Source organism: Silene latifolia, chromosome 1, assembly GCF_048544455.1.
Source record: "Silene latifolia isolate original U9 population chromosome 1, ASM4854445v1, whole genome shotgun sequence".
NCBI classification, from domain to species: domain Eukaryota; kingdom Viridiplantae; phylum Streptophyta; class Magnoliopsida; order Caryophyllales; family Caryophyllaceae; genus Silene; species Silene latifolia.
This window is the reverse complement of record NC_133526.1, coordinates 53991518-54063606: the sequence shown is the minus strand read 5'-3', so window position 1 is coordinate 54063606 and position 72089 is coordinate 53991518. Positions and strand designations below refer to the sequence as shown.

Genomic DNA, 72089 nt, shown 5'->3' with positions numbered 1-72089 from the left:
TGTAATAATAAAATAATAAAAGCTTATTTATTTGTTCAATTTATATGCCCATGCAACTTTACACGGGTTCTAAGCTAGTAAGAGAGGATAACATTTACAAACATAGTAAAAGTTATAGTGATGTAATGTGATTTTTTTTATCTTTTTTTGCAGGATAACTTATTTTACAATAAAATCCTAAAATTAAAATTTAGAATTTACTTTGATGTCTAATTGTTGTTTAGATCGTTTAATGTACTTTAAAGTTAAAAAGGCAATTTTTTTTCTTTTTAAATAACAAATAACAGTGTGACATGCTAATATTCATTTAAAAGAGGGAATGTTGTTATTTAGTTCTTTGATTTTTTTTTTTTTTTTTTTTTTTTGTCTTTTGCTAATAAATGACTTGGTGATGTAGAGGTGGGTTGTGTAGAGACTTGAAAATGTTGATGTGTCATTATGATAGATGGTTAGTTTGTCTTTTTATTATCATATATAGATTAGGCTAATTAATCTCATTTCAATAAATTTAAAAAATGACAATTGCAATTTTGTAATTCTTTTTGTTGCTGGCATTTTTTTTTTTACAATAGTTTAGTCTAGTTGTAAGTAAGAATTATGTAAGACTAGAACATGTTAAACGGGTCTGTGTCAGGTTTGAGTTGGATCAATATAAACTAGTTAGAATATGGTCAGTAAATACGAGTCAGACGGGAAAAGGGGGCCCACAAAAAAATTAATTAGCTTTTCTGACCGTTGACTTCTTCGTCCTAAACCCTTGTTGACACCGCTTTCTTGATCTGCTATTTTCAGGCCACTTTGGCCATGGAAATACACCCCGACAATGGCTCTAAACTGCCCGATCTCAATAATACAACCACCCCACCGAGAATTTCAAAGAAACTACGCACAGAAGGAGGTGTTGTAATTGACAATTCTTCAACGGGGTTTATGATTGAAGATGATCAATCATTCGCTGATGATCATGAGGATATTGATATGGCTGCTCCTGGCCAAAATGGAGCGAGGAAACTATCGTACTAAGATGCAGCGAGGTCCTTGAATTTTACCCCAAATTTTGAAGAATGCGGATTTCCCGATCAACACGATGATGACTCTGATGATGATCAAGAGATGGATTGTTCCATTCCACAACTAGTCCTAACCAAAGCAGAGAAAAGCTCCTTGCGAAAGCCATGGCGCAATTCATTAGTAATCAAATAAATGGGTAGGTCCATTCTTTTTAAATATTTAAAGGAAAAGGTAGAGAAATTATGGTGTTTTTTACTGATCTTGGGCAAGGCTTTTATGTAGTGAAATTTTCTAATCTTGCTGATTATGATTTTGCTTTGTCGGGAGGCCCATGGATGATATATGACCACTACTTAACTGTGCATAAATGGGAACCCAAATTTCGGCCAGCCGATGCTAAGCTTTTGGGTACTACTGTTTGGGTACGTTTACCAGAGCTACTAATTGAGTATTATCGTAACGACATGCTCACCAAAATGGGGAACTTGATTGGTAAAACTGTTAAAATTGATCTCACTAAACTATGCTTGTGTGGCTGTGCAGGTCGATTAGTCAAAGCCTTTGTTGTCCAAATTTCGCCTTCGTAAGAAAATACAACGAGTTCAGTATGAGGGGATCCATCTTATTTGTTTTAGCTCTGGATGTTATGGTCACATGCAGGTGGACTGTCCATTGGGGACTGATAATGATGCTCTTATGCAGACAGAGACTTCTATGACAAACCCCTTACTGGGTACAAATCAAACTAAACGAGAATGGGGGCAAGGAGCTGAATTTGGGGCATGGATGGTGGCACAAAATATAAACACTAGACGAAATACACGAGGTACTAAGACTTCAGTGAAACCAACTCTTGCCTCTTTAGTTTCAAACTGATTGGTTAGGGAAAATTCAAATGACAGAAATGCTCGTGACAAGCAGCCTCTGGAAGGGGGATCAGGTTCTCGTTATGGTGTGCTTGAGCATGAAAATGATTCCCTTGAGGAGGGTGATATCACCTTGGGCAATGCTAGTAGTTCAGCTGGTTAGAAGGTTCCGGCAATCTCAACTCTTAACGTCCATGTTAACACGAAAAAGGCTCACTTTATTAATGTTAATAGAAGTGGAACTGCTACAGGTTCACCTCTGAACACAGAAGCAAACACAATTGTCCACAACCCTATTTTTGAATGTGAAAGATCTTTGGTCTCTCGAATAAACCACCTGGATAGGATAGTTCAACAGAGTAATCAGGGAAATGGTCAACGACATAACAAAGACGCTAGAACGCGGATCCCCCATCCTGGAGAATCTCAGCCGACTGTAGAGAAAGTGAAACCAGGAGGAGGTGATTGTAACACCTCCACATACCAAGGTGCCTTACAAAGAACCACCCTAACATGTGAAGATGCTACCATCTCGGTTGCCCGAGGTAAGTATATCAAAAATAACCATTCGAGAACAATTATAAAGTATCAAGTTTAGTGATTACATCGTCTCAACTGAAAATCAAAGTAAAGGTATATAAATCTCAATACAACCAAAATAAAATATCTAAACTCATTATAGCAGAAGCTAGACTCAAAGTGATGACATCCCATCCCTGTCCCCGCAGCTAAATGTAATTATCACCTGTCACAATCTGCTCACCATCCCCGAATGGATCACCACAGTTTTACAAAACACAACGGGGTCAGTCAACTGAATAACCAAGATAAGTTAATCGTAAAGAAACAACCAAAACAAACAACTGAACAACCATTCCCCAACTCCAATTATATCACATCGGGCTACACACTTGCCCTGCCAGATTACCCGCCCCGACATGTAATCATCACCGCCAGTGGGGGACGCAACCATGCCTCGCTCATCCCAACGAGCAACAACCCATGTCCATTAATGTGCACATCCCCCTTTGTGACGGGAATCACAAGGGGCGAATCAAGGGCGTGAAGCCATTCTCGAAAATGACTCCACTCAACTGAGGACGCACCTCACATATACAGACAAGCAACAACAATTCCAACAACCAAGAAAGACAATTCCAATTACGATACCAATCATGCCATCAACACAATAATTCATCTTAAATCAATTAAACAGGCAACTGAGTAGGGAAACCCTACATTACCACTAATCCAAATCACGAGTATTCAACGGAAGCTAGAAACGTTCCTCTACAAATCCTTCACCTAACAATAATCAAAATAATCTAATCACAATCATGCCAAACAAAACTTTTCCCCAAATCCAACATTAGGGTAAAACCCTAAAAGACAACTCTAAACAAAAGATATGAAACTAGTGACTTACCGACGAATCTGACGTGAACGAGATGAACGAAAGACTCATGAATGATCAAATGTCTTGGGAGTGATTAAGGATGATTAGAGAAGCGTAGAATGTAAATCCGTTTTGGTAAAAGTGAAAGTAAACTGTAAAACGCGATTTATATAACCTTTAATCATCCTCAAGAGTACTCGGCCGAGTACCCCCTACTCGGCCGAGTATTACACTACTCGGCCGAGTGTTCCTGGACAGTAGCCTAACCATAAAACACAGGACATTTTACGCGGCCGAGTTAGCCCTATTCGGCCGAGTAAAAAGACCTAGAAAACCGTGATATTACAGTCTTCTCTCCTTAAAAAGAACTTCGTCCTCGAAGTTCATACCATACCCAAAACAAAACAAAACAAAACAAAACAACACAACACAACACTAACTACTCACTGACAACAACCACAACTACTCGAAGGTACCAACAACACCAACTATACATAAAAAATAACTCGTCCCAAGCTCAAAGATACCAACAACACAACCATGTTGACCTCAAACTAAACAAAAACATGCATGCGACCATCTCCTACCCCCTTAAAAGACAATGGTTACGTCCCCGTAACCAAACATACCTGATCAAAAAGGTGAGAAAAATCGTCTCTCATAGACTCCTCTGGTTCCCATGTGGCCTCTTCCATATTGTGATTAGATCAAAGTACCTTTAGTAAGACGGTCTCATCATTTCTTGTCTTGCGCACCTTACGGTCTAAGATCTCCTTAGGAACTTCGGCATAAGTTAGAGACTCGTCTAACTTTTCTCCACCTCAAGCACATGTGCTGGATCACTCAAATACTTCCGGAGTTGTGAGACATGAAACACGTTGTGGACTCGATCAAGCGATGGTGGTAAGGCTAGCCTTTAAGCGACTTCACCTACGCGGTTTAGAATCTCATAAGGACTGATGAACTTATGACTCAACTTCCCTTTCTTGCCAAACCCTATCACCCCTCGCATAGGTGACACTTTCAAAAGGACCTTGTCACCTACCGCAAACTCAATGTCCCCACGGTGCAAATCCGCGTAACTCTTATGGCGATCTTGAGCTGGTTTCATCTTTTGGCGAATCATGTGAACTTGCTCAATCATATCCTGCACCATCTGTGGCCCCAAAACCACAGCCTCAGCACTATCATCCTAACATACCGGACTCCTGCACTTCATGCCATATAAAGCCTCAAAAGGTGTCATCTCAATGCTGGTGTGATAGTTGTTGTTGTATGAAAACTCGATCAGGTCCAGCCTATCTTCCCAACTTCCACCGAACTCCATGGCACAAGCCCTTAACATATCCTTTAAAGTCTTGATAGTCCTCTCACTCTGACCATCTGTCGCAGGATGAAAGGTCGTACTCATCTTCAAGCTAGTTCCCATCAAGTCCTGCAACTCTTGCCAAAACCGTGATATGAACCTAGCATCTTGATTTGACACTATATCCTTTGGTAACCCATGTAACCGAACCACATGCTTCCTATATCCCAAAGCTAGATGCATCTTAGTCCAAGTATCTTTTATCGGGATAAAGTGAGCTGACTTTGTTAGACGGTCGACGATCACCCAAATCATATTGTTACCCTGCTGAGTCCTTGGTAACCCCACGACGAAGTCCATAGAGATCGACTCCCATTTCCACTGCGGTACCTCAAGAGACTAAATCTTACCCTGTGGTCTTCGTTGCTCACCCTTTACTCTTTGACAAGTCAAACACTTAGCCACAAACTCCGCCACATTTTTCTTCATGTTAGGCCACCAAAACGTTTTCTTTAAGTCCTTGTAGAGCTTGTCACCACCCGGATGAACTGAATAAGGAGTGCAATGAGCCTCCATCATGATCAACTTCTTCAAGTCCACAACACTAGGTACACACCATCTCCCATCAAAACGAACACTTCCATCTGTGTGGATAGAAAACCTCGAAACTGTGCCACTCTCTACCCTTGACTTCCACTCTTGAATCTTTAGATCAAGTTCTTGTTTCCTCTTTATGTCATCATACAAGTCTGGTTCGATAGTCAAGTCCCCGACGGCGTCGCCCTTTCGAATCATATGGATCCCCATCTTGGACATCTCGTCCCTCAACTTCATTAAAGACATAGTTGTACACAACGAATGTACACTCTTCCTACTCAAAGCATCTGCCACCACATTGGCTTTACCCTCGTGATAGACGATCTCTATGTCATAGTCCCCAATCAACTTCATCTATCTCCTCTCCCGCATATTCAGCTCTTTCTGTGTGTAGATGTACTTTAAGCTCTTCTGATCCGAAAACACCTTAAAGGTTGCCTCATAAAGGTGGTGCCTCCAAATATTTAAAGCAAAAACAACTGCGCCTAGTTCCAAATCGTGATTAGGATAGTTCTCCTCATACGGTTCCAGCTGCCTCGACGCATACGCGATAACCTTCCCATTTTGCATCAGCACACAACCCAATCCATTCTTTGAAGCATTGGTGTATACTTCAAAGTTCTCACTTCCCTGAGGTAGAGCTAGAACGGGAGATGTGGTCAAATGCTCCTTCAAGGTTTGGAACGCCGTTTCACAACTCTCATCCCAACGGAATCTGGTCTCTTTCCTCATCAAGGCTGTCATAGGTCTGGCGATCTAAGAAATGTATTTCACGAACCTCCTGTAATAACCAACTAAACCTAAGAAACGCCGAATCTCAGCTATGTTCTTCGGTGCTTCCAACTTGGTCACTGCCTCAATCTTACTAGGATCCATTGACACACCCTCTTTTGATATCACATGGCTCAGAAAAGCCACTTTCTCTACCCAAAACTCGCACTTAGACAACTTAGCATAGAACTGTATGTCTCGCAAAGTCTGCAGTACTAACCTCAGATGCTCCTTGTGCTCCTCTTTAGTCTTGGAGTAGACCAAGATGTCATCAATAAAGACGACCACAAACCTGTCCAAGAACGGGATGAAAATCCGGTTCATAAGATCCATGAAAACTGTCGGTGCATTAGTCAACCCAGAAGGAATCACCACGTACTCATGGTGACCATACCGTGACCGAAAAGCCGTCTTTGGTATATTCTCATCTGCTATCCTTAACTTATGATAACCCGACCTCAAATTGATCTTAGAAAACAATCCTGCACCACTCAGCTGGTCAAAAAGATCATCAATCCTTGGCAAAGGATACCTATTCTTCACGGTGACATGGTTCACCTCTCTATAGTCGATACATAACCTCATACTCCCGTCTTTCTTTTTCACAAACAAAACTGGTGCACCCCAAGGTGATACACTAGGTCGTATGGACCCCTTGTCTAGCAACTCATCCAGCTGCTTCTCCAACTCTTCTAAATCTTTTGGTCCCATCCGGTACGGTGCTTTAGATATAGGTCTCATCCCCGGTTTGAGCTCAACACTGAAGTCGATGTCCCTCTTAGGAAGTAACCTCGTTATCTCATCTGGAAAAACATCATCAAACTCCCCAACCACTGGTGTGTCAGCTGCTGACGGCTCCTCCACATGCATATCCCTCACATGGCAAAGGATTAACGGACACTTCTTCCTCAAAGATGACTTTAAAGTCATTACCGCGATCAACTTTACCTTAGGTTTTACTATGAACCATCTATATGATACCTTGACTCCCTTAGGCCCCTTTAAAGACACACTCTTTTGGCGACAATCTATCTTAACATCATACTTGTCCAGCCAGTCCATCCCGACGATAACCTCAAACCCATCCATAGGAAACTCTAACAAGTTGACCGGTAAGTCTACTTCCCCCACCAACATGGACACATCCCTATACAACTTAGAATATGACACTGTTTCTCCCGAAGATATAAACACATTATCTTTCACCAGTTCATATTCTCCCAAACCCATAGCTATGACATGACTCCTAGACACAAAAGAGTGGGTTGCCCCCAAATAAAACAGAACAAAATATGGCGTGTTATGAACAAGAAAAGTACCAGTAACAACGTGAGAATCATTCTCTGCTTCCTGCTTGCCCATCATAAAGAGTTTCTCACTTCTTTTCTGACCTCCACCCTGAACCGTGGTAGCCAAAGTAGTCGGCTTGGCTGCCGAGTTCTGCGTCGCACTGTTGTTTGGACGCTGATATGATCCTCCATTATTGCGGTTGTAGCCGCGATTGTTGTTGTTCTACCCTCCGCGATTGCCCCACGAACCTGCTAGCCTGTTGCTAGCAAAGCTCTGGCTTGGAGCATGCGAAAAGTTTCCCTGATATGTCTCTGGGAAACCCCCTCCTTCTCTAGCACTAGTACACTCATGCCTCTTATGACCCACTCCACCACAGTTGAAACAGGTAAGGTTGGAGTTATAATAGTACTTTGGCCGCCTCCTCTTCCCCAAGTTCGAGATCCCCCCGCGTAACTAGATCCATCAGAAAAGGTTCTAGCTTGGTTGTGGTTGCCCTTCTTGTGACCCGACTAGTTGCCACCTTCACTCTCAGCCTTTCTCTTCTCAGCATTCCTTTTCTTAGCCTTCTTGGCTAAGTCCACTAGCCTCTCAGCGTGCCCTGCTCTTGCATATACCTCTTTCAGATCTGTGAGTACCCCAGCCGGTAGTCTATCCATGATCTTCGGTGCCAACCCCTTCTCAAAGCGAAGAGCCAAACTCCATTGACCCATCTGCATATCCTCCGCGTACCGTGACAACTCTATAAACCGATGATAGTACTCCGTGACGGTCATGTTATAAGCCATGGAGAAGGAATCGAACTCAGCTCTCAGCTTGTGGCGAATGTGCTCCGGCACGAATTGTTCTCTCATAGCACTCTTGAACTCTGTCTAAGGAATAACATCCTGTCCCCATTCCCTATAGTAAGATCAAGCATCCTCCCTCACATTCTGCCACCATACTCCAGCCTCATCCCTTAGGTAGAAAACAACCTGTTCCATCATCATATCCGTCGGACACTTCGCAACCTCTAGAAAACTCTCCATCTCATGGTGTTAATTATCAAGCAGCTTTGGCTTACTGGTGCACTCATAAGTAGAGGGGTGGAAGCGAGAAATAGTGGTGCTCAACTGAGGTGCATCCATCAGTTTCTCACACGTTCTTGAGTGCCTCCATGAGTGCATCTTGTTGCTCAATCATTCTGGAAATCTCATCAAGACTCATCTCAGTAGCTTGGATATATGCAGCTGACCTCTTTGGCGGCATTTTGAGCTGATATAACCAAGAAAACGTAAGCACATAACCTACGGCTCAAAATAAACAAACCACCCGCCAAAGAAGTACTCGGCCGAGTACTGTCTCGGTCGAGTAAAGACTACTCGGTAGAGTACTGAAACTACTCGGCCGAGTATCCTACTACAGTAGCTGACCTCCAAAACACAAAAAAAACATACTCGGTCGAGTACACATGGTACTCGGTCGAGTATGCCTCACTCGGTCGAGTGCCCCTCTTACTCGGCCGAGTGATCACAACCAAAAGCTATTGTTTTAAACTCACGAACCAACACTCGGTCGAGTGGTTGGTTACTCGGCCGAGTATCCCTTACTCGGTCTAGTACCCGCCCTGCTCGGCCGAATCATGCCAAAAACGAGCTATACTTCGACAAAAAACGTACACAACCATGCATATGCTATTTCTAAACATGTTACTACCCTCCGAAAGCCAAGTAATAACATATATAACCATGCTCAAGTACCACAATGCTCAATATATGCAATTATTTACTTATTCCATCCAACAACTTCACAAGGAATACACACACACACACACACACACACACACACACACACACACACACACACACACACACACACACACACACACACACACACATATACAACATACATTACATCAACATATAACGATTCACAAGGCACCCCCATGGTGACCGGCTCAAAGTTGTAAGGGCCTAAATGCGACTTCGGGATGTCTTCCAAGCCTTTGCGGTAGTTCCAAATAACTCCTATCCGGGTTCATTTTAATTAGACTTCCTATGTTCATTTGGTTCATTGGTTTTAGGTTCCAAAATCATCGCTCTGATACCACTTTGTAACACCCCCACATACCAAGGTGCCTTATCAAGGACCACCCTAACATGTGATGATGCTACTATCTCGTTTGCCCGAGGTAAGCATATCAAAAGTAACCATTCAACAACAATTATTAAAGTATAAAGTTTAGTGATTACATCGTATCAACTGTAAACCAAAGTAAAAGTATATAAATTTCAATACAACCAAAATAAAGTATCTAAACTCATGACAGCGGAAGCTAGAGTCAAAGTTATGACATCCCATCCTTGTCCCCGCAGCTAAATGTAATCATCACCTGTCACAATCTACTCACCATCGTCGAATGGATCACCACAGTTTTACAAAACACAACGGGGTCAGTCAATTGAATAACCAAGATCAGTTATTCGCAAAGAAACAACCAGAACAAACAACTGAACAACCGTTCCCCAACTCCAATCATATCACATATCCGGCTACACACTTAAGTGTGTAGCCTTGCCAGATTACCCGCCGCGACAGGTAATCCTCACAATCAGTGGGGGGACCATAGCCATGCCCACCTAAGCCCCACTCATCGCAACGAGCAACAACCCATGTCCATTAATGTGCACACCCCCCTTTGTAGCGGGAACCACAAGAGACGAATCAAGGGCGTGAAGCCATTCTCGAAAATGACTCCACTCAACCGAGGATGCACCACACAAACATAGAAAAGCAACAACAATTCCAACAACCAAGAAAGACAATTCCAATTACGATGCCAATCATGCCATCAACACAATAATTCATCTTAAATCAATTAAATAGGCAATTGAGTCGGGAAATCCTACCTTATCACTGATCCGAATCACGAGTATACAGCGAAAGCTAGAAACGTTCCTCTACGAATCCTTCACCTAACAATAATCACAATAATATAATCACAATCATGCCAAACAACCATTTTCCCCCAAATCAACATTAGGGCAAAACCCTAAAAGACAACTCTAAACAAAAGATATGAAACTAGTGACTTACCGAAGAATCTGACGTGAAAGAGATGAACGAAAGACTCATGAACGGTCAAATGTCTTAGGAGTGACTAAGGATGATTAGAGAAGCGTAGAATATAAATAGGTTTTGGTAAAAGTGAAAGTAAACTGTAAAACACGATTTATATAACCTTTAATCATCCTTAATCAAACCGCGGAAATAAACCCATCAGACCGGTTACTCGGTCGAGTACCAAGAGTACTCGGCCGAGTACCTCCTACTCGGCTGAGTGTTCCTGGACAGTAGTCTGACTAGAAAACACACGACACTTTACTTGGCCGACTTAGCCCTATTCGGCCGAGTAACAAGACCCAGAAAACCATGGTATTACAGTGATAATCACAATGGTGACGGGTCATATAACAACCCGACCCACCACCGTCGTAACACAACCCAATAAGATGGGTGTGCACCTTTGGGCTTATTATTTATCCTCACTTAAGCCCAAAAGCACAAGGCCTTGTTATTAAGTGTTGGGTGGAATCCTTTATAAATATATCACAAGCCTCCTACTTTCCCGATGTGGGACAACTTTTTCTCTCAAACTCTTGGGGTGTTACAAACTCCCCCACTTAAATAACACAACGTCCTCGTTGTGCCCGGAGGCTGACCGCGGCCAAGCCCAGAATCCTCCCTGATAGGTGGGTGACCCGGGTACTCCTGAACACAGGCTCACCACACGGCCGCAGGGTTGCTCTGATACCATTTATAACAACCCGACCCACCACCGTCGTAACACAACCCAATAAGATGGGCGTGCACCTTTGGGCCCATATTTGTCCTCACTTAAGCCCAAAAGTACAAGGCCTTGTTACTAAGTGTTTGGTGGAATACATTATAAACATATCACAAGCCTCCTACTTTCTCGATGTGGGACAACTTTTTCTCTCAAACTCTTGGGGTGTTACAGGTCAGATGACTTAAGATCGCAAGTTTCTATGCTCTAGGCATTACCTTCTTTTCACCCAGGTGGTCTCCATTTTTGCTCTTTCGGCATGTTTTTGCTTCTTTTATTATATTTTTATATCTTATCATGAAGAGCTTACTACTATGAAATGTGTGAGGAGCGGTAAATGATGCTTGTTACCAACACCTTCGTGACATGATTATGCTGCACAAACCTAGTATTGTGGCTTTGCTTGAACCAAAAATTAGTGGGGATAAAGCTCATCATATTATTACATCACGAGGCTTTTCGAGATCCATTAGAGTAGAAGCCGAGGGATTTTCCGGTGGGATATGGCTTTTATGGAGAGATGAAAAAGTACATTTATCTTTTTTTCTCCGGCAGTAAACAGGTTATTAATATAATGGTTCACGGTGTCTCAGATTGGATTTTATCTATTATTTATGCTAGCCCTTATCCTGCTACACGTGAATTTTTGTGGGAAGCCTTTGCGGATGTTGCGTTCACACATGATTACCCCTGGCTTGTCATGGGGGATTTTAACCAGATTGATAATTTGGAGGATAAAATGGGAGGTAATCAAAGATTTACAAGGGATATGGAGTCTTTTGCTACATGGATGGAGTGGTGTTGTGGTTTGTTTGATCTCGGATTTACTGGACAACGTTTCACTTAGTCAGATTCTTAGGATACGGGAAGATGACACATGAAACGCTTAAATAGGGCCCACGTTAATACAACTTGGAGATTTTTATTCCCTGATGCTTTAGTGAATAAACTTTCCCAGGAGATCTTCAGACCATGCTCCGCTCTTGATGACTTCTGATAACAAAGCTACTTCTTTAACCAGACATGATAAATTATTTAAGGTTGAGGTAGGCTGGTTAACGTATCTAGATTTTACAAATTGTCTAGCTAATAGCTGGGACTCGGGGTCCTTGGAGTGGGATTCTACTATAAAAATTTGCAAAGATAATTGTTGGGCGGAAGAAGCGGATTCAAGCGAGACTTGAGGGTATACAAAAACATTTCGAGTCACGCTGTAATGTGTACCTTCTGAAACTGGAAAAATAATTAAGAGAGGAATATGATGACATATTACGCTAAGAGGAATTATATTGGAAGCATCGCGTTTTTTCCATTTGTCCACAATTATACGCAGAGGGAAGAATCATATGTCCGACCTCATTGATAACAATGGATCTTGGGTTGATGATGTTGGTATGTGTTTATCTATGGCTAAGGAGCATTTTCAAGCTCGTTTTACAGAGGTCAATAATACGGTGGATACAAATTTTACACCCACTTCATTCCCACCTATATGCTCGGGTCTTATGTGCTCTCAAACCGTTGAACTTTGTAATGAGGAAATCCATGCAACAGTCAATCAAATGGGAGATTTTAAGGCTCCTGGGCCAGACGGTTTCTCACCAATTTTCTATCAAAAGAACTGGGGAATAGTAGGAGAACCTGTTTGCAATTTGGTTAGATATGCTTTCGATTTGAGGAGTATACCTGCTAATCTAAACCACACGTTAATCCGGTTGATCCCTAAAATTCCGAATCCGGAAAAAATTATGGATTTTAGGCCTATTAGCTTGTTAAATGTTTCACTCAAGAATATCACCAGAGTGTTAGTCAATCTACTTCGTCCCCTTATGGATTCTTTAATTGCGCCCACCCAAGCTAACTTTATACCAGGCAGAGGTACTATAGATAACATCCTCCTTGTACAAGAGGTGATGCATTCTTTCAAACAAAAGCAAGGACGCTCAGGCTATATGGCTATCAAAGTTGACTTGTCAAAATCTTATGATCGTTTAAAGTGGAGCTTTATAAAAGACACCCCGATGGTCAGTTAGCTTGCCAGAGTCGTGGATCTCACTTGTTATGCATATTATTTCTTCTGCCTCTTTTCAAATTTTGTGGAACTACACCTCTTCCGGCGTGTTTGTTCCTACTCGTGGTATTAGGCAAGGCGATTCTCTTAGTCCTTACATCTTTAATCTATGCATTGAGCGCCTCTCACGGTTGGTTTTCAGAGCTATTGATGAGCGTGAATGGAAGCCGATCTATACAAGAAGACATGGGCCAAAGATTTCACATGTCTTTTTTCGCGGATGATCTCATGTTTTTTACAGAAACCTCTATTAGCCAAATAAAGTTGATCATGCAGTTATTGCAAAAATTTGGGGAAGAATCCGGACAAGTCATTAACTGGGATAAATCTTCTATTTAATTTTCCCCAAATACTTGTCAAGATTTGTGCTTAACTATTAGCAGGGAAAGTGAAATACCTATTGTGAAAGATATGGGTCGTGTAATACCCGCCCCATTAGGGACCTGTTCACTAGTAGTTGGCTGACCTTAGACATATGGTAAACCCTTGAGAACCTTTCATACAGACGGACTTAGCACTTGAGGATCCTTAAGCGTGGGGAACTCGATCTAGCGTAGGCTAGTCGATCAAGTAGTCTAGGGACTCGATCGAGTAGAGGCCACTCGATCGAGTAAGTCCCATACTCGATCGAGTATGGCGGTTCCAGCAGTAATTTATAAGTCGTAAAGTCGTAAACCCCAAATCAGTTTTTCATTTCTCCACTTCCTAAACCTAATCGACGACACTCCTCTCCTTCACCCACATTCAACCTTGAGATTTCCTGTTCACTTGGAGACACCATGGGGATGGATACTCGAGTCGGGTAGCGGTCTTGTCGCCGGAATGCCAAGTATAGGTAAGTCATCATCATCATACTTGGATTTGTTTATGGTTATGGTTGTTAGTAATAGGGTTTTTCCTACTGTTTTGATAGGTGTCTATGATGGTTGCGTTGTCTTCGTATGGTTGTATGCGGTGATGATGCTGATTGCTAAAGGTAGGTTTTCCTACTCAGTACTGTCGATTGTTTGTCTTGTGTGATGTATGGTATCGTTTATTGTGATAGTGATGTTGTGTTTTTATACAGGGCGCGTCCCTGGTTGAGTGGATCCATCTCGGGAATGGCTTCACGCCTTTGATTCGCCCCTTATGGTTCCCACCACAAGGAGGATGTGCACATTAATGGACATGGGTTATTCGCTCTATGGAGATGAGCGGGGTTTAGGTGGGAACGGCTGCGGTCCCCCGCTGACGGTGTGGAATATCTGTTGCGATGGATATTCTGGTAGGACTTTACCTTCGGGTTAGTCAGATATTGATGGTTGATTGGGAGTTGGAGATGATTGTGTGTGTGTTGTATCTTGTATTGTCTGTTGTTCTTCAGTTACTGACCTTGTGTGGTTTTGTTTGTCTTTATTCTTGTTATGTGTCTCCCGTGATCCATTATGGTGAGCAGTCAGTCTTAGCAGGTGTTGATATGTGAAGCTTGGCTGGGTGTTTCAGAGGGACGAGTCTATCACTGAGTCATGGCATGGATAGTATCACCGTAGTTGATAGTTGTTGTTAACAGTTGTATCTTTTCTTTTGTTGAGTAAAACTTGTAATAAACTTAATTGTTCTCTTATTGACGTTATGATATTTACTATTCCTCGGGCAACCGAGATGGTAATGCCCTTATCTGCTGGGAAAAGTCTTGTTAAGGCTCCTCGGTAGAGGGGGGTGTTACCGGTCGGTACTTGGGAGCCTCTATTGTCCATACTAAGGTCAAACCTGCTACCCACCGTTGACTCCTTGACAAAATGCTTAAGAAGCTTAGCTTGTGGAAGGCTAACTCTTTATCATTTGCGGGGCGAGTGACTCTTGCACAATCAGTTTTAACTGTCATACCTACTTACATAGCTCAAACAATTAAGCTTCCAGCAACATTGTGTAATGGTATTGATAAGATTGTTCGGAGATTTATTTGGGGCGGAGAAAACCTTGAGAGAAAAATCCATTGGATCTCTTAGGCTCAGATGTGCAAACCAAAAATCGAAGGGGGGTTTGGTCTCCGTAGTACCAAATTAGCTAATGAGGCGCTTCTTGAGAAACTGGGATGACGCGTTGCTAGTGGGGACGAGGCTTTGTGGATCAAGGTCGTTAAAGGCAAGTATTTTTCAAACACTAACCGTTTTGCAGGGACTCGAAAAAATAATGCTTCCTTGGTTGGTAAGGTTGTTTATAATGGGCTAGATATCATGAAAAATGGTGCCCGATGGACAGTTGGAAACGGGAAACGTATCCACTTTTGGACTAATCCATGGGTGGATATAAGTCCTCTCATTCTTTTAGCAACTTCTCCGCTCTCTAAGGCCGAGTTGAAACATAAAATTTCTGATATGGTTTTGCCTAACGGAACTTGGAATTGGTCACTATTTGATAACAAGCTACCTCTTGCTGTGATTATGAAAATTGCTAGCGTTCTGGTCCTTGTTGATAGCGTTGAGAAAGATAGACTGGTGTGGTCTGAAACGTCTTCCGGGCTATTTTTCACGGCGTCAGTTTACAAGCTTATTTCCTCCAACCAGGACTCACGTACTCCTGATTTTGCGTGGGACGTTATATGGAAACTGAGAGTATCACAAAGAGTTAACGTATTTTTATGGCGAGCAGTACTCAATAGGCTAGCCACTAACGAGCAACGGTTGAAGCGCGTGATTTCTTACCATTCGGGGTGCCATCTATGTTCGTGTGGGCTTAAGGATGTCCGCCATGTGCTGATGGAATGCTCCTAGGCTACTGCTATTTGGGATAAACTTTTAACAAGGAGTAATCAAACCATATTTTATGCATGAACTCTTAATGCTTGGATGTATAATAATTTGGTACTAACTGATGTTAAAGTGCACGGTATATCGTGGAATATTATTTTTGCAATAACATGCTGGTGGTTATGGAAGTGGCGTTGTAACTCGATTTTCCAGTTAGCCAACACTCGTCCTTTTGATGTGCGAGGCTTCGTGATTTCACTAGCAAGAGATGTTGTCAAAGTGTGGGTTCAATATGGTTAGGTATATATGGAGAGGAACATGATACAAAAGAGGATTAAATGGGAACCTCCACATGGAGACGCCATTAAATTGAAGGTTGACGGATGCTCTAAAGGTAATCCTGGTCCAACGGGTGCATGCGTAATATTTCGCAATAATAGCGGAAATTGGATATTTGGCTTCGTGATAAATCTTGGACATTTTACAGTGATACTAGATTACTAGCTGAGTTACGTGCGGTGTGGTTTGGTATGAATTTCGCACGCAGGATGGGCTTGGAACAACTTATCATTGAGTCCGACTCACAATTGGTAGTTGCTCATTCATGGACGGGTTTTACTCTTTCATGTACTTTTTTTCGTTATTTTTCCATAGTATGTCATTTGCCTAATTTCTCTAATTCTCTCTAGTTCTCTCCCTCACAAAATTAATCAAATAAACAAAATTATTCAAATCCGTCAAATTACACAATTAAGAATGTTAATTCTTATATCGATCAGGTAATAATTCTAATTCTTAATTTTATTAATTATATTAAGACTTATTTACACTAATTGGATTAGGGTTCGCATCAATCAAGTAATTAAACTCGCTGAACAACGAAACCAACTCTAATAATTATTCTAGCACATAGGCACAACAAATAGCCCGAAACCTGTAATTAAACTTGCAGGATTTGTGAACATGAGCAATCAAATCGCAATAAGCCACAAAAATAGTACATGAATTACGTTGATTACGTTTCCGAATTTTTCATTTTCTTTTTTCTTTTTTTTTTTGATAAATGTATTGTATTTATTTTAGTAATTTTTACTATTTTCTTTATTTTTATTTCAGGAGTCGGGTGGTGGCTGACAGGTGGTGGTTCGATGGTGGTAGTTAGGGTGAGAAAAGAGTAAAGGAAGAAGAGAGAGATAGAGATTGAAAGAAGGGTATTATAGTGAAATCATTAAAATTAAAGGGGTATTATGGTCATTTACGTCCATGAATGAGCACCACCCTATTTGATTTGACACGTCTATCGCGAAGCTAATTTCAGCGCGGATAAACTATCGAAGATGGCATTGACATTTCCTTTTGGGGACCATGAGTTTCACATCCCTCCACATGGGATCCAAGACGTAATGGCTCGGGATGTTCAAGAAATGAGTGTTACTCAATCCATAGCTATGTAATCGACTTAAGCCTCCTTTTTTCCGTCAAAAAAAATAAAATACGAGTCAGACAAAATTAATATCGAGTTTACAAATACGAAATAAACTCAGGTCATAATTGAATATGGGTCAAAAACCTTTTCAAATGCTAAAATAGTTGCTTTACCCCTGAAACTATGGGGCTACGTAAGAAGCCCACGTGATGAAAGTAGGGTTTGTTCATATATCACCACATAACATAACCTCCACATTCTACTTGTTCTCTAATAACATTTTACATTTCTCATCCGTAGCCGTCACTGTTTCTAGGGTTCATACTTTCTCCCTCAATTCACCATGAGAGCCAAGGTACCTTCATCATCATCATCATATATTTTTCATAACTAAATCTAAATTTCATCTTCTAAAAATGTCGATAATTTAATATAATTTAATTATTTGTTGCAGTGGAAGAAGAAGCGTATGAGGAGGTTGAAGAGGAAGCGTCGAAAGATGAGGCAAAGATCTAAGTAGATTTCTTCTTGGTTTTTTTTCCCAACTGTTTCTTACTAATTAGATCGTCGTTTGTTTATTAGCTATTTTTTATTTAAATAGCTATGATCATCTTAGATGCTTTCAAGTATTGAATCCTTATGTTTTGGGATCAATTTTCTAGTTGAATGTTTCATTTTCTCATATTTCTACTTTCATATTTCTACCGCATTATTTATTTCATTTTGATTTGTGTTGTGTATAGCGGTAAGTTAGTTTGTGGAATTTGAGCAATTATTTGATTTGATGGTGTTTATTTGCTGACCAATTGAGAAGTCAGAGTAACGATCGTTATGTGCTATTGTGCTGGGACTGTGTACATAAATCGATTATTGTTATATGAAATGGTCTCCAAAGCTAATAGAGTAATAGCTATAGAGTTATCAATGGTAAGAATCGTATAATTAATTCTCTCCGTTTTCCCTCTCCATTACTTAGAGTTACACATGGTTGAGATTTGCTTTGGTATTTCATTTCATCTATCCATTTTCTCTATTTTTTGAAAGACAATCACATCTCTTGTTAAGAAATGGAGATAAAGAAAAGAAGGCAATCCCTGTTTATTTTACTTGTTGATTTATCGTATAATTCTCTTCATTTTACCTCCCCATTACTTGCCGATTGTTTGTTCCATAGTTCTCATCCGTTCTGTTTCTCTTCAATATTCTTGTCATATCTATTTAAATAAACGTATAGAAATGCAATGAATGCAAGTATGGAGGCAGTATTATGTCAAGGACAAGCTAATTTGAATGTGTCAATTTTCAAGCAACGGCACTTGCCAATTACCATAGGAATACAATCGAGTTAATTATGAACAAGATAATCCATTAGTTCCGTCCGCGAAGAATTTGGTTACAGTCGTGCAATGTACTTTCGATTTACCAAATGTTATAGGCCCCGCTAATCCTTTCCGAACTTGTAAAGTCCCATGTCCACATCTTTAAAATTTATGTAAGCTTAATCCAGGTCCCTCCCTAAATCTGCATTCGTTGAAAATTCAAGCTTGAGTGTGTACTTTATAGCCGTGTTACTTGTGTATAGCTCTATTGCATTGCTCTTCGGCGTGTTCTGTATCTCATAGGCCATAACCACCCAACTCAAGTACTCATTTGAAATGAATTTTGTTTCAAATGACCGAATTATATCACATGAATTCATTGAACCTAACACCACTAGCAATTAAGCTATTTTGTGTGTGATGTATTATGCTCTTTTTGTCTCGATCAATAGTTATCTATTACTTTTAAATTACTAATCAATCACCCACGTGCACATGGGGGAGACTCGCAAAAACATACCAAAAATGGAAATAAATAACTATTGAATACTACCTCAAAAACGGATATACCTACCTAACTTCTCAAGGGAAGGGGGGGAGTAATACTTAGATCATTAAATTTATTGAACCAAACATGAACTGGAATAAAATTTAGTCCAAAAGAATTAGATATAAACGCCATAAATGGTTCTATTCGGCTTGGTGATCACTACAAACACGAGTTAAGGGTAATATAGGAACTAAACATTAGTTAAGGGTCTCAACTTTCAAGATTTCCAATTGAGGACCTCAAACTTACTCTTATCTATAAATACTATTAAAAGGCTACCTTAAAATGTCCAATTAAGTCCACGTAGACAATGTCACGTAGGATAAAAAAAGTCACGCAGACATTTGAAGCTCACGTCAGCCGCATAACCCAAATGCCACACACACATTCATACCCAATTACCCCGTCTCTTATCATCACTGTTCCTACCGACAACGACAATCCCCCTTTTTCGTTAACCGGGATTAATTTATTATTACATGGCATTAATTTAATTCATTTATCTATAAATTAATTTAGTTCACTTATCTATAATATTAAACGATATTATCTATATTCTTAAATGATTTTTGTATATTAAATATATTGTTTTACCAAATTTATGTAAACCTTAGAAATTTATTGTTCCGGGTGTAATTCCAGAGCAGTTATTTGTTACCACCCGTGCTTGTAGAATGACGTCCTTGATTGAATCCTCTTCTCCGTGTCCTGAAACAATGAACAAACTGAGGGCTCGGCTTTGGGCCGAGCGAACTCACTCCGACGCTCAAGTCAGTAAACTTAGGGAGATAAGTTGTTGTTACTTGGCGAAGTATATATTGTAGAGAGATAAGAAAGATAATACCAGATGAATAGTGATTCTTAGGTTAAATTGTGGATCCCCTCCTCAATGAGAGTTGAGGAGTATTTATAAACTTTCACCTTTTGTCACGTAGTGGCCAAGTGGCCAAGTGGCTAGCAGGTGGAAAGACTGATCTACCCTCGGCCGAGGGACCCATGGCAGGCCGGCGGGCCCTGTTGACTCGCCACCGAGGGGTCTTGGATATGAGTTCGCGGACCTGTGCCCCGTAGCTAGTTGCCCCGGGCCGGGACCAGTGACAGCCGACAGTCGTCGCGTCGGTTAGGGTTAAATTTGTCAGGTCGTTGACTTGCTTGTGGATATCTTTGACCTTGCTCAATATGTTGACCTGGTCAGCGGGTGCAGAATATGCCCCATCATTTTTATCAAAATTTCATAATTTATAGTTAATATTGACATTTTAATTGAAACTTTTGTGATAAAACATGTTAATAAAATTTATAATTTATAATTAAAATTGAATTTTTTGTAACAAAACATGTTAATAAATTAATTAAAACTTATTAATTAAAACTATTCATATTACTTACCACCCACCATTTTTATTAATATTTTTTTTCTATTTAATTCATTTTTTTAATTAAACATGGAAATAAATTGATTAAAACTCTTTATATTACTTAACAGTTAACACCCATAATTTTCATTAACATTTTTTCCTACTTAATTCACCTCTTGAGTTTCTCGGCAATCAATTATCTAATTAAATAATACCACAAAATAAATTAAAAATAAAATTAAAATATTGGAATTTATGATTGTATAATGGCTATAAAACCTATAATAGTTTCTATCTATAAAATCTTATTAAAAGGCTAACTTAAAAAATGTGACATTGCAAGTTTAATTGTGACGTAACAACTTTTAATGTGACATGGTAAAAAAAAAAAAGTGAAATGGATTACCAATTTAAGAAAATTAAAAAATATAAGGTAAAAAAATTTGAAAAATACAAGGTATAAACACAAAAAAAGAAAGAAAAAAAAAATTGTAAACCATTGATCCCCTCTCATAATTTTTTTTTTATTTACCTTATTTATTTAACCATTATTTCCTTTATTTAATGAAATGACCTTTTAACTTTCATTTCATCATTACTATATATACTCCATATATATGTACCATAATTTTTTATTTTTCTTTCATTCATAAAATTTTGAGAGAATTTGTAATAGAATATTTCATATATATAACTATTTTATTCACCCTAATTTTCAATTTTATTCAAAAAAATAGCACCTAAAGTATACATAGAAAAGTAAACTAATTGTTTCGTTTTTTATTTTTCTTATGTTTTGTATTAATTTGTTATTATTTTTTGTGTTTTTATTAATATTGAAGGAGAATGAATTTCCAAATTTATTCAAAAAATTGGTAGGTAAGGTATAGCTAAAGAACTAAATTAATTATTTTGCTTTTGCTTTTTATTATGTTTTGAATTAATTAGAATCTTATTAGTTACTTTTTGTGTTTATATTAATATTGTAGGAGAATGAATTTTCAACTTTATTCAAAAAATTGGTAGGTAAAGTATACAGTGAGAACTAAATTAATTGTTTTTTTTTTTATTATTATGTTTTGAATTAATTAGAATTTTATTAGTTATTTTTTGTGTGTGTTTGTATTAATATTATAGGAGGATGACATACTCATATATCAATAACAATGCACGAGATTCGAAATGATGGCTATGGATCTTCTTTACAGATTTTTTTCTTGGTTTGGATGACTCTTTCATTTTTGTCAGTTTTTCTTTTTTTCTACAATGGTGTATTAGAAATATCGAATGGTAGCAAAAATCTTTAATAAGTTGTTGACATGTTGGTGCATTATTGTCCTTCACTCTTTCCTACACTTTAGTCTCCTTTGTAACACTTATATTCTATTTTTATTTTGTCAAACTGGTTACAAATCAAATTGCTTAGCCAAATTATTAAAGTACGATGCACATGTCAATTTGATCTTATCATAGTGTTATAATATGCATAAATAGTAATTAGTTAGAAACCAATTCTTATTCTCCAATTCATTGTTTCAATTTCAATGCTTTCAAGCCTTTAAATCATTTTTTTGTTTTCCATCAAATATACTATTCTGTAACTCGCAATATTTTTTTTAAATGTTTTGTTTATATTTTATTTTCCCTGAATTAGGAAAGGCTAATATTTCGTATGAAGTATAATAGTATTGTTTTGATTATAATTTTTGATGAATGATCGAATATGAAGAAGCTATGTTTAGAATCGTATATGCATAAATCTCTATTTATTGCGTGATTTCGAGAAATGTGAAATTAGTTTTGCTCATCTTATACTACTAATAATAATTATTAGAGTTCACTTATAAAGTTTTGATCCTTACTTTAATCTCTTACTTTTTGTCCCAAATCTAATCTTATATATACTACGGAGTATATTATTATAACACAAAATGTGATATTTTAAAGAGTAAGTCTTGCTTAAAACGGGTCGGATTTTAAGACGGGTTGTTGTGTGAGAGGAAATGGGTAGAGGGGACAAAGGTGGGACCTCCCATGTGCTTCTCCACTCACCCTAAATGGGTATTTTGTGAGAGAATATGGTATCCGTCTTATTAATAAGACGGATACCTTGGTCTGAAATAAGAATTGGTGTATTTTAAATATATGTAACCTTTCCTTGGAATTATTTGGAACAGTTGTTAAAGTTGCTCACATAAAAGTTCACGACCGTTTCTTTGCAAGATAAACATAGGGTCAAGTACTTTAAAATGCACCAAAACGACAATAAAAACAATATCTTCATTTAAGCAATAAAGAGGCAAAATGCAATGTTTGTTGGTGAAAAAAACAATTCATATTCTATAATCTTTAAGCCGGTCAAAACAATGGTTAAATAATAAAGAGACATTTGAAGAATCACTAATTAAAGAGACGATTGAAGAACCATTAATTAAGCAGGCAATTGAAGAATCATTAACAACTCAAACGAGAAAATTGAGAGTCATTGATTTTCTTTCTATAAAATCTCATCAAAATACCAATTCATATTGTCTTATTTGATACCAGGTTGTCCAAACCAACATTACCAGTCCTTACAAAAGTCAGTTTTTTTGTTCTCTCTGTAATTTAGAATATTTTATTGGAATTTTGTGTCTCCTTTTTCCTTTTCTTTCTGTTCATATATTTATATTTAATAGTCTTAATTGGAGGTGCCAATTCAATTAATTAACTTGATAATTTAATTAATGATGTTATTATATGAGGTATATATATGTTAATGCGACCCTAACATGGATGTGCTTTGAACTTCGCGTAATTATTTTGCATACCCAATAAGAAATATTTTTACGAGACTAGCATAATTATCCATATTGTACGAGTTTTAGGATTTTGACGGGAGTATTTATTTAAATTTTATATCTATATGTGTACTTACTATAAGTGAAATAATAAGAAGGTTATATTTTTGTAGAGAAAGAAAGGATAATGAATGAAAAAGTAATCACGCTATATATTTTGAAGTTAGGAGGTTTTTAGTAGAAAATAAATTTCAATGCAATTTGTTCATATATGGAAGGGTGACTTCTTTTAATGTTTTTTTTTATTGGTAGAAACTTGTACTCATATTTTTAAATCCTTTGAAAACAAGGGACGACAATGGAGCGCAAATTCATGTTCCAATACTTCTATGGCGTCAAAATTGACCATAAGACCAGAAGTACCCGAAAATTCAATTTGACGGATTGTGCCCTCGCTTCAAAACAACCAAGCTATTCACATTTTGGTTTGCGTATCATCCAGAATCAAAAATTTGGAGTGTATTAAACTTTTGTTTTAAAATACCGCTCCCTTAGTCGTGTTCATTTATTTACCTTTTTTTTAATTATTTGTGAGTGGTTTTTTAATTAAAATTAAACAAATGATTGAGAGATGGGGACTACTCCATATAAGTTATTCACAGATTAAACACTTAAACACAGTCAATTATTAACGATCCCGTGATTTTCACAGGCTCCAAAACTAGTTTGATATATTAATAAGCAATCGTTCAAGTTTGTTAAATCAGGATGAAATGAATACCTTCACAAAATTCATAATTAATTAATTAGGAAAAGAAAGCTTCAAAACTTGGTTCGTCCTCACTATATGCTCAACTCCATTACATACGAAAAACGAAAGACTAACTAGCTTGCTTACAAAGCAGCAGTAGTACCAAAAAGAATGACCTCAACGTCTAAATAATAGCACAACAACCAAAAAAAAAAAAAAAAAAGAATGGCACTACAAAGATTTACATCAAACATACAAACTAAAGTGCAAAATTGTTACACATTATTCTTCAGCTCAACCTTTCGCAATCCAATTCTTTTTTTTTTTTTTTTTTTGTTGACATTCAAGGAAGAGCACCTATTCCATTGCTGCTTTCGCAATCCAATTCTGAGTATATATAAAAGCATCGATGGCAACCATCCCATAATTAGAACGGCAAATTTTCCAACCGCAGCTCGATATGAAACCTCATGTCAAGGCAGCATAGTTATATGCACTTTAGTAGTGTCCCATAGGTGGCATGCCGAAAGGTGGCATAGGGGGCATACCCATTCCACCCATGGGAGGAGGTCCATAGCCTCCCATCCCGGGCGGAGGTCCTCCTCCTGGCATTGGTGGGGCCGGCAATGCTAGAGGCAGCAACTGAGCATACATGTTCTGTTATTATAACAAGGCCAATTAGCTTGCATTAAGAATCAAGAGTGAATGCTTTAACGAGTCAGATTTATATGGGTTGATGCAAATTTCACTTAGTGCCAAAATAGTTGATTTACTTGCATTTTGGCATTATACTAAAGTTTGGTGCCTAATATAGGTAAAAACCTAAAGCCCATCTCAAGTCAGGATTGATGCAAAAAAGAACTGCATAAAAGATAGCTCTTAGACCCCCATGATGTGGAAACCAAGATATAGAAATGTGATAATTTTTCCACCGCAAAAATAAAAACATAAATTAATGAAAGCTTTTTGGGGGCAGGAGCAACAGTAGATGAAGCTAACCTGTTGCGCAATTACATCCTTGTCCTCCTGCTCTTTAGCCTTTACTTCCTTTTGAGCCTCAATTTTGTCCTTGATAAGGTCATCAACTTTGCCAGTGTACTCACGGATGAACTGCACAAAAAGCAAAAAAAGTTGAATAAAATCAAAATTTCAACAAATTTATGACGTTCATCACGTCTAATTGCATTTTCCTTGTGTATTGGAATGCATCTTCTAACAGGGTTTACCTGCAGTAGGTATGGGAAGGCAAAGTCAATCATATTGTTCATCCAGGCAAGTTCAAGAGCAACATCTGGCCTGATGACATCATAACAAACGAAAAGGCATGCAGCAAAGCACTCCTTTTTACCCTGCATAAATAATGTCCAAGTGAGTTAACCATGTGAAAGATAGCGAGTCTTTGACCCAGTTGGAAGTATAAATTATAATATTAGAGGAATTCATTAAAAAAAAAAAAAAAAAAAAAAAAAAAAAACACCTCCTGAATAAAGTAAACAAGTAACTCCTCTGCTAATTCACGATCACCAGATTGTGAGCAGGTTTCCATTGCATCCTTGTAATGTTTATCTTTCTTGGACAACGCAATAGACTGCTTCCATCTACCTGCCTTCTTGTATATGTAAGCTGCAACACGTCTCATCTCCAAGAGCTCATGTTTCTCAATCTGTCATCATGAATAATAATATGAGAAAAAAAAAAGAAAATCCCCATTTACTGTGAGTAAAAGTGTAAAACTAAAGACAAATTAAACTTGCCACCAAAATCTAAACACGTAAATGCATCACCTTTTGCGCAAGTCCTATCTGATCAAAGTTATCATGTAAATCAATTGACTCTCTCAATCTTTCATAGTCTTCCTCCTCCACATATATTTCGTTCAAAGCCTCATTAACAGCAGATACATTGTTGCTCTGGACTGCAATCATATATGGCTTGATCAGATGTAAGTTACCAGCCTGAAACACGAGACACAAACCAAATGAAACAATTATCCAACATAATGTACAAATGAGAACTCAATAGGTAAATAAAAAATGGCAAGACAGCAAGGGTGACAAACCTTTCGCATTATATCAACGACACGTGTGTGGTCAAGACGAAGGGCTAGCACATTGAGCATATCATTAATTAGGTCAGGATGTTCCTGTAAGTAGAAGTGTACGGCTTTATAGTACAGCTCCACATTGGCGACTTTAACCACAACATCCTTGAACTGCATGTGATCCCATGCATCAGGAGAGTGATTCATTACAGTAGAAGCAGCATTGTCAAACTCATCATATTGAATATACAGGTAAGTGAGTTCTTTCCAGTGCTGCTGCTCATCACATGCTCTAATCAGCTTGGGAATGTTCAGACGTGTTGAGAACAATTTTATGTGCTCCATAAGCTTTTCAGGGCGATATCTGGCATAAAGTACCCCAAGTTCAGTAAAAATGCCCATGTGTGCACGTTCCAATCCCAAGCCACTCTCCATCAATGAGATTATCTCACTGAAACAACCTCTGTTCTGGTAATACTGACTGACTTCCTCCATATCATCGACCTATAATTGAAGCAGAAATTAGCCAAAAATAACACACTACAGTCTACAAGTGTAAAAAGCTGTATACGAATGGCAAGACTGCTTTTAATCTGTAAAGGTTTATGCAGATGGCAAAAGTTTCTGATAAACACACTTAAACAAGACCGATACTAATCATTAAGACAAAAGGACAAATTTTCAACATAACAATCTATTTTTTTTTTTGGTGTAAACCAGGGTGTCCACCGTCGACAACAGTGTATAATCCCTCGCCGCGGGTGCTCTCGCGAAGAGGTAAACGGCTGGCCAAAGAGTTTGCTCCATTCCCATGGGCACAAACGAGCACAAACAGCAAGTACTCCAAAAGAGATTTCCTCTATCCCGCAAGGAATGACTAAAATTTAGTTGTGCCATAAGAGAATTTGCCAAAAAAAAAAAAAAAAAAAAAAAATTTACAGCAGAATAACCAAGGATACTTTGATAGACTAATAACTTGCATTTAATACCATGATATGTGGTGATTTGCTTAGGGAATGAGGATATTAAATAAAGCAAGCAATACCTGAATAATAACATTTAGCCCACAAATTTGAGCTAATCTGAACTCTTCAGCATCAACACACGCAAAGCAAACTTCCTTCCAAGTCTTTGCACTGTTAGCTTTCCGTGCTGCATCAACAGCACTTTGGAACTGCTTCAGCCTAACTAAGGTAACAGCTAGCTTTGCCCAGTTAGAGATAAAAGCATATATTATCTTAGCGGCTTCATATAAAGTTTCATCAAACAAGCGATCACCAACAGTTTGAAGATTCGCCACATTTGGCATCAGAATGAACTCCTCAATGTCGCTCAACCTATCAATCTTGGCATAAGCATAAATGAGCTCACTGTCCACTCTAGGCTCTTTTGTTTGCTGTCTCACCATAAGAAGATACTTCACCAAATCATGGTACACATCTGCATTCTCAGCAGCACGAATCACATCCAGAAATTGCGTGGAATCTTCAGCCCGTATAAATGACTCTATCGCATCACTGACCAACCCGGCCCTCAACTGAGCCTTTGCAACTTGGCTCCACACAGCATCTTCTTCAACACGGAATGCAAATTCTACTGCCCGGTCAATACTTTGGATATTGTCCAATAGTACATTTACAGCCTGCACATTCAGGTTAAATTTTTTGAAAATCGCAAACGCTTCTTCATAAAGTTGAGCTTCAACAGCTACTTCCCCAACTGCAGGTCCATCAAAATTATCCAGCCTGTTCACATAATCCATAACTCGAGAGGAATCTGCTTTGATTGCAGTCAATATAAGGAGGTTTTGCAGGTTGGAATTCCCACTAAATGCGGAGTTCTGCAAAACAATCTTTTCAAGAAGCTCGATCAATTCATGAGGGAGATCAGCCGTCATGAAAGCTTTAACCGCTGCAGAGACTTGTTCCGGACTTTTGCTTTCAGGCAAAGCGGTGGACACAACTTGATCAATGAGCTGCCTCCTGTACTCATTCTCAGGGGTAAGAACCTTTTCCCAAAGATCTCCATCCATTCTCTCCACGACATACCTGGAAAATGGAACTATAAGCAATCGAGAGAGGTATGCTATAAACATAAAATGATCAATACAGAGCATGAAACAGACCTTGCTTGAAGCTTGAACAAAGAATTTTTGTTTGTGACATTGATAAGCTCATCATCACATTGCCCTCGTCTATACGCTACAACTGCAAGGGTGGGGTCACGTTTTTCACAGTACTTTCCAACCACACGTGAATCGTAGTATGGGTTAGTTGTGAGGAAGTGCTCGGGGTTGTTGTTACTCTCTATTATGATTTTACCAAGAGCGTTATGCACGTGAACATCTTGGCTCCCCTCGCTCAAAAGATGCTCCAAGAACTGAGTAAGCAAACGAAGCCGATTCCTAAACCAGAAAAAATAAATGTAATGGTGCATTAATAATTGGAGACATAGATTCAATTGTTGTCTGCAGAGAAAAAAAAAAGCACCTCTTCTCACATTCCTCCACCAGTGGCTCAACTGGAAGCAGAGAGCGAACAGACAGTATTAAGCCCTTGATAAAATCTTCAGGACATTCATCATCAAGAAGTTGCCCCACAACTAGTGGTGCGTTACCAGGGTTGACCTACAAAAGAAGAGGGGATATTCTGTTAATTAATTTATCACATTAAAATAACAATATTTGAACAGAATTTATGTCCTCCAAAGTAAACACTTCGTTTAGAAGGGGACATACCTTCTGCACATAACCTTCAATATAACGCAGCATGTTGTTTGTGTATAGGTAGTGTGTGAGATCAGGAACATAGCCGAAACGGTCACAGACGTTAATAAGTGGACGGGCATCAGGAAGCTTGGCTTCCATCAAGAAATTTTTTGTCTTTTCAGCATCGTAGAAGTTGGATTCTCTAGTCACACGTTCAACTTCTTTTAGCTGTCCAGTTTTAGCAGCTGATTCGATGTATTTAAAGTGGATGTCAGGATCCTCGCTGCAAAGTAAAACAAGAGCTGTGATACCTGGAATAAAGGAATAGAAATTTTAAAAAGACAAACTGGTTTCTAACCCATATAAGGATTACCTGGAGCTCAAATATGATCCAAGGAAAAAATACAACCCTTCATATGACTTAAATTGCTCGAAGAGCTTAATGCAAGCATCAACACCCAACTGTTCACAGTACTCCTTTGCAGTCTGCACAGGCACACAATACATAAAATAAAATATTAACACATACCGAGGTATTTCTTTCTTGCTTGGATGTGCAAAGAAATACCTGAACAATTATCTGAAGGTTGCCTCTGAGGTTGACAAGTAAAAGGTCTTTCATGCACTCTAATGCCCATTCTCGAGAAAGAGTACCAAAGAACTCAACGAGAGCCTGTTCGTGATAAATATTTTAGACGAATAACCACCAATCTTAATCAGATCACAAGAATAATAGGCTCAAATGACAAAAAACCTGTGGTTCTATAGCATGAGTGTTAACAATAACACGTTTTATGTCAGGCAAATCAGTATAATGCTGCAGAAATAACAAACGAAAAAGTATTAGTAATGGGCCACAATTCAAAGAACTATAAAAAAACACAATCAAGGAGTATGAAGCACTTCAAGCCATTTACCCGGATAGCTTGCAAGTATAAACCAGCCTTTTCACAAAGCTGAGCAATTCTAGAACGATCGTAATGACTGAACATTCCATTGGCTAATATGGCATCAGCAACATTGGGAAAGGTAACAAGATTGATTTCCAAAACCTGCACATTAATTCCATAGCTGATTGCAACAACTCAGAATGACTACACAGGTTTAAGTCAACTACTGCTTTAACGTATCTGTAGCGGTACCTTGGTTTGCAAAAAGCCATGTTCAGGCAAGTTTGGCTTCAAAACGTCTAAGAGAAATGCAGTTGCTTCTCGAATCAAATTTCTCTGTAGAACAGAAGATCATAAAAGATTACAGATACCTCGTCAATTAACGGAATGCGTACATACAGGCATTTTGACTCCGTCCATTAGCTGGCTTCACATTACAACATATCAGTTTAAGGACATAAGAAACAGCTATATAAAAATTTACCTGAAGAAAAAGATCAGTGATAGTGTTATAATCAATAGGACAACCTCCCTCCATCTGAGACATCATCAGAGCAAAATTGACAGCGCCCTGCAATGTACAACAGAGAATAAACAAATTACAGCACTCTCCAAGTAATTTTTCAAGTCATCAGCATTACAGACATTTACAGTACCACGGCCAATTAAATGCTAAAGAGGTCATTCTTACCTGTGGATCTGTACGAAGGATAGTTTGGAGGAGGAACAGGTAATCTGGTGTATAACCAACCTACGTCAAGAAAAAGAGATGATTATTTTAAAAAGTTCCAAGTGCATAAAAACTATTTACTGTACGCTCAAACCTTGAACTTTACAGCGATGGGAGGATGGAGAAAAGAACTATCAAAGACAACAATCTCTAACCTGCTTAGAATATACAAGAATTTTATCAAATTCCCTGCGCTCGGCAAACGCAGCGACGACCTTTGGAGTTGCTCTGGCTTTGATATATATCTTCAGAGCAAGGTCATTGTCAACTGTCTGCAACATCAAAAAAGGTAGCCACATCACGAGACAATTGAGAAAGTCAAATGGCTAAGTTAAGAGTTTAGAAATGCAAACAAATGTAAAAAAGGAGACAAACCTTCACTAGATCTCCAAGTTCTTCACTGCACTCCAATTTGTCCTCCGCTAGCCAATTTTCAAGTAGATTTTTCTTATTTTGATTCACAACAAGGCGAGACAGCTCCAATGACTCGAATGCATTAAGCTTTCCTTTGGTTAATAAAGTCCCAAAATATTGCAATAGAGGCGGCGTCTGCCCAGCTTGAACAGGGACACTCTGCACCATAAATCAAAAACTTCAATTCCCAACAGGGGGAAAAATACTGAATAGTTAATTAGTTAGTCATAAACAAAATTGACTACATTTTCCAAGAATGAAATTTAATCATCTCCAAACCTATCACCCTGCGGCATATAGGTTCATAATAATTTATGGCATGGAGGTTACTTGGATAGCCCACAATTTCAAAAATGAATTGGACCATCATTAGCAACACAAGTACACAACACTTCAGTCAGGCCATGACACTCAACAGAGAAATTTATTGCCATTAAATAGCAAGATACCAAAATCATCTACTTAGAACTTATTCCAGGGGTAATGAGAAGCCCTGGGCACCCATACTTAAGAGCCAGACCTAGAGTAAGAAGTCAGGCATTGGTAAGAGGAAGAAAGTAGAGGCGTCAAAAAGTCCCCAAAGAACGAGGAATTGTATCTCAAGGAATAGTACAGCCACGTATAAGATTGATTAACTGAAAAAATAAAGAAGCTGAGACACCCAAACTAATTTTAAAATAAATAAAAAAACCACCAAGTTTAAAAGTTCCGTCTGACATTTGCACAACCATATAGTCCAAGATAAATGTACTAGGAAAAGACGAAAAGGGGGATGGTCAGATGGAGGAGCAGGGCAATGCTAATGTCAAAAGGGAAGTCATTAGAAACTTGACAAAAACTATGTCAAGATATATAACTGTACCAAACATATTTAAACAATGGCAAACAATAACATAATGCACAATTATGGTTAAAAGTCAGAAGCCCATATGCTTCTCACTTCTGAAGTCTACATCTATAGATACCTGAAATTTGGCGACTGTGTCAGGAGTGCGCAGTATGCCTTGAGGAGAATCAGCAGCAAGCTCAGCAGCTTCCTTGTACTTTGTTTGAGCAAACAATTCTTGGAACCGCTGAACAACCTAGAACTCAAGTGAATGAAATTCAGCAGATTGTTGGGGAAAAAAAAAAATTTAGCACATATAATCATGCTATATATATTCTCATTAACAGTTGGGGGGATTCAATTTCTTCCTCCTCTACTTGGGTTGCCTCCGAAATACCGGAAATTTGTGAGGGTGGTGACAGAAGCGGATTCAAATAATAAAAAGAGTACAAGCAATTGTATCACTTCACAGTGGAACGTCAGTCCAGTAATGACAGTTTATGTTTCAACAAATGTCTGCATGACATCAAAATTACCACTTCCTGTCTAAGCAAAGTAAGGGCCTCAAAGTAGTTACTGTGCATGTTTCCAGGAAGGAGGAAATGGATGCTAATGTATTGTGCAACCCGAGATAAATGAAGGTTTCTTTTAAGATAGATCATCATGAATTTATGCACATGGAAGAAAAAAGAGATTCATCAGTTCTTGCTTAGCAATTACACAGATTCTCATACAAGACGGTTTCACAAAATTCTTTTGGAGAGAGCGGTTTGTTTATCCACTGGTTATATGAAATACATTTGATAAAACTCAATCAATTGCAAGTCCAAATTCTGTATAACAGAATCAAAGTAGACATTGAAGGGGGCGGTTGGGTCCTTTGTGTTTACCCTCATAATGAAATTATTGATTATGTGTGCAAGTATTTTAAATTTATGTATTAAGAATAATATTTTAATCCCAAACTAGATGAAGATTAGATTAAAGCCTGATTTTCAAGAACTGTTTAATATCTTAAATCAGTCAAACCAACCAACATACCAAGTTTTCTGCACCAGGAAGATTTCCTCTTTTGGCAAGATTGACAGCAAGCTCCAAATTGTTTAACTGCGGCAAATGGGAAACACCGGATAATGTTACACCTCTCTGTCATGTTAGAAACATCTCAGAACAGAATCATCTAACAAGCATACCTGTCCACTGACAAAAGGCACAATAGTAGCTTCATTGACAGTGGCAAGAAGGACCTGGCCCCGTCTATTAACGGCATAAAAACCCCCAACTGAGGAGGCCTCTGCTGTCAAAAATATTGGATCAGGACTAATTCTGTTCCTATAAATAGCACTGGCAGTCTCCAGGTCATATACAAACAGCAGACCAAGCTTGGTAATAACGTATATCAGACCATACTTGTTGGAAATCTGCCAATTAATGATGATAACGATTTCATTACAGAAGCGGAAAGAAAAAATGTAACCAAGCGTATAGTTGTTGTGCAGAACACAAACTATGAAAATTGTTTACATTATATATACCTGCATTGAGACTGGAAAATCGTCATTAAAATCTGGAGGGAAAAATAGATCAGCTTGCTTCTTTGTGAAACCAGGCTTTCCTGTCAAAACATAACAATGGAAAACAAGGCATTAGATTTAAAGCTATGTAACAGGTAGAAAGATTAGACAATGCTTCTGGTACTCCATAAAGTTCAGCATTTCACCAAAATAAAATAAAATAATAGTTCAGCAAAATGTACTTCAACCAAGGGAAATAAACAAAATAAAAAAGTACTACCAATTGTTCAAATTCTTAGCACCTTCTTATTCAAAATGCCCAAATACTATACATTATTTACAAAGATGACAGAAGAGGAAGACAAAAGGAGAGATGAAGAGCGGAAAGTGCAAACCTGGTAGGGCACCAAGCTCAATTATGTGAAGCTTAGAAGTAACCTGGCCAGCATTCAAGGACTTCGTAGCAAACACAATAAGAGTAGAGGAGTTCTCGTTTCCAGGGACCTGCCAAAAAGAATATGCTTTATTATCCTAAATGCAATATACAACCACAAAAAAATTATATATATATCATGAATGAAGGTTATTACTTTAAATGTGGCAAATGATGCAGCATGAGCTTCAAGAGCTTGACTACGCTGCTGATCCACGGAAAAGAGCTGCATGCTTCCTTTAACAAGTTGAGGCCTCTGAGAAAATATATATGCAAGTTAAAATGTTGCCAAAGACAGAGAAGCGGTCAAGAATCGATTATAAACCCGTGCCAATCAGAATCATACTTAATGTCATCTTAATTCTTCCACTAACACTCACAATACCCTCGGTTCATCATCCTTCTATCCTCCTACTCAGTGCCAGTATCTTGATGATAAGCAGCAACGGAAAGAAAATAAATGCAGTTAAACTACCATAAATAAAGAGCTAATATTTGGGAGAGAACAATTAGGTGGCTCGATTCATACAAAATCAACAGAGCTAAGCTATTATCTTTACAGTGGCGGTTACTGCAATAAGCTGCACAGCTATTTTCTTCCTTTAGGTTAATAGGCATCCTCTTGAACTTTGAAACATGAATCTCCAATGTAACAATGGCTTAGTGGTCGTTAAACTCGTTATCAATTGACCAAAAATATCTTATTAGAAACTATGAACTCCTTAATGCCGTTATGCAGCATTGCACACTTTACTCCTGATATAAATTTCTTTCCATTAGTCCAACTCCACCACATTATATTCCTCAAGAGTTTAATATACATCAGTTCTTGTTATAGCCATGTGGAATCAGGTATCAGACTAGTTATATGGCAATATTTCTTTATTGGTAAAGATTCTCAACAAAAATTTACAAATTACCAAACCGAAGCTTACAAATATACATATGAGATCATGGTAACCAACTTATACTACTACAACTGATGATAGGAAGTACTGAGCAAGCACAATTGAAGCATTATATCCCAAATCCCCTAATAAAGCACAAAATAATACAGCTAAAAGAATAAAAAAAAGTTTCAGAATGCAATAGAGGAAGTGCAAAAACTGTGTCAGAAGTACCTCAGGTGAACCAGGTGCAATTCCAATCAAGACCAACCACTTTTCTGCTGGGTCACATCTATAGTTGATTATCTGATTGTTAGCTAAGTTACCAGTCCTTTCAAACATTTTGGCAGGGGGGGCGTCACCTGAATTAGAAAGAGTCATGACCATATAACTAGACATTTGCAAGGTAAATAACCATGAGAAATGCTTAAGTTTGGCAAGAAAGCATGGATAAGTGACTTGAAAAGTAACAGCATACCTTCAATTGACCAATGATAAACTGATGTCTGCGTGACAAGCCCAAGCAACTTTACAGTGATCCACTTCCAAAAAACAACCTACACAAAGGCCAATAATCTGCCTCAACGAATTAACTGAAAGAAGGGGAACAAGACTGAATCTAGTAAAAAATCAAAAACCATTAGAATAGTGCATTATAAGCCATACTCCTGTTTATTGGTCATAAATAGTTTACCTGCTCCGGCATTTGGTGCGATTTCACCTTTGTTTTTGTCTCAATGTTGAATATTTGTAAGTGATCCTGTGTAGTACCCGGTAGGAGAGCTTCACATAAGAAAAACATAAATAATAAGAACTTATGCAGATTGTGCATGATATAACTAAAACTTGGTCAGGCAGACACGTAACATGAATGATGTATACCATTGTAACCACAAAATTCTAATTTGATGTTTGCAATGGTAATGCTTTAACAGCAGCAAATCTATTACAATCATATGAAGTGCATAAACTTTGCAGATTGACCGCAAGTGGTTAACTCAAAGCTAAGTTTTTCATGCATAGGAATCAACCACACCTTGATACCTTTCTTCCAAAAATAATGCTCAAGTACCCATATAGAGAAACTACAAATTTATATTCCTAAGCCAACCCGCTGAAATATCTGGAAGACGAACGAGTTTTCCATGATTTGTTGCATTCAGAGTTTCCTAGTCGAATCCTATGGACAACATGGAGGCGTAAAGGCAAATACTCTCATGATCATTTAAAATTATGGCAAGCAATAGCCGCAATACGGAGATGAATAAAAGCCTCAAAAGAACCAAGTCACCAACCATACACCATGATTAGAAACTTATGCAACCAAGCCATTAGCTCCACTATAAACAAGCTAGTAAGTACACTATTTTTTTAACTAACACAGCCTCAGGACCACTCTAATAAGCCTATATAGATTCAAGGGCTATTTACCCCGAAAGATCCTAATCAAGACAGTATAATTCCTCCACCTCATCTTACTTGCCTATCAATCCACTAACCAACAACGTTCATAAAATCCCAAACACGTCAGCAGTGAATGCTAGTAAAAGTAGGAGATACTTCATTAATCAAGTGAAAAATATACCTTTCAAGGCGAGTATTCGAGAGTTTGGGTTCATTAGAGCAGAATCGGCGGTAATAGGTCGTCGCAAAGGCTGCATCGGCATGTTCATATCAACAATGACAACACTATTCTGTGGCGAAGTTTCCCGGACACATATATACTTCTCTGATTCCATCGTCACATTGTTAAACGTTATGAACTGCGGATTTATTCCGATGCTTGGCAACTGTATCAAACAACATCACAACAGAACACAATTAAAATTATCAATTATCTCTCTAGTTACATTCAGTTAACTATAAAAATCATGAATTTCTAATCTAATTTACACAACAATAAAAACACTATCAGTTCTCTTGCTAATTACATTCAATTAACTACAGAAATCACGAATTACACTCTAATCTAATGTACACAATAATAATCAAAATCACTATCAGTTCTCTGGCTAATTACATTCAATTAACTATAGAAATCACGAATTATACTCTAATCTAATGTATACAAACAATAACCAAATTCATTAGCAATTCTCTCGCTAATTACAATCAATTAACTACAGAAACCACGTTTTACACTTGTAATCCAATTCACGCAACCAATTATCCAGATCTAGCTTAACCTAGATCATCCGTAATCACTGAATTACCGAAATTAACCGAGTGAAAACGTAAATAATCAGAATAAAAAAGTTAAAAAAAAAAACAAGGAGACAAACCGTGAGAGCTTCTTTCATGACGATCGGCGCAGTAGCGGCCGCCATGGCTGCCAAACGGAGAAAACGAACAACTCAAAATGGAGTATGTGTTTAATAGGGTGGATCAAATAATGATGAAAAGAGAAAAGTCAAGTGAAAGTGTATAATTGATTGAAGGGGAAACCTCTCTCTACATCAGAAAGATGAAAAGGATAGAGAGAGTAGAGAGAGAGAGAGGAGAGATCAAAACATTGGAGATCATATGCTTAAGGAATTTTTTTTTTTTTTTTTTGAAGTCTATGCTTAAGGAATTTTAATTCATCTAATAATCTAATCTAACGAATTATGAATGAACATAAGGCACAGAGCCACAGACGCACAGTTGTAAAAGAATGAACTTAAGGCAAAAATGGTAGTAATACGGATTACGGAGAAGTGGCTTAGTGGAGAAAAAGGAACATACATCGGATGTACTATCTCCAATTTTTTGGCTTTTTGAGCATATATGTATTTTTTTTGAGTTTATGACCTAAAACTTTATTTTTTTGAAAGCGTGTGTTTTTTTGAAAGATATTAAACTTTATAAGTTAGATTATAATATTTTTTCCGTCAAAACTCAAATTTAACTAAACTTATATGTAATGTTTTTGAATTTTATTGCAAATTTTTAGAGCTTAATGTTGGAGTAAATAAACTCAAAAACTTCATAGTGAAACTCAAAAACTTTATTATAATGCTCAAAAACTATAGAATTGGATGTAGTACATCAGATGTATAATCCACTTACCGGGCTTAGTGGCTCTCTAGGTAGCGCCAAAACAGGGACATATATGGGCACGAGCACGACACAACACAACACGGTATCCCATAAAATTTAAGATATAAAATATACTCCCTTTATTCTACTCCACATTGCAAGTATGCTTTTTGTACAAATAATAAGGAGAGGATTAAAAAAAATATTAAGAGTACATGAGATAGAGTGAATGAAGAGGTTAAAAATATTAAAAGAATATAAAGGTGAGTTTTATGGTCGATTATTGTGGGTATGGATGACAATTTTTTTGTAAATATAGATTTTCAATAAGGATAGAATGATCTTTTATTTAGCCAAATAAGGAAATTTGTAATGTGGAGTTGAATTGACCAAAATGAAATACTTGTATTGTGGAGTTGAATGAATGGAGTATATTTTATAACAATAAACGTTCAATTTTTTTTTCTTATAAAAGTATTTGATATGAAATTTAAATAAGTGATGTAAAACTTGGCCTTGACTGTAACTCATTTTCATTTCCCACCCAAACCATCTTCAAATCAATATCTTTGGACAACTCATTTCTCGTCTAAAGAACATCATTCACCCCAAATGATGCCAAATAATAAGGACACGCCTCGGACACGTGCCCAAATACCATGGAAACGCGTCGGACATTTCTCGAAATAAATGAAGAAAGTTAGACACGGCTTTGCAAGCGTCAGACACATTTAGCACGTGTCCGATAAATGTCGGTATCCGACACGGTGTCGGACACGGGACGACTAGTCAAGAGGAGTGTCCCTGTGTCACGGTCCGCTACTTTTGCCGGACCGTGGCGCGCACCTTTGCCCGTCTCAAGGCAAGATGCAAGCGACAAGGATCTTCGAACTAGTGATGAATCGCTCACTAGCACGTTACTCGGGTCTCGGCAACACACGACAGGATGCAACGAGAGCGTTAGGCTCTAGTGTTTGTCAGGCACTAGGCACTCGTAATCGGTCTCGGGGGTGTGAGTCGGGATCCTAGTGTCGATCCCACAAACACGGCTTGTTAGTAAAGTGAAGGCTAAGAGTCGTTCACAACAAAGCAACAACAAGCAATACGAAGGCACAAGGTAGGAAGTAGATTTTCATTCACTAGTACTCCCTAAAGAGGGAAATTTGATTATTACATCCTGGTAGCAGGAGACATTGAATTTACAAGTTTAGTTCAGAATAGCGATATACCTATTTATGGAAACCTAATCTAAAACTACTAAGAAAATACTTACTACAAATGTACAAGGGAAATGAAATTACATAAGCATAAAATAAATCTAAGGGTTCAAGTGTGCGGATCGTCACACTCTCCCCCACCTAATCTGTTGCCGCCCTCGGCAACACAAAAAATCTTGAATGGTGCTTCGGTGAGACATCCTCGGTGAGCTCTGACTGTCCATGCCGTGTTGGGGATTGGCTTGTACAACTCGGCTTGAATGTACGCTTCGTCCCAAACAATGACTAGCCTCTTCGTCCCCTCAAGGATAGGCTGGAGTTCCTTGACATAGAAGCTGCCGAACATTATGTTCTCCAAGTCCACCACGTGCTCCTTGTCTCTCGGGAAAGTCCACTTTGTCGTTGCTTGAAAAGACCTCTCTCGGGATTCCTTCAAGTACTGGCCCCAACGGACCTTCACCTTGTCTCTCGTCACTTCAGCACCTGCATTCAAGGGAATGTGAGATCTCCAGGACGCCGAATTAGCATTTCGGCGCGGCCCCCTGATGGTACGAGGCCTTCTCTCTTGGGTAGACTGACCCGCAAACCAGGACGTCGATTCAGCACATCGACGCGGCCCCCTGATGGTACGAGGCCTTATCTCTTGGGTCGACTTACCCGCAAACCAGGACGTCGATTCATCACATCGACGCGGCCCCCTGATGGTATGAGGCCTACTTCTTTGGGCATCTCGGCCCTCATTGTCTACTCCTCGGTGAGGGGGTAGACTCTTCTTTCGTCTCCCAGGCCACTTAGCATCGTAGTTAGCCTGGGTCTTGTTCGCCCTCGGCTCCACCGAACCTTTAGGCATTCTCCAAGGTCGCATCCCTTGTTTCGGCGTCGGTATCACCCTCATAGCCGAAATTCGATGCTGCCCCTTGTCTTCGTCGCCGTCTACCGTATTCACTACGATAGACCCCATTAGTAGCATCGATCTGTCACTTGGTTTCAATACTACCAATGCTTTTCAAAGAAGCGCATCCCGAGTACTAACTTGAAGTCATCCGGCGGAACGGTGGTGAAGTCGAGCTCCCCCGCCCACTCACCCACTTGGACCGCGACCTTCTTAGCCACTCCTTGGACGCGTCTCATTTTCCCATTGACCGCTTCAGCACTGTTAGCATCCTTAACTAGCCCCAACCGATCAGCTTCATCTTTCGTAACAAAGTTGTGGGAGGCGCCCGAGTCGATCAAGGCTCGTGCTTGCTTCCCATTCACCATCAAGTCCACGCACATGAGCCTGTTGGATTTCTTGGCGGAGGAATCTTCGTACTTCCCCATCGCGCTGATCCTTTGAAGTGAGCCCATCCGTGGTTGGTCTTCACCATCACTCGAGTCTTCGTTACACTCGTCGGCCAACGCCCCATAAAGACGTTCTTGAGCCCCCTTCGGCATCTTCTTGAACATGGCATTGAACTCCGCTTGGTTCGGACAATCGGCCATCTTGTGAGGACCCTTGCACACAAAACACGCGAACGGTCTCTTCGTTGTGGAAGCAGTAGAGTTTCCCACCTTCGAAGACGAGCTTGAGGGCGAGTTTGTAGTGCTCGCCGATTGGGCTTGACTTCCTTGCGAGCGGAACCGACTGTTCCCAACCGAAATGGCGCTGTTTTGTGGCCTTTGTCCATTGTACCCACTCTGTGACGCACCAGTATTCCCCGTTGGTGCCACCACTCTTGGTGCCTCTCGCTCCCCGTGAAAGTCGAGCAGGCGTTCCGCAGCTGATATGGCCGAAGACAGAGTTTTGGGATTCTGCCTCATGACCTCCTGTTGTGCCCACCTCTTCAACCCATCAATGAATTCGAATGTCCGGTCCGTCTCGGACATTTCGGTAATCTCGAGCATGCACGCTGAGAATTCCCTCACATATTCCCGGATTGATTTGGTGTGCTTGATTTCCTTCAGCTTCTTCCGAGCAACAAACTCCGTGTTCTCGGGGTAGAAGTGATCCTTCAAGATCCTCTTGAAGTCGGCCCATGATGCCACCGTAATCGTGCCCGCATCGATTTCCTTGTACCTAGCCCTCCACCACATCTTGGCATCGTCGACTAGATACATGCTTGCCGTGACAACTTCCGCGTCTTCGTCGAGCCCACTTACTCGGAAGTATTGCTCCATATCGAAGATAAAGTTATCCACCGCTTTCGAATCCCTCGCCCCATCGTAGGCACGAGGTGGAGGTGCCTTCACCTTATGGCTCCCCACAGATTTCCCGTCATTGGCCACCGCTTTCACGAGCGTGGCGCAAGTGTTCTCTAACATCTCGACCTTTCGATGCAGATGATTGATCTCTTCCTCCCGATCGTCGGGGATCGCACCACTGATCGCTTCGATGCGGGTGTTCATCCCGTCCACCTTCGTCTCAAGGTCACAAACCGTCTTCTGCAACTCCTCGAGGCTCGCAGCCATCCGCATAACGATGCTCTCGAGTTTGGGAAGCTTGACGTCGATTGTGTCCATTAAGGCATCCACTCGGTCCTCGATTGTTTCGCCCATTTTCTCGATCTCGATGAACAAATGCGGCTCGCAGATGCCCGTCCGAAGACCGGGCTCTGATACCAAATGTCACGGTTCGCTACTTTTGCCGGACCGTGGCGCGCACCTTTTTCCGTCTCAAGGCAAGATGCAAGCGACAAGGATCTTCGAACTAGTGATGGATCGCTCACTAGCACGTTACTCGGGTCTCGGCAACACACGACAGGATGCAACGAGAGCGTTAGGCTCTAGTGTTTGTCAGGCACTAGGCACTCGTAATCGGTCTCGGGGGTGTGAGTCGGGATCCTAGTGTCGATCCCACAAACACGGCTTGTTAGTAAAGTGAAGGCTAAGAGTCGTTCACAACAAAGCAACAACAAGCAATACGAAGGCATAAGGTAGGAAGTAGATTTTCATTCACTAGTACTCCCTAAAGAGGGAAATTTGATTATTACATCCTGGTAGCAGGAGACATTGAATTTACAAGTTTAGTTCAGAATAGCGATATACCTATTTATGGAAACCTAATCTAAAACTACTAAGAAAATACTTACTACAAATGTACAAGGGAAATGAAATTACATAAGCATAAAATAAATCTAAGGGTTCAAGTGTGCGGATCGTCACACCCTGCTACCTACCTGCCTGTTTGGTTTGCGGTTTGGGGAAGGGTTTTTTGTCGGTGACTACCGAACATATAACCTCGTTGGTATTAAAGCACCTCACATTTTCCCCCCAAAGGTACCTAAAATTTATATTCCTTTTATTAATACATACAATAGACAAATTCCGTGAAAAAAGTCAAGATTCCGGCAAACTTAACAAAAAAAACATAAACTAAAAATTATTTACAATTTTGATTACAATTAAAATTTTAAGTTTTAATAAAAGAAATCAGGACTTCGATTTTAAAACTTATAAGTTTACCTTGACTTTTGTATTATGTTTCGTTCTCTCTTTTGTTTTTCATTTTTCCTTTTCTATTTTTTCGCATTTTGAGGTGTGCATTCACCCATGGACGGTTCAGAAGGATGATTTATGTCAGCCGACCCCAAATCATTTTGGGATTAAGGCTCTGATGTTGTTGTTGTTGTTGTTGTTGTTGTTGTTGTTGGTTACAATTAAAATATATTAATAACAATGTTAATCACTTACCTAACCGAAATCACTCCTCAGCCTCTCTTATTCAACCCTTCCCTAATAAGTTACAACCCATAACCAACATCCTTATTCATCTTTTTTCGCCCAATATCATCTCTCTCTCTCTCTCTCTCTCCCAAGTCTCCCTCCTCTTACAACTCTTACCACCATCCTTAATCACCTTTTTTTTTTCGCCCAACACCATTTATCTCTTACTATGAGGATTGTGCTTATTTAGTTATTATTTCTCTTGTCAAATTATTTGGTGGTGAAGGAGTATGGTGGCTTTTTAAGCTTGTTAAGGATAGGAGGATGTTGGACAAGGAGAACAATAGAGTGCATAGTGTTAACATACAAGAAGTTTATGGAGGAGGAGAAGAAGGAAAGAGAATACATGATTGAGGTGGGATGAAAAGGGAGGCGGATGTGAGAGATGAATATGGTGGTGACTGATGGTGGTGGTGGAGGAGAAAGAGTAGTAAAGTCTAAATGGTAAAGGTGAGAAGGAAGAGATCTAGAGATGATTAATTAGGATTGGTTACTTGGGGAGATGAAAAAGTGGTAATTTAATGACAAACTAGCATTTGATCCCGTGATATTCACGGGGCGGTTAATAACTTATACTCCCTTCGTTCTAGTCATTTGTTTACTTATTTTATTTATGAGTGTCTCATTCATTTATTTACCTTTCTATATTGAGCATAGTTTTGAGGGTAATTTCATCATTCACATAATCTATTGTCCACTTCTCACTCAATAATAGTACCCACAAATGGTCTCTTCCTCTTTCCTTGGTTTTTGAAAACCAAAGGTAAACCACTAACCGGGACCGAATGAGTAGTTTATGTTATTTGTGTAGATTTGCAACTTGCTTATTGATAAGCTCACATATTTACCATCTATTTAGCAAACTTTGTGCATAATAAGCGACACTAGGAAGCGGTTTTGCTTGACTTATGTCTTCGTTAACCAATTCCGAGTGTTGAGCTGTTAAGGAGGATTTGAACATGTTTTAGAGGAAGTTCGGGGTGGTTCTAAGTCCCAAGTGAAGCATGGAAGCAAGTTATAAGAGAACAATGAAAGAACCGTCCAAGAGAAGAAGCAAAGGAAAAAGTTCAAAGCGGAGTTCAGCACGTTGGGCGCACCGTGCGCCCCTCCCTATGTTATAGGGCGCACCGTGCGCCTATTCTGGGCATTACGCGTTTTTATTACGGGCTTCCATCCAACTTAAGCCCATCATTTCCTCTTTAACCTAGGACTATATATAGGTGAATACCATGAGGGATTCACCATCTTATGCTTTATTTTTGTTAATCAAGTTGTAATTTGAAGATTATCATTTTAATTGGGTTTCTAGATCTATTATGGAGAACTAATCTCCTTTCTTAATTCAATCCTAATGGTGTAATCTTTTGGTTGTAAGACACTCCAATCTTTCACTAATTATTATTATTATTGTTAATCCTTTGTGTTTATTGTTTAAATTTTGGAAATCTTGTTTAATTTGAGTAATTAAGTGTGATTTACTTATTGCTTAATTTAATCAAGTTCCTTAATTTATTATTGTTAGAATTGTTAAGTGTGTTCCCTTGCAATTATATCTTAGCATCACCTTGTGTTTGAATTAGTGAGTGTGATTTCCTCCTAACTTGATCTACAAGAAAGGGATTAACTTGTGATTAGGCATTAATCGTGTTCCATTGTGTCTAAATTACTCTTATTGAATCTCTCATGCCTTTATCTTCTTATTAATTTGACCTTTGTATGTGTTCCTACTTGGTAGGATTGATAAATAGGGTTAATTGATTAAGCGTGATTTCCTTATCATTTAACCACTATAAAGGAGATTTAGGAGAGTAATCTCCACAGTGAGGTGATAATATATAATTAAGGGATTGATTGTGTCATGGATCAACCATTAATGGTTCACCAAAGGAATTTGGTTAAGTTTTCCTCTCATATTTGATAATCATCTTCAATTGCTTACTTACTTGTTACTCTCATTTGAATTCCAAATTGTTGCTTGGAAACCAAACCAACCTCCCTCCCCTCTTTTATTCACATGTTTGTTGTTAATTTGTCACAATTGTTCTAATTACTCTTTTTATTACACATTTGCAAACCCCCCTTCTCTTGGGTTCGATCACATTACTTGATACTTACTTGTCTTATATTTAAGTCTTGATTAGTATGTATTGTGGTATATAAATTGTTACTTTGAGCGCCTTAAATAGCGACGTTTTAGGCGTGTTGAATTTTGGCGTCGTTGCCGGGGAAGGTAACGGTTTTGCTAGTGTTTTAAATTGGGTTTTAGAATAGTTGTGTCAAGTTACTTGCATTAGTATTCTAGTAGCGAGATTGTGTTTGGTAAATTTGCTTGTGAGAACCTTTTGATCGTTTGATTCTTGTGTAGATCTTTTTATGGTTCATACTAGGAATTCAAGTGAAACATTGCTTCCCTACGACCCGGAAATTCAAAGAACTCTTGCTTAACTAGGAGGAGGTATAAGAAGAGAACCACCGGTTATTCAAAAAATCAATTCCGTAACCCAACAAGACCAAGAGGAAGATAACCAATCTTCTTCTTCCAACAACACCATTTTCGTTGTAGAAAACGATATACAACCCATAAACATCATCATGGGAGACGCCGAGGACCGTGCACCTCCAAGGGCAAGGACTATCAAAAAGCTCACCGCTGCGGACCTTACACAAGTTCCTTTGTGTATCTCTTTTCCGGCTCTAGCGAAAAATGCTACTTTTGAGCTCAAGTCCAGGTCATCCATCAATTGCCACAATTCTATGGGACAAGTACGGAGAATCCCAACAAGCACTTGAACAAGTTTCATGTGGTATGTTCTAGCTTGAAACCCAATGGAATCACAGATGAGCAACTCCAATTGAGAGCTTTTCCTTTCTCACTAAAGGATGCGGGGAATGATTGGCTCTATTATCTTCCCACCGGAAGCATTACCACATGGAACCATATGAAGACAGCCTTCTTGGAGAAATATTTCCAGCTAGTCTCTCCTCTCAAATTAAGAAGGAGATAAGTAATGTGGATCAAATGGATGGGGAAAACTTATATTAGTATTGGGAGAGGTTCAAACAACTTCTTGCTAGTTGCCCATACCATGGTTATGTAAGATTCATTAACCTCTTATTAGACACTTCTAATAATTTTACAAGTTTAGTTTAGTCATAAACTAATAAGATCTTATGCATGCATAACATTATTAAAACAAAGTAAGAAGAAACCGATCTACTTACAAGGAGGGCCGAATGGTTATACTAATTGTTCTCCTACCAAATTAGTCTTCTTAAGAAAATCCTAGTGCCCCAATGATGAACTTAGATCCAATGGTAGGATCTACTCCTCAAGGAATTGTACCAAGATAATCACTCTTAATACATATACTAATTTTAGTACTAGAATTAGTATATGAGCCCTTAAAATGATAACTAATATTATTGTTTACTACTTCTAGTAATAGTGGAATAATATTAGAGATTTTGGAACAAATTATGCATAAAACAATTTTATGTGAGAGATGATAATAAGAGATTAAAGATAAGCATAAGACTTGTCATCATCTGAAAATGAGAACTACTTCTCATCTTAAGAGGGGGAGGGGGACGGTTTTATTATGACAAAAGGGAGCATGCCATGCTTTTTATCTTACCCAAATGTTTTTTATCTTACCCAAAAGCTTAGGGTAGGTCCTACTAGGTATATGTAATCATGGTGTTTATCTTATATTTAAAAAACAACAACTACAAAACCCTTTTAATACCATGAAACCGGTTTACCCACTTAAAATGGACTCCATATTATCTTTGTAATTTTGTCATTTGTAATATGTTATGACATGTGACTTGTAACATGTCATTAGCAATATAAATGTATATTTAACTAATTAAATATCATTATATATTAAAAAGATTACATTTGACAAATTAACAAGTAATTCACCATTACATGTATATAAAATGGGTCACATTAAGTCTAGTTAATATAATCTACAACATCTTGTAATTATAACTAACTAATTACTCTTATCTCAAATGTTTCACAAACATTAGTCAATTTTAGTAATATAACAAATTAATTACTAAATTGAATCTTATTTAGTCACATTACAATAAGATATATAATTCTCACTTATAAATAAATTTGTTCAATTTTAAGGAATTAATTAACTTGTATCTACATACAATTAATTAATTAATTAATCAATTAAGAGTGTTACCCTAGAGGTATGACATTAAGGGATCAACTGATCACCACCGTCATACGACAGTAATGTCAAAATCTAGTCAGCCAATCATTACTAATTAATGTGGATCAGTTGACAATAAAATATTATTTTCCCTCATGCATTCTTATTATGAGATTTAAACATGTGATCGCATTATTGTCGAGGACACTTAGTCCAACAATCTCCCACTTGTCCGCGACAAGTGTGCGTCACCAATTCTCTTGTCCTATTACTATCTCCCACTCAATGCAAGGTGTCTTACAGATCATACTTGCATTTGATCATATCATGAGTGGTTTCCTCGATCTGGAGAATAACTGTCTGGCTGGAATTATCTACCGTAGATACCTTCCGAGCGTAGCCATGCATTTCCAGTTCATTACTCCTCGAGTGGCCTTGAGATATAAGATGACCCTGACAGGGATGGACAATTCCTATTACACTCTTCCCTTCGAATAGCCACAACTCATCATGACCCAAAACATGCCCATTTGACCCCAATTACGAAGGTCGTAGAACATAAATCAAAGTCACTCTGAAACTGTGCCATCTTAGGCGAACAGTCTTTAGTCAAAGAATAGACTCATAAGAATACTATAGTAGCTCTCGCCACGACCAGGCTATAAAAATTTCCAGAACTCTATAAGCGGTCATAAGCCCGACAGAGTGTCCCATACAGTCTGCCTATGTGATCGACTAGTCATCTCTCATGACTCTATGGCACTTGAACTCGTCATCAATCGCATCACACTCTAGTTACTTCAAGACGTCACCTCATATAAGCGACTAGAGGCGAATACTATGTTAATCCAGTTCACTTTAATGAGGTTCAATATTGTCTCAACAACCCATTTGGATGTAACAAAGTAATAATAGAGTTTAATATAAAACTCAAACGATGAATGCATTATCACATACGTAAAATTGATACAATATCAATTACTACATAATCTATAATCCATATTCCATTTTGTATATGCTGCACATTTCAACTCAATTGAAATGACATGACTTATAATGTTAAACCTGTGAAAAGGCTTTTGGTTAGTAAGTGTCAGCAACACATTGCACTTTCCCTAACCTTATACCATTTCCCTTTGTATAATCTTTATTATAACAACCTTTTGAGTACATGTCCAGATCCAATCTAGAGATAGGTTACTTAGCCTTGAAATAACTCCCACTGTCCTCACAGTGTGTAAGGATAGGGCCTTTGGTTGTTGGAACGAACTACCATGGTTCCTCCAATTCATAAAACCGAATCCTAATATCATCCCTTCCTTCTTGCATATCTCATTATTGCAAGTGTACTCAATTTTCGTTGTAAATCTCTCATTGTTCTACTTCCTAAGGCGTTCACTACGCCAAATCTGGCAATCAATAAGGAGCGTATCACAACGGTTTAATACATTTAGTAACGACACTTAGATTACCGTTTTCCAAATATTGGTGGAAACCTAGACCGCGCTAATAGGAATTACGGTTTCCCTCGAAACCGTTGTTATTATAATTTGACAACGGCTGATTAACAAGCCGTTATCAAAAGCTTTTAACGATTTCCAAAAATTCGTTATAGAATCACTGTTATCAACGATTGTTAGAAAACCGTTACCAGTTTAAGATATCGGCATTTCGAAAACCGTTACTAAATTAACACCAGCAACGGTTTTTGTTACCCGTTATGTTATTGTTACGGATCTTTTGTAACCGTTATTATTGTCTATTATGAGATAACGGTGTTTCAATTCAACCGTTGTCGTATTTGGTTAGATTTTTCAATTTGATTATTCGCATTCAAAATCGAACTTTAATAAATATTCAATTTGACCAATAATATTCAATTTGACCAAAATAATTCTATAAATATGTCTTCATAATGTTTTAGGTCAAATTCTAAATTATCAAACATTTACCTCTAATTTCTTTCTAAATATCTCTCTAAAAAAAATATGGCTGGTGAGCTACAATCATGTTCTCGTTACGCACAGCCTTTTACTTGCATTCTCCATAATCTCCCGGTTCATTATGGTGTGAATGGAAAGGGTTTAAACCCTAATTTTGGGTGGTTGACGGAAATGCTTCATAACTCCGGTTTCACCGCGGTTAAAAAAGTGTACCCTGTGTCTACAAACAAGCAAGGTTTTGTAAGCTTCGCTTTTATCGTATTTGTGAAGCCAACGCCATGATAGTTTTCGTCAGGCAAGAAAATTAGGGGCTAGATTTGCGGGGGAAGATGCGGGGAAAGAGGACTTCTATTCGGATGATAAAAAACAAGGCCCTTATCTATGGGTTGCGACCCATCTTGATCATCATCTGCTGAAATATTGTAGGAAGCATCACATTCTTGCCACCGTGCCTATGTCATGGGAGAGATAGGCTATTCCACCTGCGCTTCCTGGTGATAATGAAGGGCCGATCTACGACTTGCTCTATATCGAAATTCATAATTAGTATCCTAATACTTCATCAGAATCAAATAATTAAGTTTTTAATTATTATCTGGCATTGTAAGTTGTATTTGGATTATGGTGGTGGTTTGAATTAAAGTTTAATTATTTATGTTTTTTGTTACGTTTTTTTGTTACCCCATCCTCTAGAATTCAGAGACAATATCACCACAAAAATATCAAACTTTTATTATAATGACTTAGGTTTTTAGGAGTACATTAAAATATCAAGCTAAAGAAAAAAAATCGCGTAAAACAAGCGTTGACAAACGTGAAAAAGCAAATGTGTAGTGTGGAGTTGAATGAAGGGAGTATGTTTTTTTGTTACTCCATCCTCTGGAATTTAGAGACAATCTCACCATATATGTCTCTTTCACCTTCAGCCCAATCGACACAGTCGTTTTCCCATTGCAACGGCACTGTCCCCTGCTCGGCAATGCGACCTTGGCGGTGCAGAATCGGAAGTAGTAGGAGACGGTCAGATTCATTCGCAACCCATAAATAAGAGTCTACCCTCTGTTCATCCTGATCAAACCAGAGTCTCGAAGAGTCATTGTTATAGAATGTCCGCTCAAGTTTGCGAGCCTGACGAAAGCATTCCCGCTCCTCACCCCCGCCAAACTCGATGAGGGCACACCCCTCGAAGCCATGATGCGCATCATTGTCCGGGTAGATAGTTTGAACCAAATTCAATCCGGCTACCCGAATCAAACCTATTAACCAGTCAAGGCTATACGAGAGTATAGCCTTTCCATGCCCGTCCTCTGTATACGGGAGATTGTGAATGATGCACGTAAAGAGTTTAGCGTACATAAATCTACTTGGGGGTCCTACAAGAGGTTCATATGATGCTTCATCATCATCATCAGCGGATGAATAATATGAACCACTGTAAGTTGATGAACTTGACGACATAATCGATGTGGAAAATTAATGGAGGACTTAACAAGTTAAGAATTGGAAAGTGCAAACTGTACAAGTTAAGATTGTGAAAATTATAATTCTACTTATAATGAGTTTGGGTTGTATTGGAAACGGTATAATAAGATAGTAAGAATTGGAACCGGTATAATAATAAGATAAGAATTGGAAACTTAACAAGTTAAGAATTAGAAAGTGGAAACGGTAAAAGCTAAACAAGAATCGGTCCAATTACTTAACAAGAAACACAACGGTTATAAAAAAACCGTTGTCCAATTAGTAGAAATACAACGGTCCAATTACTTAACAAGACTAATGCATGCCTTGCAATTTTTACTTTTTATGATTCAAAGTTGCAGTATTGCGTGTTTGACCATATGTATAACATAAAATGATAATGGTTCTTTGTTAAGCCGTTATCATATTTCACATATCAACAACGGTTGGACAGAATCCGTTTTAAAAAAAATTGTTTAATTATCTGTGATTTTCTAGTGTTTGTGATTTGACTAATGCATGCCCTGTAATTTTTACTTTTTTCTGATTCAAAGTTGCAGTATTGATTCTTCGACCGTATGTATAACACAAAAAGATAACGGTTCTTTGTTAAGCCGTTATCATATTTCATATATCAACAACGGTTTTTTGTAAATCCGTTGTCATATTACACCAATAAACAACGGTTTTTCTTATAACCGTTTTAAATACAGATCCAAAACTGAAAAGTTTGTGGTTTTACCAATGCATGTCCTATTATTATTGGTTGTTTGACCATTATTCACCTCATGCATGCATGCACAATTAATACAAGTTTGAATGTAACGTATGGATGAAATTAATCCAATTAATTATAGCTTTATTATACTATAAATAGCATCACATTTCCAGTAACAGTAAGAATCACTTTATTATTACTAACCTTTCTACTTCACTTTTTAAATAATCTACATATACATACATATCATAATTAAAAGAATGTCGTCGTCTTCATCATCTGCAGTCGCACCTCCTCAGCAATCGGTAACCCGCTATGTCAACCCGATTACGTGCATAATTCACAATCTCCCCGTCATACGCGATTCTGCTGGGAAGCGAGCTTCTAATTCTCTTAACCCATTAAGGGACATCCTCATTGAGAATGGGTTTTCAAATGTTAGGGCAATCCACCCGGCTTGGATTTCTGGTCATGGGTTTCTTGGATATGCTCTGATCGTGTTTCGAGGGAATGGTCTTGATGATTTTCGCCAAGCAAAACAACTCGCTGCAAGGTATGCATCACCTGACAAACAAAGGGGCAAAAGTGACTATTATGACGGCGACCCTAAGGATCGTTATGTACACGCTGGGCCTTACTTATGGATTGCCACCGCTGAGGACGCTCATCTGATGAGAAGGTTCATACCGTACAGTTTTATTAATGTACCGAAATCATGGGAAGACGAAGAAGTGCCTCATTTTGATCACCGTCGTGATGCCGATGTAGTAAGCTTGATTTATAATCAAGTTTATCCTCAGTACCCATCTTCTCGTCAAACTCCTGTTAGGGTGTTTGATTATTGTACTAATTAGTTAGCTGTTTGTTTTTGTGTTTTTTTTTTTTTTTTTTTTATCGTGTTTCCTTTTTTTCCCCTTGTTGTACTGTTTTTTTTTACGCTATTGTATAATATGCTCGTTTTAATATATTGTTCTACTCTTTATTACATGCAAATGCTTATTAACATAGATTTTAAATAACTTACGAACAGACAAATGAATGAAACAATAACATATAATATAATGACTACGGTAGTGCATAAAAATCGTGTTAGTTCACAAACACCTCTAAAAATAAATGAAAATTGGAAGATATTAATAAGATAATTACAACGGTTCTTATAAGAACCATGTTAAATTATGCAATTGCTGAATAACATTATTTTAAATAACCTTCTTTCTTTCTTTATTTCTTCATTTCTCTCTCTCTCTCTCTCTCTCTCTCTCTCTCTCTCTCTCTCTCTCTCTCTCTCTCTCTCTCTCTCTCTCTCTCTCTCTCTCTTATTACTCAAATTATGTCAAGTGGTAGCTCTTCTTCTTCCTCTATTTCAACGGGGACATGTAATTGCTCGGTTCAAAAGATTGCGGACTTCTTGGACTTTGCAAAATCCGGAAGAAAGTTTCTTACATGCAAATTCTATAATCCCGAGACTAAAATGCGTGGATGCAATTACTTCAAGTGGGTTGATGAACCAATGACTGAGTGGCGGAGAGGAAGGTTATAAAAGGTTAGTGAATGAGAAAAAGAGCATGGATATCGAGATTACTCAAGTGAGAAGTATACTATATCAATTTGAAGAATCGAAGCGGGGAAATGACAGTGAAATATTGAAGGCAAAAGAAGAATGCAAGAAGTTAACCATGGATATCGTAGACCTCAAAAATAATGAGGCATGGCTTAAGTTAATTGTCAAATTTCTTCTTCTAATTGTTATTTACCTAGTTTATTATGTATGGTGGTAGTTTGTACTCTTTATGTGTAAACTTGTAATCCTTTAAATTAATGGAAATAAGCAAGATTTTCTAAGAAACATATTGTAATTAGCTGGCATATACCAAATGATGCTTTATTTCTTGGCGGTAAAATCAAACACAATGAAATATAAAATAAAACGGTTATACCCAAACCGTTGTTAAGGACGTATACAGTTATAACGGTTCAGGCCGTTGTTATGTATATAAAAATGATGCTTTATTTCTTGGCGGGAAAATCAAACAACATGAAAATATTACAGACAACGGTTATTTATGACCCGTTGTAAATAGTACGAATCAATTACAGTTTCAAACAAAATCGTAGTCTGTTTGGAAATAAAATATAACGGTTTTTCTTATATCGTGCTTATTACTTTCCAATAAACAAGGTCTTGCAAGAAGTGTTGTATTATTCACACATATATACTCTGAGCTTCCCCTCCCCCACATAATATTCTCAAACATTGAACTTCCCCTCTACCACCAGCCTACCCATCGTCGTCGCAGTCATCGTCTTCGTCATCATCGCCATTGCCGCCGCCAGATCAATCCGGATTCTCCTCTTTAAAGAAGTAATAAACCCTCCTCTCGGTAGATTTGTTTGTTTTTATAAGTATGCATTGTTATTATTTGTTTATTAATTTCTGCTTTAGATATGGTCCAAAAGCGCAAAAGAAACGATGGAAATGCGTCAGGCGACGACTTAGGTGATGAGAATAATTTGCAACACACTTTGGGTCGAATGCGCCGCAGGGTTTCCCTAGAAGTAATAAATTCAAAGATACCTAATCCTTTACAATGGGATAAAGATACGGGGCTGCCATATGGTGAGTATGCCGGGTATTTTGCAAGTTGGATTGGTTGTTGTGTAAGACAATATGTGCCTCTCGGTACGCCGCGTATCTGTGAACTGAGTCAAATACGGAACACCATGCTAATAAACAGAATAAAGGTATGTATATACAATAATAAATATTTTAGTTGAAATTAATTTACTACTTGATATGTGTATTAGCCGAAACACTTGTACCAACTATGCTCATCATATATGCAGTTAGTTTACGTTGTCCCCGAAAAGTATGATAAGTACCTAAAAACAAAGACAGGGGAAGCCCTCAGTTCTTGGAAGTTAAAGATGGTTGAGAACCACTTGTTCAACAAGGAAACCGGGGAGATGAACAAGAACCCACCAACAAATAAATATCCGTATGTCAGTCAAGACCAATGGGATAGCTATATCGCTTATAGGCAGTCTGACAAGTTTAAGGTAACTTAATAATAATAAGTAAAGAAGTATACTTAGTTTAGTGTTTGGTCATGCTTACATTTCTTGATACAATTTATTTGATGAAGGCTATGAGTGAGAGGAACAAGGCGAACATTTCAAAGAAAAAGACCGTCTTTTACGACTACCGAGATGGTTATAGATTGATTAAGAAGAAACTTGTAAGTACTACATAATTCTTATAGTATTAGACTATTAGGTGTTTTAGTCGGATGTTATATATGTTCATCGTAATCATATACGTTTTGAGAGGATATCAATGTGATGAATGAATTGTAGGCAAAGCTTGGAAAATTCAGTCGTCACGACGCTTGGGTGGAAGGTCACACTCCTAAGAATGGAAAGACGGAAACTGAATATGATAAGGACATCAAAGAGAAAATTGTAAGTTTGAATAAATATGTCACTGCTACCATTGGTAGTCAGAGTTATATAATTGTGTGTTGCTTAATGGTTTTATGTGTATGTAGAGGATCTGTGAGAAGGAGGTACAGGAAGGAAAATGGAAGCCTGAAGGACGTGATGACATTCTTGCTAGGGCAATCGGCAAAGCAGAGCATCCAGGTCGTGTGAGAGGGGTATCGACGCATGTTGGTATCAGTAAGTATTTTGGGAAAACTACTCGAAGTGGTGATGATTCCAAGAAGGTAATCTATAAATACTGTATTTGAACCAACGTAATTTATAACTATATATGCTGCCATTAATCCTACTACACAGCTACATAAAATAGCCAGGTTGATGATGAGAATGTTAGAAACTGGGGAAAAGCCATCAGAAAAAGAGTTGGATATGGTTCAAGAGGTCATAAAGGAAGCAGATGAGGAGGAGAAGGAGGAGCAGTAAGAGGAGGAGGAGGAGGAGGAGAAGGAGGAGGAGAAGGAGAAGGAGAAGGAGGAGGATGAGGAGGAGGAAAAAGAGGTAATAATATTTATGTCTTATATATATACAATGTGATATGATTTGGAAAATCAGTACGTGTTATATGGACACGTGTTAATGTACAGAAGGAAGTCGATGAGGACATGGCAAGGGAGAAGGAAATGGCAAAGGAGACTCAGGTGGGAGCCGAGGATCGATATCAGGCAGCTGAAGAAGAAGAGGAAGCCAGTAAGGCCGTGACACAGGAAGAGATTGAGGTAGTTGATGATCAGACGTTCTTCTCTGCACCGAAAAAAGGTAATAGCTGCTAGTTTATAATTATTCATCTCAGTACACGTTTTTTACTTATGAAATTTATTAAAGGTAGTGAATATATGTGTACTAATTGATTAAAGCTGTCGTGAAGGGCGATTGCAAGGTGCCTTGTCGTCTGTTCTATTTACAGGGGAAACAGAAAGTTGCTGTTGCCAGGGGATACTTGTTCGCTTACGACCGGATTCAACAAGTTAAGGTTCATGGTATAGCCCTTCGTCACAATTGCAGTAAAGTGGAAGTGTCCCAATTATATAAAGACGAGTATGGGGAAGTACAAGTACCATTTCCTACTGAGGAGGTCACGTATTTGAAAGAAGCCCTGAGCTCTTATGTGCAATGGCCTAACAACGTCATCAATGTTGTCATCCCCAAGGTACCTATATGCAGACGTTAATTATTACTTGATCTTTAAATATATTAGGGTACGAATATTAACACATCGTAAGTACTTTAATATTTACATTTGCAGAAGTTAAGCAAAGCCATGGCAGCACCTAAAGCAATTACTACTATGTCAATGAAAGTTGTTGCAGTCAAGTCTGCTTATGATTCTTATTATGAATCGTGTGACTATAAGAAAAAAATGAAAACTGCTTCGCTAATGGCTTTGCACAACCTGGCTGTAAAGAAGTCACCTAGAGGGGATATAGTCATGATTAATATTGAATAGGAAATTATGGGCGCAGCTGATATAGCCGTACTGGACCCGAAGCAACTGATGGAATTCGTCGACCTTGACAATTTAGATGCTGTTCACATTTTGATTTGGATGAAGTAAGTTTTATTAATAAAACTATTTAGTCATTTTCATTTACGAATAATGATATTTGTTTAAATTATCAATTACAATAACATTCCTTGTTCCATGTGGCGTAATAGGTACCTGAATAGTCAGATCGCTGAGAATATGATCCCATTTCACGCCTACAGATTCTTGAGTCCTAAGGCGTTCTCTGTGCACAGAATTTCATTCGAAGAACAAATCAATAGTATCGCTCGTCGGTTGATGTCGTCCAAAAAACTATGGCTTGCCCCCTACAATGAGAATATGTATGTATAGTACGTGATTATTGTAATGAATCACGGTTCTATAAATTTATTACTAATATGCTTAAATGCGTGTAAATGAACTAACAGTTCAATGTCCCAAATTGAATAGGAAGCATTGTGTGCTACTGGCAATCCAAGTGGAAACAAAAACAGTGTACTGGATTGACTTTCGCGAAGGCAAACCCTCTGACAGTTGTGTAAGGATGATAACTGAGTAAGTTTACAACCTTCAATAATGTCATTTGTTATTGTATGACTTGAGACATATATATGCAAATAATAATGGCATGTGTGTATATTTATGATTTAGTGTTTTTGAAGCAAAAAAAAGATTATGTCCACTTGGGAAATATGAAAGCGACGTTGTTCCCAATTTCATCACGCCATTAGTAAGTGTATTCTTAATAATTACTCGTATCATTTAATTAATGTTTATGCGAGAGGTTGATTATCTAATTGAGCTGATTTGTGTGTGATTTATATATTAGTCTCCTAAAGCACCAGACGACAAACAATGCGGTTTTTACGTTTGCCAGTCTATGTGGGAGGTTATCCACAGAAAACTATCTACCATTCCGATACGGGTTAGTGTGATTTAAAAACTATTTCAGACGTAAATTGAGTTCAATTCTGTATACTTCCACCATGTATTACATCTATTTTGATTATGTATATTTTGAATTGTAGTTTCCACAAATACTCAACAAAGCCCCGGAATATTCGTCAGAGGACATCAAACAGATGAGAAATATGTGGGCCAGTTATGTTGTTTCATTAGCGAGGTCTCAATAGTTTTCTCATGCTTTATGTACGAGTGTGTATATATAGATCCATTGTGTATTGGTTTCTTTTGTTTTCTCAATAGCGATTTGTGTTTTGGTGTTGATCATCCTGTTTTATCTTGTTTTTAAACCGGGTTTAATTGATTGCGGGGTGTAATATTTTGATACAAGATTGAATTTTTGCACGCACAAATTTCTTTGGAATGCTATTTTTCAAAGAAATTTGAAAAAATAGCATTTCAAAGAAATGCTACAAAAATTTCTTTGAAAAATAGCATTTCAAAGAGTCGCTAGAACAAAGCTAAAATCATTTTTAAAAAAAATAAAAATAAAATAAAAACGATAACGGTTAAAAACAACCCGTTGCAAACAATTATTTGACAACGGTTTGATTTAGATAAATAACCGTTGACATATTTCCCTCCCATTCAAACCGCCAAAAATATAAGATAACGAACGATAACCGTTGTCGAGTTCAAAAATTTTACAACGGTTTATTTAAGCAGAACCGTTGACAAAATTTCATCAATATAAATAGATAACGGTTACATACCGTTGTCAACAGATGAATATTACAACGGTTTTGCACGCAATAAAGCCGTTGTTAAATTTTGACATTCAATTAAATAAGATAACGAAATGAACCGTTATCATATATAATATTTAACAACGGTTTTGGAAAGATAAGACGTTGTCAATAGTAAACTACGACAACGGATTTGATATCGTTCTTAAGATTTAACAACGGTTCTTGATGTTATATAACGGTCGCTTGTTTATCATGAAAAAATTTCGTGGCCTATATCATCATATATCACAAATTTCTTGTTTTATATGTTAACATTTTAACTCGGAAAAACAATAACCGATTATGCATGCAACAACTCTTGCTCTGATACCAATTGTAAGATTCTTTAACCTCTTATTAGACACTTCTAATAATTTTACAAGTTTAGTTTAGTCATAAACTAATAAGATCTTATGCATGCATAACATTATTAAAACAAAGTAAGAAGAAACTAACTACTCCTCAGGTAAAATCAAAGAATCTCATTCAAATTTCTGAAGAGGATGTTGCTCCTGAAATTAGCTACTGGAAATCTTCTGTGTATTGCTATATATTAGGGGCGAGCCCTCCTTGGAATGTTGTGGATGGTTTTATTAGGCGTGTTTGGGGCAAATATGATGTTGATAAAGTTTCCTTTCTACCTAATGGAATCTTCTTGGTAAGATTTAAAACCCTGGAGATACAACAGAAGGCCTTACTCTCTGACCAAATCATGTTTGACAATAAGCCTGTGATTATTCATGAGTGGAAAGCTGATACAGAGCTTGTTAAACATGAGATAACTACAATTCCTATCTGGATTAAACTGGTTGGGCTGGAGTTAAAATTCTGGGGGGAAAATGCTCTAAAGAAAATCAGTGGGATAATAGGTGATTATCTGAGATGTGATGAGGCTACAACACACAAAACTCTTCTTAGTTATGCTAAAGTGCTGGTTAAGGTCCAGATGAATCAACAACTCCCTGATTATGTTGAGTTTATTGATGAGAAATGTGGTGTGCAGAGAGTTAGGGTGGAGTATGACTGGCTCTATATTCTTTGTACTCAGTGTAAAGGAATGGGACACCTAGCTGCAAACTGTAGAAAGCCTGATAGCAAAGCCAAGGATAAACCTAAGGTTGTGACTAAGCAAGTCTGGAGGCCCGTGAAGAAACCTCAGCAGACTGTGGTGCAACCTGTTGCTCCTGTGGTGACCCCAAAGCAGTCTAGGATGCACCCAAGTCCTCCTGTGACTAAATCTAATCTTGAGACTGGTAAGACCTATAATGAGAATAGACCCTTGCAGACTCCTGTTAGAATTTTAACAAGGATGAATTCACAAGAGTATGTTAGGGACTCATCTGGCAAAACTACTTTCATGGAGGTGTTTAATAGTGTTATTCATAAATCTGTTCAAATGGCTAAGGGTGGAATCAGTGGTTTGAAAAATAGAGAGCAAAGTATTGTTGAGGAAGGCTCTGCTCCCAGAAAAGAGAATGGATAATTTTGGTTTCTGGAATGTAAGGGGTCTAAATAGCTTAACTAAACAAAAAGAAATAAAGTGGTTTTTACATTCTAATAAATTAAGGCTATTTGGACTTGTTGAGACTAAGGTGAAGAATAATAATTGGTTGAGTGTTATGAATAATATATGTTATAATTGGGCTCTTTGTACTAATAATAGTAAGCACAAAGGGGGAAGAGTGTGGCTGCTTTGGAATCCTCAGTGTTATGAAGTGCACATTGAGGATATCAATAGTCAAACTATTCACTCTCATGTGAAGGACAAGGTTCATGGGAGGTCCTTCTAGTTTACTTGTGTCTATGGCTTCAATGATCAGAATATGAGGAAATATATGTGGGCTAGTTTGAAGAATTATAGTGGTAAATGTTCTGAACCATGGGCAATTGGTGGTGATTTTAATAATGTACTTACCTATCAGGAAAGGATTGGAGGTGAAGTTACTCCAGCTGATATTCAACCTTTCCAGGACTTCAACCTTTCCAGGACTGCATTGATCTCTGTCAGCTTCAGGACATAAAGGTTGTTGGCTCTTACTTTACGTGGACCAATAAACAGGGTGTTGACACAAGGAAGTACAGTAGACTTGACAGATTATTGGTGAATGGGTGGTTACAAAGATTTCCTGAGGCTTTTGCTAACTTCTTGCCTGAGGGAATTTTTGATCACTGCCCCTGTGTGGTACAGTTTGGGGTGGCTAATCAGAGAAAACATGCCTCCTTCAAGTATTATAACATGTGGTCTTTATTCTCTGGTTTCACTCAAATTGTTGGAGTCACTGGGATGATCAGATTGATGGTACCCCAATGTTTAAGTTGATTGCTAATATGAAGAAACTGAAAAGGCCTTTGAAAGAAATTAATAAGGAGAATTTTCATGATATAGAGCATACTACCTCCCTTACTCTTATGGCTCTTACCCAACTTCAGGAGAGGTTAAGAGTCACTCCTTTGGACCCTGCTCTGATTATGGCTGAGAGAGAGATGTCTAAAGAATATGCTGTATTGCTCAATGCTAAGCATCAGTTCCTTGTGCAAAAAACTAAAGCTACCTGGGCTATTGAAGGTGATGACAACACAACTTACTTTCATGCTAGTCTAAGGGCTAAAAGAAGCAGGAACAAGGTGGTTCAGATTGAGGATGTTCATGGGAGTTGTAAACTAATCCTGAGGATATCAACACAGCTTTTGATGATTTTTTTATTCAGATTCTGGGTACTAGTCAGGCTGTTAAAAGTGTGCACAAGCCAACTATCCAGAAAGGCAGAGTGATTACCATTGAGCACCATGAGAAGCTGCTGAGGAAGGTTACTGCTGAGGAAATCAGGTTGGCTATGTTCTCTATTCCTGGGACTAAAGCCCCTGGCCCTGACGGCTACAGCAGCCAATTTTTCAAAGACACTTGGAGTATTACTGGGACTGCAGTCTGTGCTGCCATTATGGATTTGTTTGAGAATGGCAAGTTGTTAAAGCAAGTGAAAAATACTGTGTTAACTTTGGTGCCTAAAGTTGATATGCCTCTTTCTGTCACTCAATTCAGGCCTATAGCATGCTGTAACACAGTCTATAAATGCATTGTAAAGTTGCTTTGTAATAGATTGAGTGAAGTGCTGCCTCTTATTATAAGTCCAAATCAAAGTGATTTTGTGAAAGGTAGAGATATAGTAGAAAATATCTTAGTTTGTCAAGATTTGGTGAAATTGTATGGAAGGAAAGCTTGCTCACCTAGGTTGTTGATGAAGATTTATCTTTAAAAGGCTTATGATAGTATTGAGTGAAGTTTTGTGAGGGAGATGCTTGAAGCTTTGCTGTTTCCTGAGCAGTTCATTACCTTAATCATGGAATGTGTTACCACTCCCTCCTTTTCTTTGGTTGTAAATGGTGAGCTATTTGGGTTCTTCAAAGCTAAGAGAGGGATTAGACAAGGTGACCCTCTCTCTCCTTTGCTTTTCACTATTTGTATGGAATACTTAAGTAGGATTCTTCAGGTGGTTCAAGACTATGATGGTTTCAAGTATCACCCTTTATGTAAGCCTATGAAGTTGTCTCATCTGTGCTTTGCAGATGACTTGCTTTTGTTTTGTAAAGGGGATAGAACTTCTGTGACTATTTTGCTTAGGGCATTTGAAACCTTCTCTTGTGCATCAGGGCTTAAAATGAATAGAGGCAAGTCTTGCTTGTATGGTAATGGTATTGATAAGGATACTTTCTCTGAGATTATCGGTTTGGTGGGATCCTATTTGGTAGGCTTCCATTTAGATATCTGGGGGTTCCAATCATTGCTAAAAGAATTTCTTCCTTGGAGTGTTCTAAGCTGGTTGAGAGAGTTGTTGACAGGATTAGGGCCATTGGAGCTCGTAAGTTGTCATATGCAGGTAGATTGACTTTAATCAAGTCTGTTCTCAGCAATTTACACTGTTATTGGGCACATATTTTTGTACTGCCTGTGAGCATTCTGAATAAGGTTGAGGCTATTTGTCGAAGCTTTTTATGGCAAGGTAAAGAGTTGTAATATATACTGGGACAAGATTGACTTCTTTGTATTATATCCTGGGACAAGTGTTGTAATATAAAGAAGGCAGGGGGTTTAGGTATCATTGAGTTAAGAAGATGGAACTATGCTGCTATGGGTAAGTATATATGGTGGATTGCCCAGAAAGAAGACCACCTGTGGGTCAAATGGATACATGCTGTGTATATGAAAACTGGGGGGTGGTTTGATTATCTTCCTACTGCTGGATCAAGCTGGTCTTGGAGGAAATTGTGTGCTGTGAAAGGAAGACTGAAACCAGGTTACTGTGGTGACTGGTGGCTGACACAGGGGGGCATTTATAGTATAAAAGCAGGCTATAACTGGTTGGGGACCTCTAATAGTAATGTTAATTGGGCTTCTTTTGTTTGGAATAGGCTGAGTCCTCCTAAGCATTGCTTTATTGGGTGGCTTGTGGCTCATGGCAGATTGCTTACTAGGGACATGTTGCATAAGATGAGAATTTGTGAGGATACTGTGTGTTGTATCTGTGGAAATCAGGATGAAAGTCATGCTCATCTGTTCTTTGAGTGTGATTATAGTAGGGAATGTTTGTCTTTGTTTAATGCCTTCATGAAGAACTCTGTCCCTACTGGGAATGTGGTACAGTGGTGGTTGAAACTTCGTATGAGAAGCCTGTTAAGAAAGCAGATGATAGGTGCTGGTAGTCAGGCTTTAGTCTACAGAATATGGGAGATGCGTAACAAATGCAGGGTAGAAGGGGTGCTTCTCAGACCGAGGAACCTGATTCTTTTGGTGCAACAGGATATCAGAATGAGGCTCTAAGGATTACATAGTCATGGAAAGATTAGTGGATTGTATAAAGAATGGCTTTAGTTTTCTCATTGTTTTTTCGATTCTTGCTAGAATGATGTAAGAAGAAACAGTTGATGTATTTGTTGGTGATCACTTTTGGTATAATATAACTTACATTTTACCAAAAAAAAAAAAAGTAAGAAGAAACCGATCTACTTACAAGGAGGGCCGAATGGTTATACTAATTGGTCTCCTACCAAATTAGTCTTCTTAAGAAAATCCTAGTGCACCAATGATGAACTTAGATCCAATGGTAGGATCTACTCCTCAAGGAATTGTACCAAGATAATCACTCTTAATACATATACTAATTTTAGTACTAGAATTAGTATATGCGCCCTTAAAATAATAACTAATATTATTGTTTACTACTTCTAGTAATAGTGGAATAATATTAGAGATTTTGGAATAAATTATGCATAAAATAATTTTATGTGAGAGATGATAATAAGAGATTAAAGATAAGCATAAGACTTGTCATCATCTGAAAATGAGAACTACTTCTCATCTTAAGAGGGGGAGGGGGACGGTTTCATCATGACAAAAGGGAGCATGCCATGCTTTTTATCTTACCCAAATGCTTTTTGTCTTACCCAAAAGCTCAGAGTAGGTCCTAGTAGGTATAGGTAATCATGGTGTTTATCTTATATTTAAAAAACAACAACCACAAAACCCTTTTAATACCATGAAACCGGTTTACCCACTTAAAATGGACTCCATATTATCTTTGTAATTTTGTCATTTGTAATATGTTATTACATGTGACTTGTTGTGACACTCCCATACTCCAAGTGCCTTACCAGGACCACTTAAGGTATGAGAACGTCACCATCTCGGTTACCCGAGGTAATGATACTCAAATAGACAATAACGAAACATATTTAAAAGATGATAAAATTTAAGTGATACAAGCCAAACTCCAAAAACTGTTAAAAGGATATACAAGGTTCTCAAAACTGTCAACTACTAAACAACTACAAAATGTTCGACACAGCGAAAGACTTCTAAAACCGCAACGTGATGACTCATCCTAGCTATCTCATGCGCATCGTCTCATACCTGCTCAATAATTGCTCACCACCCCCAAATGGATCACCACAGTTTTTAAATCATTTAAACGGGGTAAGTACTGATTACACAAAAACAATAGCCACAATGAAACAGGAACACAAACAGCTCAAACCAATCTCCAGTCTCCATCTCCAATCTCCACACAACTGACTACACACTAAAGTGTGTAGCCCTGCCAGAGTACCCATCGCAACAAGTACTCCACGCCGCCAGTGGGGGACCGCAGCCGTACCCTCCAAATCCCCGCTCATCTCCATCGAGCGATAAACCCAAGTTTCCTTAATGTGCACATCCCCTCATGTGGCGGGTTCCACAGAGGGCGAACCAAGGGCGTGAAGCCACTCTCGCAAGTGACTCCACTCAGCCAGGGACGCGCCTCGAAGATCACAGATAGTTATACAACAATAATTATACTACACTATCAATAACCACTAAATCAGAATCCAAAGCCAATACGATATACAACAACAACAGTAATCACCAACCACACTTATGTAATTAATACTGAGTAGGGAAAACCCTACCTGGAACAAGCCATCACAAGATCGTCACAATCAGCTAATCAACATCGTCTTTCAATGAAATTACTTCATATCAAACATACAATCATACAATCACAATCTAACATTAACAATACTCCCCAAAACCCCCAAATTACCCAATTAGGGTTTCAACCAACTGTAACAAAGTATTATAAAAATTATATAAAAAGCTTACCCTCGACACAAGGATCACAATGGCGTAAAGAACAAGATGATCCAAGACTCCTAGCCTTGGGGATTTGTTAACAATGCGAGGAACACACTTACGTAAGTTCTATTCTTCTCAAAAGGGGTTTTTCGAATGATAAAAGAGATTAAGAAAGATGGCGGAGGCTTTATATACTAATCCCGCATTATTAACAAAACCCGTCAAAATCACCCGTAAAACACACTTACTCGATCGAGTGACCCTTACTCGATCGAGTGCCAAACTTACTCGATCGAGTACCCTACAGGCAGTCTACTGTTTTGCGTAAAAACATACTTACTCGATAGAGTAAGCTCCACTCGATAGAGTACCCAAGACACATAAAACCGTAGTATTACAGTCTTCCCTCCTTAAAAGGAACTTCATCCCCGAAGTTCAACCCATGCATAAAAACAAACATACTAACTCGATTAAGACACAACAACGCAACTACGAACTTAAAACAAAACCCCAACCTATAAAACATGAACTCTTAACACCAACTCCATCAACTATGCCTACCTCCACAACACGGCTCACGATATCGTATCAACTACGTCATATTCTCTCTCGACACCAACTCCAAACACTACCAACTACGATCCACAAACGCTGCTAGCTCCGTAATGTATTATCCACTAGAAAATGCGATGTCAAGACACTCATAAACATCAAACGGAATGTTATATTCTACCACCCTTAAAAGGAACTTCGTCCTCGAAGTTTACTCACACTCATAAACATCATTGATGTGACCATTATTTGAGCATATTTAGTCCCCGAATTAGCCTCGTTCCTATGCTTTTTAGTGCATCCACTATAAATACCCCATTAGTCTAATTAGATAATCATGTTCATCTTATCAATCCTTAGTGTAGTTTATATCATTCTAATCTCTCTTTAATCTTGTAATAAACTTCTAATCAAATATTAATACAAATTTCATTTCCTTAATTTCTCTTTTGTTCATCTTTTATTTTGGGTAATTGAAGATTATTTGGGTTATTATTGGGAGATTGACAACCTTCCAACCTTCCAATCATTCATCAAGTACTTCTATTATTCTTAGCTTTATTTTCGAATCATTAGTAGGTATAATTCTCTTAATCCCTTTTTAACTATTGTTAATCTTTCTTACTTGTTCATCATGTTTTGCTTTGTTAATATGATTGACAACCTTGTTAACATGTTAAACTTGATAATGAGTGAGTAGTTTCCTTAACTAGGGTTAATGGGGAATTAGGGGAAATCAACATGGGGGATGATTCATGCTTAATTTAATATGTTTTCATAATTTATTTGCTTGCTTGTTGTGATCTCAACTTATGCACATGTTATGTTTGATGAAATGCGAGCCTATGAATCCTTGCATTTTTTACCCATCACTTACCTTTTCAATGAGACTTGTAAGACATAAACCAACTCGAGTCTCATTAGACCATGCATATAGTTGAGTAGGGAGGATTAAGTCGACTTGTAGGTGTTGTACAATCTAATCGATTCGGCTCCGGGACCCAAACCTTCCTAGGATTGTAAGATATAAACCAACTCGATCCATCACAACAATAATCACTTGCTTATAATTTGAGAATATGTTTGTATGATCAATTCCCATGAATCCCCTATGACCCCATGACACCCTAGTGCTTTTAATCAATTATTTACATCTTATTTTAATCATCTTGCTTGTTTACTTTTATTGCTACTTAGTTTAGTGATCTTCTTATCTCAACCCAAATCGTGACACCCTAAGACACCGCTACTTGCAATCGAAAATCCTACATCAATACCTGTCCCTTGGGATCTGACCTTTACTTGCCTCTTTACTAATAGTAGAGTTATTTGTGAAGTTATAAATATTGTTTTGGTCTAGGTGCTCCTAACGACAAGTAACCGAAAATTAAGCTCCAAGTGAGTCCGAACAAAAATGGCGCCGTTGCCGGGGACGGTGTTAACTTGATTTGATTTTTCTTAGATTGTTATTAGTTGTGTCTTTCTTTGCCTTGGGGAAGTAAAACTCCTCAAGGTTTGTTCTAATTGTTTTTGAGTTATTTGATATTTTGCATGTCTAGAAGATCACAAGGTAATTTGTTACCCATTGATCACGAAATTGAAAAGACTTTGACAACCAATAGAAGACTTGCTAGAGGTACTTTGAGAGGAATTGGTGAAGTTGTATATATTCAACCAAATACTATTGAGTTCATCAACCCTTTTGCAAGAGAAGGTGAGGAGAACCCAACTCCAAATCAATCACAAAATCAACCCACAATGCCTAAGTTTTCATCACATTCCGTACCAACCGAGGAGAACCTACCCAATGGTACTCCCACACCACAACACTTAACCGGAAATTTCATTGCTAAATCCGCATTTATCCAATTAGTCGAAAGAAGCCAATTTGGGGGGATGCCTAGTGAAGACCCTCACTCTCATATGGAGACTTTTTGTGACTATTGTGATGCGATTTCACAAACCGGTGTGATTCAAGACCAAATTCGATGGGTCTTATTTCCTTTTTCTCTAATTGGCACCGCAAAACAATGGTTGAAAGGACTTGATAAAGCTACTCTTGGAAGAAGTTGGCTCTATCTTTCTACAAAAAATTCTACCCTCCGGAAAAGACTAACATGCTAAGAGCTCAAATTACGGGTTTTAAGCAAAGGGATGAAGAATCTTTGTATGAAGCTTGGGAGCGGTTCAAAGGAATTTGTCGCTCATGTCCTCATCATGGACTTAGCGAGTGGTTCTTGGTACAACAATTTTGGAATGGTCTTTATGAAGACTCAAGAAACATCCTCAACATGGGATCAAATGGTATGTTGACCGAAGTTGACGATAATCAAACTTGGAACAAGATTGAGGAAATGACGGTCCATAATTCACAATATAGTAGACCTCGCAAGGCTACTAGAGGAGGAAAGCATGAAGTGGACTCTATTACTCAATTGGGTGCTCAACTTAGTGCTCATATTGATACCATTAACTTGAAATTTGAAAAGGCTATGGCTAAACTTGAAGAAGCCTCAAAATCACCAAAGCATCATGTTAATGCCATGGTAGCATCTTCATCAATCCCAAGTGGGATATGTGAGAATTGTGGAACTTTGGGACATGACCAAAGTGAATGTAGGGGAACAAATGAACAAGTGAATGCCTTTCAAGCATACAAGAGTGGTACCCCTTATTCCAACTATTACAATGAAAACACCAAATTCCACCCAAATCTCTCATACAAAAGCCAAAATGTTCAAAACCCTCAACAAACATACACCCCACCTCCTATGAGAAACCAAAATCAAAGACCCTTTTACAACCAAAACCAAGGTTATCAAAATCAAACTCCATACAATCAACAAAATGACCAAGGTTTTGATGTTCAAAAAGCGGTCCTCCAAATGCAAAAGAATCAACAAGAGTTTTTCACTCAAATGCAAAAAGATAGCCAAGCAAAGGACATCACCATCAACAATATCCTAGCCCACACAAAAATGTTGGAAACTCAAATGACCCAACTAGCAACTTCAAACTCTCAAAGACAAAAGGGGCAATTACCACCTCAAGGTAATCCCCCAATACATGAAACGGTTAGTGCCATCCACTAGAGGAGTGATACGAGATATGAAGGACCAAAGAAGCAAGTTGAAGATGAAGTTGTGGAAGCTAGTGAAAAAGAAGGAGTTGTGCAAAACTCTAAGGAAGATGAACCAACAAATCAAGAAGTCTCAAAGAAAAGTGAAGAAAAGGCCAAGGAGAAGGAGCCCATTGTGGTTAGACTTCCATTCCCAAGTCGTCAAGCTAAGCCTAAGTTTGATGACCAACTTGGAAAATTCATGGAAATTGTGAAGAATTTGGAAGTCTCGATTCCTTTCACGGAATTAATCAATCACGTGCCGGCCTATGCAAAGTACATGAAGGATATTCTTACGAAAAAGAAGTCGATCCGGAAGCTTGAAACTATCGCCTTCACTAAGGTGAGTAGTGCAATCCTTCAACGGAGTTCACCTCCAAAACTTAAAGACCCGGGAAGCTTCTCAATACCGTGTACCATTGGCGACACCACGATCAACAAAGCTTTGTGTGATCTAGGAGCAAGCGTGAGTGTTATGCCGTATTCGGTTAGTAAAAGGCCAGGGATGGGAGAGCTTAAATGTACCAACATCACACTCCAAATGGCCGATAGATCGACGAAGACACCGTTAGGGATATGGGAAGATGTTCCCGTGAGAATCGGCAAATTCTTCATCCCGGTGGACTTTGTCATTGTTGACATGGAAGAAGACTCCAACATTCCGATCATCCTAGGTAGACCTTTCTTGCACACCGCGGGTGCGGTGATAGATGTGAAGCACGGAGAGCTTACTCTAGAAGTGGGAGATGATACCATTACTTTCAATCTTGACAAGACCATGAGAGCTCCCCGTTTGCATGAACCATGCTTTATGGTTGATCACTATAGCCGGAAGGATGATAGGAAGAAGTCGGAATTCCAATGGAAAAAGAAAGTTGATGTTTCTCCATTCAAAGAGCAAGGAAATAGCAACAATGAGAGCTTGAAAAGCTCACCCATGACAAGTGAAGAGGATGGCCTCATTGGCCAAAACAAGAAAGAAGGAGAGTTGTCTCCATCAACTCAAGAAATTTTTAATGATCAAGTAGACGAAGTTTGCGGTCTTTGGGATGATGAGTTCGAAGGGATATTCAATCCCTATATTGGTAATGCTATGAACCAAGACCATCACGGAGAACAACAAGTGCAAAGATCTATTGAGGATCTTTATCATGACAATGAACAAGCTTTCGACTACTTCTTCAAGGTGTTGAGTAACATCAACAACACCTTGAACATGCCCCCTTGACATCTCACATTGAATGAGAGTTTGGTGGAGTCCTCCCTAAACCACCATTTGTAAATATTCTAACTCCCTAACTTGCATTTCAATTTTTACATTGCATTTTTTTCATTTTTGGATTTATATTTTTGCGCCTTGATCAAGATATTCATCATTTTGAGAGAAGTGAGGGAGGGACTTATGATTTTATTGATGTGTAGTGCTTTGACTTAGTGTGGGGATAGTAATTGCCTAGGCTATTCATGCCTTTGTAGTGCCCCCACAATGAAGAACACGGGAATTGAAGAATGAAAATGATACGGGTTGTGCAGTACCCACAGATGGACTTGAATCCGTGCGGACAAGAAGGAATCCGAGCGTCCAAAATGAGAATCCGCTCGTCTTGAAGAATCCGAGCGTCCAAAGATACAATCCGCTCGTCTTGCAGAGCTGTAGAATTCAAAAAAATGGTTTGTCAAAGAATCCGAGCGTCCCAATTGAGAATACGCTCGTCTGGTTCTGGACGCTCGTCTTAAAGAAGAAGACGCTCGTCTTTCTGCTGTTGAAATTTAAAAAATCACCCTGTAACAGAATCCGAGCGTCCGTCCAAGAAGACCCTCGTCTCACATTGAAGAATCCGCTCGTCTTTGCTGAAAGACGTTCGTCCTGTGGCGTCATTTCCTGAGGCAAAACGCGAAGAATCCGAGCGTCCCAGTCCTTGGTCCGCTCATCTCCTTCTGCTATTTCAAACATAACGGGTCTTTTTGACCCCCTTCCCTCATTCATTTTCATTTCTTCTATATTCAAACACTACCCAAAACCCAAAAAAACCCAAAAAACCCTCATCCTCTACATCAACAAAACCAAATTTCCTCAACCAAATTCAACAAAATCAAATCCAAACTTCCCCACAACAAAAATTAATCACTCCTTTTACAACAACAATTGATTCAAACACCAAAATGTTCAACCTTTGAGTCGATTTTTAAGATACAAAGCAACATTCTTTCATCTTAAATCGATTTGGGCATAACTAAATATTGAAGATTTCAATCTTTCTTTGGTGTAATCAAGAATGGCAAGAACTAAAGGAGGTAACAAGGCACCCCCAAAGAAGACACTTTCAAAAAGGCAACAAACTCTTCAAGCAAAACAATTGTCAAAGGCATTGGTAGTCCATGAGGCAAGGTTGGAGGTTCAACAAGGTCCCCCTATGGAAGCTACAACATCAACAACTCCGGTCATTGAGCAATTATCCAACTATCCGGAGGTAATTTTCACTTCCGACTTTCATAGGGATAAATTTGTTCTCTTTGCTAAGAAGACCATTATGCCGACAAAATTTATTTGTGAAGATGCTTTGACAAAGTTGGGTGTTCTTGAACAAACCAAAGCCTTCTTTGAGTCTATGGGATTGGGTAAATTGTTTACCATGAAAGAATTGACATACCCCTCCCTCACCTTGGAATTTTTGAGTTCCTTGAAAGTCACAAGGGTGGAGACTAGAACCCACATCGAGTTTCGTCTTGCAAATGTTGATAGACGCATCACTTATGGCGAATTGAGTAAGATTTTAGGCCTTAGCGATACTCCGAAATATACAAAGCTCCCCGACAAGTATGACCCCGCTCCTCTTTGGGAGGCAATTTCCGGAAAGAAATTTGTGCGCTTTCATGATTGTCGTGCTCTATTAGTCCACCATCCGGGCATTAGAGTGTGGCACAAGGTCATTGGGAATACTTTGATAGCAAGAAATGGCACTAATCATCTTTCCAAGCTCGATTTTGTTCTTATTGAGTCGGCCTTGAACATAGGAAGGGAATACACTAAGCCAAAATGCTCTAAGGCTTTTGGTTGAACGATGGCTTAATGTCGATTGTGGTAAAGAAGGCACCACTTTCATTGTAAATGGAGGACTAGTTACCCATTTGGCCAAGCACTTTAACTCAAATTTCAACAAAGACAACACTTATATGGCGGTTAAAGGAGGCCATCTCATTGATATGGACACCATGATTCACAAGTTTAAGTGGGTCAAGCATGATTCTCTTGACAACAAATATGGGTGGTTAACCAATGAAGCTAGATCCTTCACCTTGCCTTCAAAGATTGGCTGATTGAGTGTTCACCGACCGAACTACCTTCTTCCACTCTCCGAGGAGACCGAGTATATTATTCAACAACAAAAAGGCGAGATTGACGAGCCCTCCTCCTCCATTGTCACACCACCCTACCCATTTGAGTATCACGAGTTCAAACCCAAGGATGTCGAGGTAGGAAATGATTACATGACTCTACTCATGAGGGAAATGCACAAGAAAGCTTACAATGATAGAGTGGATGCTTACAAGGCCCAATATCCTCCCCTCCTACATCTAGCTAGGCAAGGACTTGTTGATTCATCATGTCCATTGCCTAGTTGGGCGGATAGGGAAGCTTTCTTTCCTAGAACCTCTAGTGGTGGAAGACCGGGTGGAGAGGAGATTGTTGGTGAGGGTGTTGATGAAGAAGGTGAAGAAGAAGAGGTTCAAGAAAGTGCTCAAGAAGAGGAAGAGGAAAGTGAGGAAGAGCAAGGAAGTGAAAGTGGGAGTGGAGATGATTCCACATCTATGGAGGAAGATGATGATAATGATGATATGATGGAGGATTAGCAAACCTTGGAGGCTCCTACATTCTTTCACCCCTCTTATGGTTTGTCCACTTCTTTTGTTTTCTTTATTCTATTTTGATCATTTGATTGTGGAGTCCTAGCAACATGGAGGACTAACACCTTGGCTTCATTAAGGTGTCATTTTTATTGTTCCCACTTGTAAAATCCAAAATGAAAATTTGTAGTTTCATGCATTGCATTCCATGTGCATGAACTACTCCGAAATTCAAGACGTTAGAAATAATGTCTATTTTGGTTTGGGGAAGTCCATGCATATGCATCGGGAGCTAATTTAAATTATGCTCTCCGCCATAACAAAAACACATGCATCATGTAGTGTAGCTTAGTATAGATTGCATTTAGTTTAGAAATCATGCATCATACTTGCATAATTTCCTATCGTATTGGCCATCGAGGATAATGCCCATACTAGTGTGGGGATGGGAAATTCTAACTTGAATTTTATTCAAAATCCAAAAAAATTAAAAATTTCGAAAAATCCAAAAAAATTGAAAAATTGAAAAAAAATCAAAAGCATGTTCATTTCCTTTTTAGTGTAGTCCTTGTAT

General features: G+C 38.5%; 3 protein-coding genes, 1 long non-coding RNA gene and 1 other non-coding gene across 5 annotated transcripts; 3 read left to right on the top strand and 2 right to left on the bottom strand.

Annotated features, from left to right (window-relative positions):
- The first annotated feature begins 17514 nt into the window (after positions 1-17514).
- Positions 17515-17968, top strand: LOC141589665 (uncharacterized). Its single transcript, XR_012520473.1, has 2 exons — positions 17515-17641; positions 17741-17968. It is a non-coding gene; the product is annotated as an uncharacterized LOC141589665 (long non-coding RNA).
- Positions 17969-24075: 6107 nt separating this feature from the next.
- On the bottom strand, positions 24076-37064 carry LOC141605605 (clathrin heavy chain 2-like). The gene is made up of 30 exons (XM_074424452.1): positions 36769-37064; positions 36072-36276; positions 35181-35269; positions 34965-35043; positions 34721-34848; positions 33757-33855; positions 33562-33670; positions 33188-33267; positions 32846-33073; positions 32694-32759; positions 31792-31908; positions 30788-30985; positions 30568-30684; positions 30374-30433; positions 30167-30253; positions 29935-30018; positions 29710-29844; positions 29547-29609; positions 29361-29465; positions 29166-29278; positions 28823-29075; positions 28575-28711; positions 28211-28489; positions 27131-28133; positions 26104-26589; positions 25829-25999; positions 25522-25707; positions 25271-25393; positions 25044-25154; positions 24076-24701 (listed from the first exon to the last, which is right to left on the bottom strand). Exons 1-30 carry the CDS (start codon positions 36811-36813, stop codon positions 24543-24545), a joined length of 5115 nt encoding a protein of 1704 aa, XP_074280553.1. The 5' UTR covers positions 36814-37064; the 3' UTR covers positions 24076-24542.
- A 21947-nt stretch (positions 37065-59011) lies between these two features.
- LOC141646940 (uncharacterized) lies at positions 59012-60646 on the top strand. Its single transcript, XM_074454952.1, has 5 exons — positions 59012-59161; positions 59213-59395; positions 59452-59574; positions 59685-60017; positions 60101-60646. Exons 1-5 carry the CDS (start codon positions 59012-59014, stop codon positions 60644-60646), a joined length of 1335 nt encoding a protein of 444 aa, XP_074311053.1.
- A 39-nt stretch (positions 60647-60685) lies between these two features.
- On the top strand, positions 60686-62208 carry LOC141646932 (uncharacterized). Its single transcript, XM_074454941.1, has 2 exons — positions 60686-61249; positions 61471-62208. The coding sequence occupies exons 1-2, from the start codon at positions 60686-60688 to the stop codon at positions 62206-62208; spliced, it is 1302 nt and encodes a 433-aa protein (XP_074311042.1).
- A 4460-nt stretch (positions 62209-66668) lies between these two features.
- LOC141624958 (small nucleolar RNA R71) lies at positions 66669-66775 on the bottom strand. Its single transcript, XR_012534765.1, has one exon. It is a non-coding gene; the product is annotated as a small nucleolar RNA R71 (small nucleolar RNA).
- Between the last annotated feature and the right edge of the window lie 5314 nt (positions 66776-72089).

What these genes read in the sequence shown, in the direction of transcription:
- LOC141605605 (XM_074424452.1), bottom strand. Translation starts at nt 36,813, where the DNA reads ATGGCGGCCGCTACTGCGCCGATCGTCATGAAAGAAGCTCTCACG. An exon ending in TATACTTGCAAGCTATCCGG is followed by an intron (nt 29,610 to 29,709) that starts GTAAATGGCTTG and finishes TTATTTCTGCAG; the next exon opens with CATTATACTGATTTGCCTGA. An exon ending in GGATCATATTTGAGCTCCAG is followed by an intron (nt 29,076 to 29,165) that starts GTAATCCTTATA and finishes TTTACTTTGCAG; the next exon opens with CGAGGATCCTGACATCCACT.
- LOC141646940 (XM_074454952.1), top strand. Translation starts at nt 59,012, where the DNA reads ATGAATAATATATGTTATAATTGGGCTCTTTGTACTAATAATAGTAAG. An exon ending in CCAGGACTGCATTGATCTCT is followed by an intron (nt 59,396 to 59,451) that starts GTCAGCTTCAGG and finishes ACCAATAAACAG; the next exon opens with GGTGTTGACACAAGGAAGTA. An exon ending in CTAAAAGAAGCAGGAACAAG is followed by an intron (nt 60,018 to 60,100) that starts GTGGTTCAGATT and finishes TTTTTTATTCAG; the next exon opens with ATTCTGGGTACTAGTCAGGC.
- LOC141646932 (XM_074454941.1), top strand. Translation starts at nt 60,686, where the DNA reads ATGCTTGAAGCTTTGCTGTTTCCTGAGCAGTTCATTACCTTAATCATG. An exon ending in GATTAGGGCCATTGGAGCTC is followed by an intron (nt 61,250 to 61,470) that starts GTAAGTTGTCAT and finishes AATATAAAGAAG; the next exon opens with GCAGGGGGTTTAGGTATCAT.